The sequence below is a fragment of the Tachypleus tridentatus genome, chromosome 11 (assembly GCF_004210375.1).
Source record: "Tachypleus tridentatus isolate NWPU-2018 chromosome 11, ASM421037v1, whole genome shotgun sequence".
Lineage (NCBI taxonomy): Eukaryota > Metazoa > Arthropoda > Merostomata > Xiphosura > Limulidae > Tachypleus > Tachypleus tridentatus.
In genome coordinates this window covers 32,140,245-32,212,333 of record NC_134835.1, presented here as the reverse complement: position 1 = coordinate 32,212,333, position 72,089 = coordinate 32,140,245, and the positions used below count along the sequence as shown (strand labels likewise).

Genomic DNA, 72,089 nt, shown 5'->3' with positions numbered 1-72,089 from the left:
TAATACTTATATTACTGAACGTATTACCTCCACCAAAAGAGTTCGTTCTTCTCAGGTGATCATTAATTCAGAAAAATGACGTTAGTTGAACCTTATCAGAGAATGTGGTATCCAAGTACGTTCTGCCTGTTTTATTGATGTTTTTCATGTCAGTGACTATATTTTAACGTCTAAAATTTATCATTTTTTAGAGAACGCGATCTTACGTTTCTATAATTGTTCTAATTCAATACGCAGTAGTGATGAAGAGAAAAACATATAAATCTTATATATTTGAACCACCTGTTATTTTTTCTAGGAAAGTTTAGGTGTCTTATAAATTTATCATAGACCGTACACAAATGATAAAATGAAATAATACACCGAAACTTATTTATTTAGAATAAAACAAGAATGATTTGCTAAAAATGTTAAAAACATTAGTTTTTTAAAGAACATATTAATAATTAATAAAAATAAAATGAATTGCCTTAAAGTACATACTATTACCCATCACACCAAACATGCTCACCCTTTCAGCCGTGGGTCCGTTATAAAGTGATGATCAATCCCACTATTTGTTGGAAAAGAGTAGCCTCAGAGTTTGCAGTGGCTGGTGATGACTAGCTGCCTTCCCGCTGGTCTTACATTGCTAAATTAGGAACGGCTAGCGCAGATAGCCTCGTATAGCTTTGTGCGAAATTTAAAACAAACCAAAGCCCGGCATGGCCAGGTGGTTAAGGCATTCGACTCTTAATCCGAGGGTCGCGCGTTCGAATCCCCGTTCCACCAAGCATGCTCGCCCTTTCAGCCGTGGGGGCGTTATAATGTCACGGTCAATCCCACTATTTGTTGGAAAAGAGTAGCCTCAGAGTTTGCAGTGGCTGGTGATGACTAGCTGCCTTCCCGCTGGTCTTACATTGCTAAATTAGGAACGGCTAGCGCAGATAGCCTCGTATAGCTTTGTGCGAAATTTAAAACAAACCAAAGCCCAGCATGGCCAGGTGGTTAAGGCATTCGACTCTTAATCCGAGGGTCGCGCGTTCGAATCCCCGTTCCACCAAGCATGCTCGCCCTTTCAGCCGTGGGGGCGTTATAATGTCACGGTCAATCCCACTATTTGTTGGAAAAGAGTAGCCTCAGAGTTTGCAGTGGCTGGTGATGACTAGCTGCCTTCCCGCTGGTCTTACATTGCTAAATTAGGAACGGCTAGCGCAGATAGCCTCGTATAGCTTTGTGCGAAATTTAAAACAAACCAAAGCCCAGCATGGCCAGGTGGTTAAGGCATTCGACTCTTAATCCGAGGGTCGCGCGTTCGAATCCCCGTTCCACCAAGCATGCTCGCCCTTTCAGCCGTGGGGGCGTTATAATGTCACGGTCAATCCCACTATTTGTTGGTAAAAGAGTAGCCCAAGGGTTGGCGGTGGGTGGTGATGACTAGCTACCTTCCCTCTAGTATTACACTGCTAAATTAGGGACGGCTAGCGCAGATAGCTTTCGGCGAAATTCAAAACAAACAAAGTATATACTCGCGTTGTCCTCCAGTACATACTTTAAAAATAATGCATAGTAAATTTTATATCTCTATCTGAAGTTGAAACAATGTTCCTAAATAAACAATGAATACTTACGTATGGTTCAGGACACCAAGTACTAACAGAGGTGTTTGGCTCAGTCACAAAAACGAAGATTTTAAAAGTATATTTGTTTTTTTTAATTTCGAGCAAAGATACACGAAGGCTATCTCTGCTAGCCGTCCCTAATTTAGCAGTGTAAGACTAGAGGGAAAGCATCTAGTCATCACCACCCACTGCCAACTCTTGGGCTACTCTTTTACCAACGTATAGTGGGATTGACCATCACAGTATAACGCCCCCACGGCTGAGAGAGCGAGCATGTTTGGTGCGACCGGGATTCGAACACGCTATCCTCGAATTACGAGTGGCGTGTCTTAACCATCTCGCCGTGCCGAGCCCGGCCAGTTTAATAATATTTTGAGCACTATGTACATCACGTGGTGGCTGCTGTCAAGGTTTCTGCAGATTAAAAACAAATTTGTTTCTTCAAGATTAACATGAAATTTAGTACAAATATACCAAATTTTTGCACTGTACGTATATTCGGCATCCTATGATGGAATTATATAAAATTAAGTTTTTATCTGTTTTCAGTTAAAAGAATTATGATGTCAAAAATATAACAAAACCCATCAAAACCAAGTCAAGAACATAATAACATAATAAAATCGATACCTGTGGTGGCCAGAGCATAGATAACACATTGTGTAGCTTTGTGTGTAATTTCAAACAAGCAAACAACTCAAATACTGATACCTCCTGTGTTGAAACGTTTTAAAAGTAGAGGGTGATTTCCACCATTATCCGTATTTTTAGAATTATCTGATGAAACACTGGAACCTTTAGTCAGTAATTCTGTCATTAGTCTAAGATCCGGATAGAAACCTCCAGCACAGTAGACTTTCTGAGGTCCTGTATTATTTTACTTCAGATATTCACTCTTGCGTGTTTTCTTATAACAAATCCGTGCTGGGCTATCTGCTGTGTCCACCGAGAGAAATCGAACCTCTAATTTTAGCATTTAAATCCGAAGACTTACCGCGGATCTCTTGTAGGCGAGAGCATTCTTTGTACCATGGTGTGCTAAAAGCTGTTTCTATCGTTTTAACAAAACTTTGAAGTAATAAAATCTCCCATTTTGGAAAAAATGAACACCAAATGCCCTTTGGGGAACTGTTCCCACAACAAGTAAGCACCCATACAGTTTCTGTAATATCAGAAATCATTGGTAATGGTTTATATACTATAGAGCATTAAGAACATCTTCTCGCCAATTACTTACTTATAATTTTGGCACACATAAATTTATTAATCTTCGTTATAAATGAAAATGAGAATGCAATCTCTCTTTTTGTCTCTTTACTTCCGATTGATAAAGAAAGATTTGGAATTTCTGTAGTGAATCTAAGCTTCATCTGATAACCAAGTGCTGAGGGATCATTCAGTACTGTATTGCGTGTGCTTTCCAACCTTGTATTACTTCCAAGCACGTTTTTCTGTGTTTTTTATCATTGGTACATTCAGTCCTGCATCTTTCGTGGAAAACTGACTTCTTTGTTAAGAGATACTCCATAATTCGTTCTCAAATTCGAACAACAGTGTTGGGTAGCTTACGTTCGTTGCCCAATGAAGAGGACCTCTGTCGGCATCTTTTTCAGACGCATCGAATAATCTATTTTCCAATGAAACAGCACAATTCATGTTGGATAAAATAGGCCAGTGCTCGTCTCATTGTAGACAAAATAATTTGATCTTGATGTAGATCTGAGAAAGTCATATGGTATGTAAATCTCTTCCTCCCTGAAGATAATCATTTGATTTTGACCGGGATCTATATCTTTTTTTGGGATTTGGGAAGGTCAGGTGTTATTCCCTAGATGGAATCAGAACGTGGATCTCACTGTGTTTAAACTATACTCATTTGATAATCCATAGTGCGGACTAATACCAAACTCGATGGGCTGATCACATCTCTTGATGATGTAAGTTTCTATCACAACCCAAGAGAGTGAACACGCGAAAAACGAATCCAGATATTTCCCCGTTTTAAAAACATTCAGTGTTTCTACACGAGCGCATTTCATGATTGAAAACTAGAAATAATCGTGCAGTGCATTTTGCCTGTGAGTGTTTGTGTGGGTGACTATTTTCAAGCCGTTGTCTTTTCTATTTCTGTGCGACTCAGGTCCTTTACCTGCAAGTAACAGTAACAAATGTTTGACAGAAGCTTTTAAAATTCAGCCCAGTTTATGATGCTGGCTCCTAACCCTAACAGGCCTGGCATGATCAGATGGTTAGGGCGCCCAATTCGTAATCTGAGAGTCGCAGGTTCGAATCTCCGTCACACCAAATATGTTCTCCCTTTCAGCCGTGGGGGCATTATATGTAACGGTCAATCCCACTATTCGTTGGTAAAAGAGTAACGCAAGAGCTGGCGGTGGGTGGTGATAACTAGCTGCCCTCCCTCTAGTCTTACACTACTAAATTAAGGACGACTAGCGCAGATAGCCTTCGTGTACCTTTGCGCGAAAATTCAAAACAAACGAATATCCTAACAACAAGCAAGAATGCTATCTGCGCTAGTCGTTCTCACTAACGTTCAGATTATACTTAAGTGATTGCCTGATCACGAAGCTAAACCTGAAATACGCTTGTTCAGTCTGTAACAAACATTAAAGGTTTTTTTTTTAAAAATCGGAACTCATGTGTCTTTGAATTGAGTTTTGACTTCCACACACACTGAGCTAGTTCAATAGAATAAAAAACGCATTGGTGCTGACCGAGTACGAGAAACATTTTTTTTTGTATGAAGGAAATGCATTTAACTAATGTAGACCCAGGAATCCTTGTTAGTATGAATAAGAGAACAAACGAAGTTTTAATTTTAGCGTTTCACAGTTGCTTAAGAGGTTGTTTTGTTTGTTTTTCACAAGTGGAACACAGAGCTACACAATTGTCTATCTGTGCTCTTTCCATCAAGGGATATCGAAACCCGGTTTCTAGCTTTTTATGTCAGCAAAGATGTTACTGTACCATTGGGGGGGTTAAGATATTGTATTATTGTTTTTTGATTGTTTATTCTGTTCTTAAACACAAAGCTAGGCATGGGCTATTTGTGCTATGCCCACCACGAATATCAAAACTCGATATTTAACGTTACAATCCCCCAGAGTTACTACGGAGCCATAGAAGATCGACTGTAACGTATCTACATACATAATTAATTTTTGGTGTAAAATTTATGTATATATATATATCAAAAAATAAAGAACATTTATAGGCTTAAACTATAAATCACGCGACAGATAAGGACGATATTTCTTCTAAACTTCTTACTTTAATGAATGGCTTACATAAAGTGAAATTACCGTTATTAAAAAATCAAGTTACCGGTGATAACAAGCCAATCTTTTATTGGTAGGGCCCGGCATGGCCAAGCGTGTTAAGGCGTACGACTCGTAATCTGAGGGTCGCGGGTTCGCATCCCCGTCGCGCCAAACATGCTCGCCCTTTCAGCCGTGGGGGCGTTATAATGTGACGGTAAATCCCACTATTTGTTAGTAAAATAGTAGCTCAAGTGGGCAATGATGACTAGCTGCCTTAGGGACGAATAGCGCAGATAGCCCTCCAGTATCTTTGCGCGAAATTGTAAAATTTGTAAAAGAAACGTGACGATTCCCCTCTGGAAGATCAGGACCAAATACATTTTGGTACGTAGTCTTGAGAACAAAAAGTAACACAAAATCCAAATCCATTGTTTGTGTGTTTTTAAATTAAGATTTTGAACCTTCCGATAAAATTTCAAGTATAAATCCCGATATTTAGAGATGTTTTAAGTCTGATGGGAAGATTTATTAATGCTTTTTAATCTAATATTACTTCGAAAAGTATATAAATCTTGTCAACATGCATTTAGAATAATTGAATCCCACAAGGAGACAGAAAAAGGCTTATGGCAATAAATGCATGTCTATTTTCTTTTTTAAAAAAACACAACGAAAAGCGCAGACTTATACAGTATAAATGCCTTCTAGTTTGGTAACCAAAGTAGTACATAAAATACGAATGGTTTTCGGAAAAACACTGAAAAAATTATTGTAAATCATCATTTTAATGTTTATGCCTGACATCATTAATATGACGTTAATTTATAATATGAACACGTGCTTTAAAAAGCGGCTTTTCTTTGTAGTATCTGTCGAGAAATATGCAGAATATTTCAGTCTCCAATACCTAAGGATTTTGCTCAATTTTATGACAGCGTCAAATAGATTTAATTACAATTCAATAAATCGACTAACACTGAGCGTATCGGAAGGAAGCTTTTCTTACTATACATCTGTATGACGTAAATTAAAGAGACGTATCCTGCATGGTCCAGGATCGTTATTACCGTATTTAAGATAGTACATCTGGTACAGTGTGTATGTGCATGCATCTATGCACACTTGAAGACGGAAAAGCACCCATCTATTGGTTTTACATTACTCTGTTACCACGCAATTAACTACAGTGTTAGTAGGTAATAACTGACGTATTTGGAAATGTTGATAGACAGATTAGTGGACTGCTGGTAAGGAAATATACAAACAGTAAGGTAGAATGATAGATAGATAAAAATGAAGTAGACGAATAGATCTTAAAAATAAACATAAGTATCACATGCACTCAGGAAATAACACATTTTTACACTTGTCATTAATTTAAAAAAACGTTTTAAACTCTAGTTATTTCAATCAGTAAGGAATAGTTTTATAGTGTATAGTGACTTCGTAAGCAAGTGAACAGTTTTACAGTGTACACTGATTTCGTAAACAAAAGAACGATCTACAAAATGATAGATAAAGAGACTGTCGGAAATAGAGTTCCTGTTTGTTCAGAGCAGCATCATAATTCAGGTTGTGTGTGTGGACTTGTGAGGGCCAGGTTCATAGTTCACCTTTACTTTGTTCCTGACTGTTATTTTAAGTTAAGGCATGTAGTCTTTTTATTTTATTTCGTGTTTATCTTGTCCTTTTCAGGACCATTTCCGAAATTGTTATCCTGTTTGTTTGTTCTCGAATTTCGCGCAAAGCTACACGAGGGCTAGCTGCGTTAGTCGTCCCTAGTTTTGCAGTATATGTGTGTATTTCTTATAGAAAGCCACATCGGGCTATCTGCTGAGCCTACCAAGGGAAATCGAACCCCTGATTTTAGCGTTGCAAATCCGGAGACTTACCTCTGAACTAGCGGGGGGCTGCAGTGTAAGACTAGAAGGATGATAGCTAGTCATCACGACCCACAGCCAACTCTTGGGCTACTCTTTTACCAACGAATAGTGGGATTGATCGTAAACTTATAACGCCTCCACGGCGGAAAGGACAAGCATGTTTGATGTGACGGGGATTCGAACCCGCTATCCTTAGATTACAGATGTTATCCTATGGCCGGTGTATGTAAAACCCTGGAATAAGATCACTTTGATTTTGTTACTTGTTTTCGTATAATTTATTAATTAATTGTGTGTTTTTTGAGTTTAAAGATAATCGTATAGTGTGGAGTAACAAGTAGATGTTGCTTAGTTTTTTTTGTTGCATGTGTGAAGCGTCTGTAGTTTTGGAACTTTATTTTAATGTTGTGTAAGTTTTAAGAATATATTTTTAATTGCTTCAAAAATGGAATTTGGTTCGGCTTTAAGATAATTTGTTTGTGGAATTTCTAGGATTTGTTTGTTTTGTTGTTGTACATTTGAATGGTTTGGTTATTTCTGGATTTGCTTCGTTGGCAGTTGAATGGTTTGGTTATTTCTGGATTTGTTTTGTTGGCAGTTGAATGTTTTGCTTATTTCTGGATTTGCTTTGTTGGCATTTGAACGGTTTGATTATTTCTGGATTTGGTTTGTTGACAGTTGAATGGTTTGCTTATTTCTGGATTTGCTTTGTTGGCATTTGAACGGTTTGGTTATTTCTGGATTTGGTTTGTTGACAGTTGAATGGTTTGGTTATTTCTGGATTTGTTTTGTTGGCAGTTGAATGTTTTGCTTATTTCTTGATTTGCTTTGTTGGCATTTGAACGGTTTGGTTATTTCTGGATTTGGTTTGTTGACAGTTGAATGGTTTGCTTATTTCTGGATTTGCTTTGTTGGCATTTGAACGGTTTGGTTATTTCTGGATTTGGTTTGTTGACAGTTGAATGGTTTGCTTATTTCTGGATTTGCTTTGTTGGTATTTGAACGGTTTGGTTATTTCTGGATTTGGTTTGTTAACAGTTGAATGGTTTGGTTATTTTTGGATTTATTTTGTTGGAATTAGCGTTTCCTGATTTAGTGGTTGTGATCCTGCTAATAAGTGTAGGTTGTAGTAGGTGCTAGTGTATTATGTGTTACTGGTGTAGGTAGTAGTGATGCTTGTCTGTTAGTTTGTTTTGACTTATTGTATTTTGATGTCCTTGTATTTAGGACATCTTCTATAATTAACTGTATATTGGTTTGGCAGTTACAGGATAGGTTATAACATAACTGGCGGACCGCCTCATAATTACCATATTGAGTATCCACCAAGTTTTTTCAATATCAGGCTGGTTGGAATATTACAGATTTACTGTGTAGTTCATGAATGTTTGTTTTTGTAAGGCTTTTACCTCAAATTCCATTCTTTAAATATTCGATTATTTCAAGTTAATGTGTACCATTTGTTTCATACTTGGTGTTTTTTATGCCGTTAAGTTTTGGTTACTTAAAAGTGTTTTTGTTTGTTTCGTTTAAAAAAATTCGTTATTTGAATCTAATGCATACGGTTCTATTACAACGAGGATTTTTTCCAGATCGCTTTCGTTATTTATAGATGTTTTTCCATGTATTCGTTATCTGAAGTTAATGTGTGCTAGTTTTTTACAATTTGATGGTTTCTGTGACGCCATTTTTTAGTTACTTATAGGTGTGTTTGTTAGTTATAGATATTCGTTATTTGGAGTTAATGTATATACCCCTCCTTTACAACTTAATGTTTTGTAACTCTCTAGGTTTTGATTACTTCTGAGTGTTTTTGTTTGTTTGTTTTACATATTCGTTATTTGAAGTTAATGTGTATAACGTTCCCTTACCACTCGATGTTTTCTATGCCGCTAGGTTTTGGTTACTTATAGATGTTTTTGTTTGTTTGTTTTTAGAGAGAAATCAAACAGAACTTATGAAATATCAAGAATATCTTAATCTCAAAAATAAGAAAAATGTGATAAAAAGCTTTCTAAGATAGTTTATTGATTAGAGTTGTAAATTATCATTTGAAGGTTAGCACAAAGCTACATAAGCGTTGTAAGTCCTCATGTATGCCACTGTGCCACAAGGAGGCAAATTGTTTGTTTTTGAATTTCGCGCAAAGCTACACGAGGGCTATCTGCGCAAGCCGTCCCTAATTTAGCAGTGTAAGACTAGAGGGAAGACAGCTAGTCATCACCACCCACCGCCAACTCTTTGGCTACTCTTTTACCAACGAATAGTGGGACTGACCATAACATTATAACGCCCCCACGGCGAGTGTGTTTGGTGCGACGGGGATTCGATCCCCGGACTACGAATCAAACGCCTTAACCCACCTGACCATGCCGGGCCCAGGAGGCAAATATGTATATATATAATTTTGAATTAGGTTTGTTTTATCAAGTGTTAGTTTTGTCCTTGATAAAAACACATTAGTTTTGTCGAAAGTGGTTGGGATTTTATGTAGTTAATGTTCGTGACGTTTTAATGCGTATATTTAACTTACGATTTTACCCTTTCAGCTACTTCTTAAAACTTTGATTTACCATATTTTGTGTTTGTATTTCCGATGTCAAAAGTTCCGAAGGAAACTGAATAGATCATCCGAGTGTAAAAAATAGGAAAGTGCATATTTTAAACCCATTGCTAATTATGCAAGAAATGATTGAGATGAACAAACTGGTGTCCATTAGAACGTTAGGTATCACGCATGTCATAAAGACCTAGCCGTAAAAATGAAAGATGGTTTACCGCCCATATAATGTACGTGTCTAAATCCCTAGCGGCTGAAAATAGCATTAAAGTAATATTTCTGTGTAGTAACAGGGAAACCGCTTCGGTTTGGCTTGTATTTTAGGTAAAATGGACGGTAATTCTCACGAGACAAAGAACAGCCTGACTCAACCTGTTTAGTCATGCATTACATGTGTAATATGTTGGAGCTACCGTGCACACGTGTCAATTAAACTTACGCTGTGTATATGTATACGAATACATGTATTGAAGCAGATTTTCACAATTGACAATTTTTCAGAGCACTATGTATTTCCAGACGATTTATTTATACTTTAAACAGTGGCTGTTTCCAAATATGAGATGCACTTCTTTTCTACTAGTTAACGTATGTGTTTTTTTATTTTAGGTGCCAAAATATGTCGTGCATGTTTTGGTTTTGTTTATTCGGAATTTTCTTGCAAAGATACAAATACACAAGAGGTTCTGGCACCTAAACAGTCTTAAGTTTGAACTGCTATAGAAGAAGTTAGGTGGCTAGTTTAAAACACCCACCGTCAACTCTTGGGTTGCTCGATTAATGGTGAGATCTGATTTTCACTTTTATGTGACCTGAAAGAGCGAAGCACGTTTTTGCAGCAACTGGACATAAACTGTAAAATCTTGGATTAATTAAATAACCACCATGATTGGATCACCTCTTTTCGAGATCCAGTGGAACAGCATTAACTTTTGAATATTGTGCACATAGTTCTGTTATACGTTGGCTGTTTGTTTCCTGTTTAGCGTAAAATTATACAATGCTTTGTTCGTGCTCTTACCACTGCGGGTATCGAAACACAATTTTTAGCGTTATAAGTCTGCAAACTTATAGTCGATTCACTATGGGCACTCTAATGGATTTTTGACGATAAAGATATATGAAAATAACGAATTGTTTTTTATTCTATGCACAGATAATTACGAATAAAATAATTACTAATTTTATATGTGTGTGTTTTATTATAGCAAAGCCAAATCGAGCTATCTACTGAGTCCACCGAGGGGAATCGAAGCCCTGATTTTAGCCTTGTAAATCCAGCAAGGGACATTACTAATTTTAAGTTTCTGTGTGTTATTAATAAATTGTGTGTTGTAGCTTTGATCCAGGAAATCTGGTAGATCGTAGTTAATGGTTTTGTTTTGAGTCTGTTTACTTACTGATTGTTAAGTATTTTACTACAAACTACAGTTTTATAGTAAAAAAAACGTCGTACGCATTTTAAAAGCAGTCTTTCTTACTGTAAAACTGTAGTTTGTTGTAAAATAATTCTTAAGGATTGGTTGTAACAAAATTTGGAAGCCATTTTAATTTAAGTCTTGAATAAATTGTTTGTTGTGTCTTTTTGCCAATTTCTACCTATTGTTTGTTGTCTTTTGTTAAATATTACACATTTGTTTGAAATTAATCATAAAGCTACAGAAAGGACTATCTGTGCTCTCCCCACCACGGGTATTGAAAGTCTGTTTCTAGCGTTGTAAGCCCGCAGACATACTGTTGTGCCACTGGAGCAAAGCTACTCAAAAGCTGTCTGCGCTGGCTGTCCCTCAATTTTAAACGATGGGCTAGAGGAAACACAGTTAAACATCATCTACCGCCGACATCGCTGTGCCACTGGTGGGGACTACAATTGTGGAGATAGTTTATTTACGTACATATGGATTCAGCTTTGCATTCTTATTTTAGCAAAAATAGTACAGGTACGAGAGCCAAAGGTGTTTGTGTTTTCATACAGCAAGGCCACATCGGGCTATCTGCTGAGCTCACCGAGGGGAATCGAACTCCTGATTTTAGCGTTGCATATCCGTAAATTTACCGCTGTACTGGCGGGGGGCAGAGCCAAAGGCGTATAAAAATTAAGTCACACATACCTGAGTGCTTTAAATTAAGAAACAACACGTATGTACACACCTTTTATACGCTTCTAATTATGAATAAACTCTAACAATTGATACGCTTCTAATTCATTAATTCACCTTTAACCATTAATACACCTCTGACCATTGACATACTATAATTATTAATACACCTCTGACCATTGACATACTATAATTATTAATACACCTCTGACCATTGACATACTATAATTATTAATACACCTCTGACCATTGACATACTATAATTATTAATACACCTTTAATCATTGATATACTATAATTATTAATACACCTCTGACCGTTGACATACTATAATTATTAATACACCTTTAATCATTGATATACTATAATTATTAATACACCTCTAATCATTGATATACTATAATTATTAATACACCTCTGACCATTGACATACTATAATTATTAATACACCTTTAATCATTGATATACTATAATTATTAATACACCTCTAATCATTGATATACTATAATTATTAATACACCTCTGACCATTGATATACTATAATTATTAATACACCTCTAATCATTGATATACTATAATTATTAATACACCTCTAATCATTGATATACTATAATTATTAATACACCTCTAATCATTGATATACTATAATTATTAATACACCTCTGACCATTGATATACTATAATTATTAATACACCTCTGACCGTTGATATACTATAATTATTAATACACCTTTAATCATTGATATACTATAATTATTAATACACCTCTAATCATTGATATACTATAATTATTAATACACCTCTAATCATTGACATACTATAATTATTAATACACCTCTGACCATTGATATACTATAATTATTAATACACCTTTAATCATTGATATACTATAATTATTAATACACCTCTAATCATTGATATACTATAATTATTAATACATCTCTAATCATTGATATACTATAATTATTAATACACCTCTGACCATTGATATACTATAATTATTAATACACCTCTGACCGTTGATATACTATAATTATTAATACACCTTTAATCATTGATATACTATAATTATTAATACACCTCTGACCATTGATATACTATAATTATTAATACACCTCTGACCGTTGATATACTATAATTATTAATACACCTTTAATCATTGATATACTATAATTATTAATACACCTCTAATCATTGATATACTATAATTATTAATACACCTCTAATCATTGATATACTATAATTATTAATACACCTTTAATCATTGATATACTATAATTATTAATACACCTCTGACCATTGATATACTATAATTATTAATACACCTCTGACCATTGATATACTATAATTATTAATACACCTCTGACCGTTGATATACTATAATTATTAATACACCTTTAATCATTGATATACTATAATTATTAATACACCTCTAATCATTGATATACTATAATTATTAATACACCTCTGACCATTGATATACTATAATTATTAATACACCTCTGACCATTGATATACTATAATTATTAATACACCTCTGACCGTTGATATACTATAATTATTAATACACCTTTAATCATTGATATACTATAATTATTAATACACCTCTAATCATTGATATACTATAATTATTAATACACCTCTAATCATTGATATACTATAATTATTAATACACCTCTAATCATTGATATACTATAATTATTAATACATCTCTAATCATTGATATACTATAATTATTAATACACCTCTAATCATTGATATACTATAATTATTAATACACCTCTGACCATTGATATACTATAATTATTAATACACCTCTAATCATTGATATACTATAATTATTAATACACCTCTAATCATTGATATACTATAATTATTAATACACCTCTAATCATTGATATACTATAATTATTAATACACCTCTGACCATTGATATACTATAATTATTAATACACCTCTGACCGTTGATATACTATAATTATTAATACACCTTTAATCATTGATATACTATAATTATTAATACACCTCTAATCATTGATATACTATAATTATTAATACACCTCTAATCATTGATATACTATAATTATTAATACACCTCTAATCATTGACATACTATAATTATTAATACACCTCTGACCATTGATATACTATAATTATTAATACACCTTTAATCATTGATATACTATAATTATTAATACACCTTTAATCATTGATATACTATAATTATTAATACACCTCTAATCATTGATATACTATAATTATTAATACATCTCTAATCATTGATATACTATAATTATTAATACACCTCTGACCATTGATATACTATAATTATTAATACACCTCTGACCGTTGATATACTATAATTATTAATACACCTTTAATCATTGATATACTATAATTATTAATACACCTCTGACCATTGATATACTATAATTATTAATACACCTCTGACCGTTGATATACTATAATTATTAATACACCTTTAATCATTGATATACTATAATTATTAATACACCTCTAATCATTGATATACTATAATTATTAATACACCTCTAATCATTGATATACTATAATTATTAATACACGTCTAATCATTGATATACTATAATTATTAATACATCTCTAATCATTGATATACTATAATTATTAATACACCTCTAATCATTGATATACTATAATTATTAATACACCTCTGACCATTGATATACTATAATTATTAATACATCTCTAATCATTGATATACTATAATTATTAATACACCTCTAATCATTGATATACTATAATTATTAATACACCTCTGACCATTGATATACTATAATTATTAATACACCTCTGACCGTTGATATACTATAATTATTAATACATCTCTAATCATTGATATACTATAATTATTAATACACCTCTAATCATTGATATACTATAATTATTAATACACCTCTGACCATTGATATACTATAATTATTAATACACCTCTGACCATTGATATACTATAATTATTAATACACCTCTGACCATTGATATACTATAATTATTAATACACCTCTGACCATTGATATACTATAATTATTAATACACCTCTAATCATTGATATACTATAATTATTAATACACCTCTAATCATTGATATACTATAATTATTAATACACCTCTAATCATTGATATACTATGATTATTAATACACCTCTAATCATTGATATACTATAATTATTAATACACCTCTAATCATTGATATACTATAATTATTAATACACCTCTAATCATTGATATAGTATAATTATTAATACACCTCTAATCATTGATATACTATAATTATTAATACACCTCTAATCATTGATATACTATAATTATTAATACACCTCTAATCATTGATATACTATAATTATTAATACACCTCTGACCGTTGATATACTATAATTATTAATACACCTCTGACCATTGATATACTATAATTATTAATACACCTCTGACCATTGATATACTATAATTATTAATACACCTCTGACCATTGATATACTATAATTATTAATACACCTCTGACCATTGATATACTATAATTATTAATACACCTCTAATCATTGATATACTATAATTATTAATACACCTCTAATCATTGATATACTATAATTATTAATACACCTCTAATCATTGATATACTATGATTATTAATACACCTCTAATCATTGATATACTATAATTATTAATACACCTCTAATCATTGATATACTATAATTATTAATACACCTCTAATCATTGATATAGTATAATTATTAATACACCTCTAATCATTGATATACTATAATTATTAATACACCTCTAATCATTGATATACTATAATTATTAATACACCTCTGACCGTTGATATACTATAATTATTAATACACCTCTAATCATTGATATACTATAATTATTAATACACCTCTAATCATTGATATACTATAATTATTAATACACCTCTAATCATTGATATACTATGATTATTAATACACCTCTAATCATTGATATACTATAATTATTAATACACCTCTAATCATTGATATACTATAATTATTAATACACCTCTAATCATTGATATAGTATAATTATTAATACACCTCTAATCATTGATATACTATAATTATTAATACACCTCTAATCATTGATATACTATAATTATTAATACACCTCTGACCGTTGATATACTATAATTATTAATACACCTCTAATCATTGATATACTATAATTATTAATACATCTCTAAATAACAAACAAGCCAAACAGCTATCGACGTTTCACAATAAAAGCATTATCTAATACAAATGTAAAGTGCTGAGGGACATTAAACGTTCCTAAAGATAACCGTCGTAACAATATTGTCCCGATTTACATAACAGAACAATAGTTTCGTTGTATATTAAAAAACAAAACACACCCTCAAATATATTTCAACCTTTTTCTATTGTTTTCGTTCCGAACTGAAATGTAATGAACGCCATATTTTACTGCTTCAACTGTCTAGTTGCAATCTATACCTCGTATTAAACTTTAAAAGCAATTTCGTTATTATAATTTATTAGTCACTGTTCAGGATTGTTTTTAATACCACTTTTCAGTCAGATACGTTTTCATGACAGACATTAAAGATTATCGTTATGGAGAATTTCTAGATTTTTTATAACCAGATTACCACTCTGTTTCCTTCCTCCAAGCTTTAGAGACGATGCTTCCTCTAATTACGAAAGCGTGAGTCTACTTACGTAGTCAGCCACCAGGAAGAAGTTAAACCATTGCGGAGACGCCAAGAGACTGCTTCAGAATGTCTCGCAAAGCTACACAAGGGCTATCTACCCACAGCCATCCACAGTTTCAATTGATGGACTAAAGAGAAGGCAGCTCTTCAAAAACTACATCTCTAACTCTTGCCTGGTGGAATAGTCAGATGTTACTAATTATTGTTATTGCGCATCCATAATTGCAAGTATGAATGCATTTTGTGCGGTAACAGTCTACGAACCAATAATCCTCCAATTCATAGTTCAGACACGCTAAAAGTTGGGTCAGGCACAGCCCAGTACAAAAATAAATGTAAAATTATAAAAAAATGATTTTTAACCTAAAATATCAATAAAATATACCTGAATTTAAAACAAACGAATTTATTATTGCTAACAGTAAGCCTGCGCGTGAACCGTGATAGAAATACGTATAATGTCTGTAGCTGAATGTCTCGATGACGTCAGGTTGAATTAAATAATTAACTATTCATATTTTCTATTCAGGGCCTTCAAACTTCGCATGAAGACAGACGTATCCATTTTCACCCAGGACGTCCTAATCGAGTCGTCTACTCGAGGGGTCATTTCTTTTGACACGAGCAGGGTTCTTATAGGTCACTTGGAAGGTAAGTATTGCTAAAGATCTCACATCTTTCTATAAAGCCACCCAAGTCAGTTTTGATATTTAAACGGTACACGCGGCATGTTTGTATAAGTTAAGGTTTCCTTTTGTTTATAAATTTGCGTTTCCAACCAGTCAAAATGCTAATAAAGTCAACAAGTGGCTAACATTATAAATATGTGCACATTTTAGATTATATAAGTAAAACGAGAATTGCTGTTGTGATAACATGAAACGTGAGATAGGCAAGATCTGTTACAAATGCCGTTAGAGGGCGATTTCTTTTTTTTTTTTAATTTCGCGCAAAGCTACACGAGGGCTATCTGTGCTAGCCTAATTTAGTAGTGTAAGACTAGAGGGAAGGCAGCTAATCATCACCACCTACCGCTAACTGTTGAGCTACTCTTTTACCAACGAATAGTAGGATTAACCGTCACATTATAATGCGCCCACGGCTGAAAGGGCGAGCATGTTTGGTATGACGGGATTCGAACCCTCAATCATCAGATTACTGGTCAAACACTCTAACCACGTGGCCACGCCGGATCCATACGCTATGAGAATAACTAGGTGTGTGTATGTATATTTTTATCAAACTTTATTTACTTTTTTTATTGAAGAATAAAATAAGTATAGGGTGGTACAGTTGAAAAGCTTCTACCATAGAACGTATTATAATAAAATAATTATAATAAATCAATAAATGAACGGTAGCTGTTATAGCTTCAAACGAACTGACGTATCTTTATTTATAGATTCACTCAGCTTAAGACATTAGAAACGATTAATGCAATTCATTGTTTCCATTTTAGGACAAAAAGTTGCTGCCAAACTTTATCCTAGCATATGGCAAAAATATGAAATCCATGTGATACTGCCCCCCAATGGCATGTTTGCAGACTCACAGTGCTACAAACAAGATTTCGATACCCGTTGTGAGCAGAACACTGATAACCCATTGTGTAGCTTTGTGCTTAATTCCAAACAAACAATACATGTAATGTCTATAGGAGGCTTCATTGATGTTTCCCTGGAGAGTAAGAAGAACAACTTTTCCATTATGATAAGTAGTTGCCCAAACATTTACTGCACCACCTCCTGTCTGTTCCCTGTGGGAAAGACAATATTCCCTCGTCTATTCTCCAGGCAAACTACGAACGCAAATCCCACCATCAACTTCAACAAGCCGGAAACAGAACTCATCTGAACTGCTGACTTGTTGCCAGTGTCCTTACTGTAAGTTGGCGTACTGTTTTGCCCATGTAACGCAGTGATAGCTGTAAATTCTGGTTAATATAGATTTGCAGATGGCCCTTCTTGCAAAATAACCCAATTTGGTAAGTCACCTATACACGCGGTGTATACACTGGAATGAACATGTTCATGCCATTCGTGTCTTAATGTGTTGCAAGACTTTTATCAACCTTAACATGTTAATCTGATCGAAACACTGTCATCTCAGGCAACAGTTTATCAGTAGTCTTTCTTGAACAGTATTTCTTGTATTCTAATGAGGTTTGAGGGTTCTGGTTAGAGTATTCTGAGGGGCACCCTTCTGTTCTGGCAGTGTATCGCGTCATACATTTTTGGACAAGCAAACAAGTTGACAACCCATAAGTTCTGATACGTGACGAGGCATGACTTTACACCAAGTGCAGATAAATTGTCTGAACAAGCTCTTGGTCTGTTTTGAAAAATTTTATACTAAAAATACACCCTTTTAAGCAAGTCAGATGTGTATGCATTTTTGACAAACAAATGCTCAAAACAACTTATACAGACTAGCTTAACAACTCGTAGATGTTTGTCCGATCATACGCTACCTTCTCTGCTACTTTGTTTGTTTTTTATTTAGCGCAAAGCTACATCAGGATTATCTGCGCTAACCCTCCCTAATCTAGCAATGTAATACTAGAGAGAAGGCAGTTAGTCATCACCACCCACCGCCAACTCTTGGGCTACTCTTTTACCAACGAATAGTGGGACTGACCATAACATTATAACGCCCCCACGGCTGAAAGAGCGAGCATGTTTGGTATGACGGGAATTTGAAACCGCGATCCTCAAATTACGAGTCGAGCACCCTAACCACGTGGCCATGCTAGGCCACCTCTCTTAATACTCGGACATTTACTGAACAACTACCCCATGCATGTAAGCAATAACAACAATACAGAACAGTATATAACCATTTTGGTCAAGAGCGTATGTACGTATATACATACACATGAGTGAAATTGTTCAACTTTGAAAAGCTATCAGTTTCCTGGTAGTTCAGCGAATAATCTACGGGCTTATAACATTAAAAGTTGGATTTCGATATCAGCGATGGTACAGTGTACGGGTAGCTAATTCTACAACTTTGTATCTAAAAATAAATAAACAGAAACAATCGGTAAGATAAAAAAAACAGATCAAAGTGTGAATCCTGAAAAGATGAGAGAAACATGAGTAAGAAATTCGTATGAACAACAATAAAGTGCTTATGCGATGAAAAAATAAGTGAATTAAAAACATTTGTGAAAATTACTTTTATTTTAAACTTTTCACTCCAAGTTGCACGGTGGGCTATCTGCGCATGTCCGTTTCTACTTTTAAACTAAAAGAAGGAAAACACTTACTGAATAGCAGCCATCAGATTGTGTTTTTCCGACTGATTAATAAAGGGATTCGACAGTCACTCTTATGGCATAATACGCTTTGTTTGGGGTGTGAGGGACAGGACTGGAAACTCGAATTCTCTGATTCAAGGTGTTGATACACCCAACCCTGAAGAGATAAGGATAGTAAGATAATATTTCTAGAAATATAAACACAAACTAAATTAGTCGTCAGGTGAAGTGAAATGTATGAAGTTAATTAAGTCAGTGTAGGTTTAACATCAGTCATATGTTTTAAAGTAATAACTTGAACATAAACTACATCTCAAAATTTTAAAATTATAGTTTCTTCATAAAAAACATTTGCAGTTTGCTTTCCATCTACCAACAAATATAGATTTTGAGGTGACCCCACACTACGTCCCACTGACCATAAGTAAAGCATGGGTGTTTGTGAAACAGTCCAGGATACTTTTAATGACAAGAAACCCATTTGAAGTAAAAATGTGGCTCACAACTGCTGTTATGGGTGTTAACACCTTTACTAATGAAACAACGTTTCGAATTCAGGTCATCTTCAGGTTTTTCTCTGTTTTATCAGTAAAGGTGTTAATACCCATACCAGCTGTCTTGAGATATAGTTTTAATCCAGTATTCTTCATACTTTACTCTTGAATCCATTTGTAATATTCAACATTATGTAAATTTTACATAAAAATATGGAAGGAGAATGAATCATTAAGTTTTACATTTTTACATAAAAATACGGAAGTAGAATGAACCCTTAAGTTTTACATAAAAATAGGGAGAAGAAAGAACCCTTGAATTTTACATAAAAATACGGAAGTAGAATGAACCCTTAAGTTTTACATAAAAATAGGGAGAAGAAAGAACCCTTGAATTTTACATAAAAATACGGGAGAACAATGAACCCTTGAATTTTACATAGAAATACGAGAGAAGGATGAACCCTTAAATTTTACATAGAAATACGAGAGAAGGATGAACCCTTAAATTTTACATAAAAATAGGGAGAAGAAAGAACCCTTGAATTTTACATAAAAATACGGGAGAACAATGAACCCTTGAATTTTACATAAAAATACGGGAGAACAATGAACCCTTGAATTTTACATAGAAATACGAGAGAAGGATGAACCCTTAAATTTTACATAAAAATACGGGAGAACAATGAACCCTTAAGTTTTACATAAAAATAGGGAGAAGAAAGAACCCTTGAATTTTACATAAAAATACGGGAGAACAATGAACCCTTGAATTTTACATAAAAATACGGGAGAACAATGAACCCTTGAATTTTACATAGAAATACGAGAGAAGGATGAACCCTTAAATTTTACATAAAAATACGGGAGAACAATGAACCCTTGAATTTTACATAGAAATACGAGAGAAGGATGAACCCATAAATTTTACATAAAAAATACGGAAGAAGAGATGCGAGAACAAAGAAGTCGACGTTGTTATAAAAACTACCATTGAGTAAACGAAATACTTAATAAGAGAAGAAGACGTATTGGTCTTTTTCGAACCAACGTTGTTGAGAGTTATACAAAATATTGGTAAGACAAGGGAAAGTGTTTTGTTTTAAACTGAGATAATATATACTCTTCAAAACAAGAAAACGCAAAAGGGATATTTTTGTTATTTTAAAGAGAAATATATGTAATAACGTTACAAGCTCAGAGTATGTGATGTTACACGTGTTAAGGCACTGATTGTCAGACCAAAATGACAATTAAAGTTGTGCACTTTGAAAACGGAGGAAAACATCGGATTTTTCGCCAAAACGCATGCGTGTCCAATAAATTTGTTTGAGAGATCTGCATGTTCTGCAAGTGCAACATGTGCAAAATCCCTATAAAAGTGACGGGTTCTCGGTTTCCATAGCTCAGTGTTAAGCCACCGACACGCAATACAGTTACGCCAAGACTGACTGAAGCACAACACAACAACGCCATTGGTCGCGTGGAAGTAGGCGAATCTAGATCAAATGTTACCAGAGCTGTGAATGTCCACCCAAGCACCATCACAAAGCTATGGAATCGTCACCAACAATATGGATCAACTCGTGACCGTCCACCATCTGGCAGACCTCGTGTAACCACGCCCACACAAGATCGCTACATCCGGTTACGTCACCTTCGGGACAGGACCATCACTGCGACGTCTACTGCCTCAACCATACCAGGGCTGCGTAGGATTTTCGATCAGACCGTACGCAACCGTCTACGAGATGCAGGAATCCGACCTCGACGTCCAGTCAGAGGCGTCATCCTCACCCAGTAACATCGTCAAGCAAGGCTGCAGTGGACTCGAGCACATGGGGTATGGTCTCATCGACGATGGAGGCATGTTTGGTTCAGCGATGAATCACGTTTTATGCTTCGTAGGCAGGATGGAAGGACCCGTGTTTACCGTCGCCGAGGTGAACGTTTTGCAGCAAACTGTGTGTAGGATGTTGACAGATATGGTGGTGGCAGTGTCATCATGTGGGCTGCCATCGCCTACAATGCCAGAACAGACCTTTTGCACATTCGAGGGAATCTTACGGCTCAACGATACGTCGACGAGATTCTTAGGCCCCATGTGCAACCCATCATGGTGAACGTCAACGACGTTTTTCAACATGACAACGCCCGTCCTCACACAGCCCGACTCACCACTGTTTTCTTGAGACACCACAACATCAACGTTCTTCCCTGGCCCTCCAGATCACCAGATTTAAACCCCATCGAACATATTTGGGACGAGTTGGACTGACGTCTGCGACGGCGACAACCTCAACCGCAGACTCTATCTCAGCTTGCAGCACCTTTGCAGGCTGAGTGGACAGCCATTCTACAGGATGCATTTTGTCATCTCATCGCTTCCATGGGCAGGAGATGCCAAGCAGTTATTGATGCTCACGGGGGGGCATACTCGTTATTGACGTTGAGTGACGTTAAACTTCAACTAGTGAGCGTGGACTTCGCCTTTGCAGACTTTGGATGTTCAGCAGTGAATGTGCATAGTTTCACACATGTCATACAGAACTACCCGGAATAAACTTGTTGACAATTTGTCTCATATTTTGCATTTTGCGTTTCTTTTTTTGAATAGTATATATTAGAAACATCAAAACGTTCTAGCTAGCTATAAAAGAAAGATTTGTTTGTTTTTTGAATTTCGCACAAAGCTACTCGAGGGCTATCTGCGCTATCCGTCCCTAATTTAGCAGTGTAAGACTAGAGGAAGGCAGCTAGTCATCACCGCCCGCTTGGGCTACTATTTTACTAATAGTGGGATTGATCGTCACATTATAACGCCCCACGGCTGAAAGGGCGAGCATGTTTAGCGCGACGGGGATTCGAACTCGCAACCCTCGGATTACGAGTCGCACGCCTTAACACGTTTGGCCATGCCGAGCTACGAAAGAAAGAAAAAAATTAACGAGCCCTGGAAACCGTTTAATATTATTAAGGGTTAAGTACGCTAGAATTCAGAGTTTGATCCTTATAATTGACACGCAATTCTTTTTCTTTTTTTTGGGAAAATTATTCCTGAAATTTCCATCAATTCCACACAAATACGGTGGAAATGTCTTAGCTGAATATATGTAATTTAACTCCACATGCCCAGGTAAACTCAACATTCTAGTCCTTTAAAAGATGTTAAATAAAGTTGTTGTTTTTTTTCCTGGTACAGATGACAAAGAATCTACGGCAGAAGGCGTTCTCACCCAGGACGGAGTTTTTGACGGTGTAATCTATTCTCGAAGTGGAGACGAGTATCACGTCGAACCAGCCTCTCGTCATTTTGTGTCACCTACGGCCTTTCATTCCATTATGTACAGACTGTCTGACGTCCACTTTCCTGTACAAAACACGTGTCTTTCTCAGCAGCTTCATGACAAGTTAAAAGGTTCCTCTTCGCTACCAGCGCATTCTCTTTCACCGAAGAAGTTCTCATTGTTTTCGGAGAAACTGCAGCCGAATGTTCGTAGATTGAAACCAGACAAAAAGTGTTGCGGTAACATGTATTCCTTTCACGCTTCGCATAGTAAAATTCGAACACGTTTCAGATTTTCAACTACAAACCATACTTACATTCATTTAGCAAAATACGACCATCTTTCTCGTTCTCGTGATATTGCTGAAATAGACACACATACCGATAGAAACCAAAGAAAGGCCTTACATAATACACCTTCTTCAAACTCTAAATATGTTCGTCTCCGTCGAGAGGTCGTCGACGATAACGCCATCTACTGGAGAGACATCGATGCACTGCACTACAAAGACAAGATTTTACAGACCCAGTTTGAGCCCCACGGACTTCAGTCGGGTCAACGGGTCCAAACAACAGCAACAGATCCTGGTCAACCGGTGACCCTTGATTTAAAAAAGTCCACATGCATGTTGTATCTTCAAGCCGACCACCTGTTCTATCAGAAGATGGGCAGTGAAGAAGCATGTATCGAGGCTATGACGAGGCACGTTCAACGTGTCAACGGAATTTTCCGAAATACAGGTAAAGTCAAACCATTTTAGAACCTATAAAGATGCATCAGCCTCCTATGTAGTTAAATCACAATAAAAGAAACCTGTTAATATGAGGCCCGGCATGGCCACAGGTGGTTACTTTTAGCCGTGAGGGCTTTATATTGTGACATTCAATCACACTATTCGTTGGTAAAAGGGTAGCCCAAGAGCTGGCGGTGGGTGATGATGACTAGCTGCCTTCCTTCTAGTCTTACACTGCAAAATTAGAAACGGCTAGCGCAAATAGGCCTAGAGCAGCTTTGCATGAAATTCAAAACAAACCAAACCAATGATACGAACTCTTCATCTTCAGGTTTTATATAATAATTCAGCAGAGCGTGTGTGTATGTGTGTTTTCTGATAGCAAAGCCACATCGGGCTATATGCTGAGTCCACCGAAATCCAGTAGAGAAGTATCCATGTTAAGACGTTCGACTCGTAATCTGAGCGAGGGTCGCGGGTTCGAATCTCGGTCGCACCAAAACATGCTCGCCCTTTCAGCCGTGGGGGCGTTATAATGTGACGGTCAATCCCACTATTCGTTGGTAAAATAGTAGCCCAAGAGATAGCGGTAGGTAGTGATGACTAGCTGCCTTCCCTCTAGCCTTATACTGCTAAATTAGGGACGGCTAGCCCTCGAGTAGCTTTGCGCGAAATTAAAAAACAAACAAACAAGTGTCTATGTTAGTTTTTTAAACGAATCGTATAGGTATGGCAATTATTTCTGGTGGCGAAATAAAAAGCAGGGGTAGAAAAGAAATGGAAGACGTACAAGTGAAAAATCAGTAGAAAAAATAAATTAATTAAAATATGATACAAATTCAGTTAATTAGCAAAAATAGAATTTCAAAACGAACAATAAGCGAGATAAGAATGTAAATAAAAATTAGAAAGTCCCACTTCGTTCTCCTCAGAAAGGGTGTGTGTTTCTTTCTTATAGCGAAGTCACAGTGGGCTATCCTCTGAGTCCACGGAAGGGAATCGAACCCCTGATTTTGTTTGTTTGTTTTGGAATTTCGCACAAAGCTACTCGAGGGCTATCTGTGCTAGCCGTCCCTAATTTAACAGTGAAAGACTAGAGGAAAGGCAGCTAGTCATCACCACCCACCGCCAACTCTTGGGCTACTCTTTTACCAACGAATAGTGTGATTTACCGTAACATTATAACGCCCCCACGGCTGGGAAGGCGAGCATGTTTGGCGCGACGGGGATGCGAACCCGCGACCCTCAGATTACGAGTCGCACACCTTAACATGCTTGGCCATGCCGGGCTGTAAACCCTTATTTTAGCGTTGTAGACCCGTGGACGTACCACTGTATCAGCGGGCGACCCTCAGAAAGGGATTTATCTATTCTGATAACGGGGGGGGGGTATTATTTCTATTGACGTGTTACCCTCCCCTCTCCCGTTTTATCTTCTCACATCTTTATATATATCTAGTGTGAAAGAGTTCTAACAAACTACGTTTTTAGGATGATTGTGACTTTATGATTTCGGTTCAAAATTGACAGGCCACTCTGTTATCATGTATATACAGATATTGCATTATTGTTTTTGAAGACATTTTTTTTTCCATCCTGGTGGAAATGTGTCATTATGGGGTTGACATTATTGGCAAGTAGATTCAGCAACTTTCTGGTGTTATTCGTTCTTTTTGTTACGAGAACATTTCTGTCAACGTTAAACTATCTGTCCAATTTTGAAGTGTTGTAATAGAACGGGCACTGAGATTGTTTGTACGTATTTACTTCCTATCAGCACAGAAATAAGTAAAACAGAACTCAACATATTACGTCACACCTTTCTCTATCCACAGTTTGCTATCTAAGTACCACTAAAGCTGTATTTTCTTGCTCGCAGTTAAAATGAAGGTTTTTTTGGACTGATTTTTAACGGTTATGTAACGAGGTCTGAATGGTACAGTTGGAGATAGTCTAGTTCTGTTTTTGAATATCGCGCAAAGCTACACGAGGGCTATCTGCGCAAGCCGTCCGTAATTTAGCAGTGTAAGACTAGAGGGAAGGCAGCTAGTCATCACCATCCATCATCAACTCTTGGGCTGCTCTACCAACGAATAGCGGGATTGACCGTTTCTTATATCGCCCTCATGGCTGAAAGGGACAGCATGATTGATGGGACGGGGATTCGAACCCGCGGCCCTCAGATTACGAGTCGAGCACCCCTAACCGCCTGGCCATGCCGGGCCGTACAGATTAATTGCGGTGTATCCAATCTGTACAATTTCATGACTCATTTTGTTTTGCATGTGCTAATAAATTAAGTGGGGAGTTCACACTGAAGTGACTAATCAGTATAATTCAAGCATGATCTATGTATAGATCAGACACTGGTTCATCACTTATGTATAGATCAGACACTAGTTTCACTATTTTACGAAAACTGACAAGTTACAGAAAATATGAGTGCAATACGTGTTTCTTTTTAGGTTAATTGAATTGAATGTGTTTCATCTTTTATACACACCTGCTTATATAAAACTGTTTTGTTTTTTCTTATATTGATATAATTCTTTTGGTAAAATTATAAAAAAAATTAGTTTCAGCTCTAAAACACGAATGCAAGCTACGCCACGCGAGCTACACCGTATCAAAACGTATTTGTTCATAGCGAGTTGCCCCCCCCCAGTGGCTCAGCGGCATGTCTGCGGACTTACACGCTAAAATCCGGGTTTCGATACCCGTGGTGGGCAGAGCACAGATAGCCCATTGTGTAGCTTTGTGCTTAATTCAAAACAACAACAACAACAATCATGGCTAGTTATGGTTGATTATTAAAATTTAAGTATTAAGTATTTCAGTATTATTGATAACGTAATGATTCCTATTGGGATGAAAGAAACAAAACTATCTAGAAATGTCTTTTGTGTTTGTTTAGTAAGACACCCAGTCAGAAAAATAACTGTAAACAATAGAGTGGAATATAAAAACCAGAAAAGAACCAGTGTTTTATTAATTTAGTTCAATCGTAAAAAGAAAAAAAAAAGGTGGCCGAGACAATTGTTTATTTATTTTAGTGCACAACAGGTTAGGTGCACTCTGTCCACCAATGTAAATTGAGCCCAGGAACAACCAATGTCATCACTGTCAATGACATCTTCTTAGGTTAAAGGTACACCATAATATAAAATATGTCTAAAATAGTACCTCGGGTCAGTATCGTACTGAGTGAAAGAAACACTTGTAACATAAGTGTCACAAGGTTCACACAGTAAACAGTAAGAAGGAACACTGTGGCCAGAGTGGAACGTTGCTAAAACAACTTCCTATATATGATTCTTATGCAAACCAGAAGGCTAATAAGCAATAGCTGGCTTTGTCTGGGAAAAATCTGTTTTGATGTTGCCCATCCAAATCACTTGCCAAGTGACGTGGAGCTGTACGGGCTTGAAACTCAAATATGGGATAAGATAGGTTTGTTTGTTTTTTTTTAATTTCGCGCAAAGCTACACGAGGTCTATCTGCACTAGCTGTCTCTAATTTAATAGTGTAAGACTAGAGGGAAGACAACTAGTAATCACCGCCCACCGCCAACTTTTGGGCTACTCTTTTACCAACTAATAGTGAGATTTACCGTCACATTATAACGCCCCCACGGCTGGGAAGGCGAGCATGTTTGGCGCGACGGGGATGCGAACCCGCGACCCTCAGATTACGAGTCGCACACCTTAACATGCTTGGCCATGCCGGGCTGTAAACCCTTATTTTAGCGTTGTAGACCCGTGGACGTACCACTGTATCAGCGGGCGACCCTCAGAAAGGGATTTATCTATTCTGATAACGGGGGGGGGGTATTATTTCTATTGACGTTTTACCCTCCCCTCTCCCGTTTTATCTTCTCACATCTTTATATATATCTAGTGTGAAAGAGTTCTAACAAACTACGTTTTTAGGATGATTGTGACTTTACGATTTCGGTTCAAAATTGACAGGCCTCTCTGTTATCATGTATATACAGATATTGCATTATTGTTTTTGAAGACATTTTTTTTTCCATCCTGGTGGAAATGTGTCATTATGGGGTTGACATTATTGGCAAGTAGATTCAGCAACTTTCTGGTGTTATTCGTTCTTTTTGTTACGAGAACATTTCTGTCAACGTTAAACTATCTGTCCAATTTTGCAGTGTTGTAATAGAACTGGCACTGAGATTGTTTGTACGTATTTACTTCCTATCAGCACAGAAATAAGTAAAACAGAACTCAACATATTACGTCACACCTTTCTCTATCCACAGTTTGCTATCTAAGTACCACTAAAGCTGTATTTTCTTGCTCGCAGTTAAGATGAAGGTTTTTTTGGACTGATTTTTAACGGTTATGTAACGAGGTCTGAATGGTACAGTTGGAGATAGTCTAGTTCTGTTTTTGAATATCGCGCAAAGCTACACGAGGGCTATCTGCGCAAGCCGTCCGTAATTTAGCAGTGTAAGACTAGAGGGAAGGCAGCTAGTCATCACCATCCATCATCAACTCTTGGGCTGCTCTACCAACGAATAGCGGGATTGACCGTTTCTTATATCGCCCTCATGGCTGAAAGGGACAGCATGATTGATGGGACGGGGATTCGAACCCGCGGCCCTCAGATTACGAGTCGAGCACCCCTAACCGCCTGGCCATGCCGAGCCGTACAGATTAATTGCGGTGTATCCAATCTGTACAATTTCATGACTCATTTTGTTTTGCATGTGCTAATAAATTAAGTGGGGAGTTCACACTGAAGTGACTAATCAGTATAATTCAAGCATGATCTATGTATAGATCAGACACTGGTTCATCACTTATGTATAGATCAGACACTAGTTTCACTATTTTACGAAAACTGACAAGTTACAGAAAATATGAGTGCAATACGTGTTTCTTTTTAGGTTAATTGAATTGAATGTGTTTCATCTTTTATACACACCTGCTTATATAAAACTGTTTTGTTTTTTCTTATATTGATATAATTCTTTTGGTAAAATTATAAAAAAAATTAGTTTCAGCTCTAAAACACGAATGCAAGCTACGCCACGCGAGCTACACCGTATCAAAACGTATTTGTTCATAGCGAGTTGCCCCCCCCCAGTGGCTCAGCGGCATGTCTGCGGACTTACACGCTAAAATCCGGGTTTCGATACCCGTGGTGGGCAGAGCACAGATAGCCCATTGTGTAGCTTTGTGCTTAATTCAAAACAACAACAACAACAATCATAGCTAGTTATGGTTGATTATTAAAATTTAAGTATTAAGTATTTCAGTATTATTGATAACGTAATGATTCCTATTGGGATGAAAGAAACAAAACTATCTAGAAATGTCTTTTGTATTTGTTTAGTAAGACACCCAGTCAGAAAAATAACTGTAAACAATAGAGTGGAATATAAAAACCAGAAAAGAACCAGTGTTTTATTAATTTAGTTCAATCGTAAAAAGAAAAAAAAAAAGAGTCTAAAAGACTAGGTGGCCGAGACAATTGTTTATTTATTTTAGTGCACAACAGGTTAGGTGCACTCTGTCCACCAATGTAAATTGAGTCCAGGAACAACCAATGTCATCACTGTCAATGACATCTTCTTAGGTTAAAGGTACACCATAATATAAAATATGTCTAAAATAGTACCTCGGGTCAGTATCGTACTGAGTGAAAGAAACACTTGTAACATAAGTGTCACAAGGTTCACACAGTAAACAGTAAGAAGGAACACTGTGGCCAGAGTGGAACGTTGCTAAAACAACTTCCTATATATGATTCTTATGCAAACCAGAAGGCTAATAAGCAATAGCTGGCTTTGTCTGGGAAAAATCTGTTTTGATGTTGGCCATCCAAATCACTTGCCAAGTGACGTGGAGCTGTACGGGCTTGAAACTCAAATATGGGATAAGATAGGTTTTTTTGGTTTTTTTTTTAATTTCGCGCAAAGCTACACGAGGTCTATCTGCACTAGCTGTCTCTAATTTAATAGTGTAAGACTAGAGGGAAGACAACTAGTAATCACCGCCCACCGCCAACTTTTGGGCTACTCTTTTACCAACTAATAGTGAGATTGATCGTAATATTACAACGCTCCTCACGGCTGAAAGAGCGAGCGTGGTTGGTGTGGTGGGAATTTGAACCCGCGACCCTCAGATTACAAGTCGAGCGCCCTAACTACCTAGCCATACCAGGTAGTGGAATAAGCAATGCTGTTATACGGCCAGAACAGGTTGGTTTTGTTGTGGTGTCACATATCTCTTTATCTCGGATTCCAACATGGTCAAGAGTAAAAAAAAATTGAACAGAAACTGATGAAAACTGGAATGACCATTTAATCACACCATTGCAGATAAAATGTTTTGCACACCAGTTTGGACAAGACACAATAAACACAATAGTTATGGGAAGAATATTTATATAAACCACTCGTTATTACACAGCAGTATTAACTTTACTGAATATTTAAATAAATTCAGCTCCATACTTGTAGTAACTCCCAACGACCCACGCAGGTGGCGTTGGTCTCGAGTTACATATAAGTTTGTTTTAAATATTGGACGTTAAAACGATTAACATTAGAAGGCATATAATAACGTACTCATTTTATACTATGTTAGGACAGCTAAAAATAGATGACGTACGGACTTTCTTTGAAGCGAATTTTAATTATTTATACTTTAACACAGTAGAATAATCGAAACCGAGTACATTGAAGACAAGTGTTGGATTACTGATTGGGACTAAAAGACAATTTAATTTAAACAGAGATAGAATATCCATTTTCTGTAAAATTAAATTTAAATTAGGCAGTTGCACAAGCCTTTGTTCCAACTTACACTTCATAAAAATGTTGTTCTAGTTTTAATAACTAATTTTCCATAATTCAGCTACGCAGGTTTCAAATATAGTATTGATTTTTTTTCCGTCACGTAAGGAGTCTTACAAACCGGGAAGAAAAAAGACAACTCATGTTTAGATCACACTATTATTTGTTTTACCACAATGAACGTTTTTTATTGTTATATTTGGATTCTAGAACGATCGATAAGACTCTCACGTCGCTACTGGGGCCCGACATAGCCAAGCGTGTTAAGGCGTTTGACTCGTAATCCGAGGGTCGCAGGTTCGAATCCAGGTCGCACCAAACATGCTTGCCCTTTCAGCCGTGGGGGGCGTTATAATGTGACGGTCAATCCCACTATTTGTTGATACAAGAGTAGCTCAAGAGTGGGTGGTGCTGACTAGCTGCTTTCCCTCCAGTTTTACACTGCTAAATTAGGGACGGCTAGCGCAGATAGCCCTCGAGTAGCTTTGCGCAAAATTTAAAAAACAACAACAAAAAAACGTCGCTACTGGTCTAAAGAAATCTAGAGCCAGTGGTTGTCACCATTTTAAGCACAAGAAAATGTGATCCGATTTCAAAATGATTCACTTATGTAAACGTACGTATGACGTTTTGTGAAAAAAAAAAAAAACCTCTGTAAGCGATGAGGAATAATGGATATCATTTTCGGATTCAGCGTACAGGAATTAGTGTAGAACGTATAAAAAAATATAAAAATCCAACAAAATAGAATAATCGCAGGCCTATGTTATTAAGTGCAAATATAAACTGTGCTCAGTTTCCAGCCAATTGAGAAGTCGATACTTCTAAGTGGATGTGCACGTGACTTTTTAGCGTATTATATTAGTGACAATAATTAAGCAAGTAAACAATAAACTTTTATCAGCATTTATTAATTTACATTTTTGCCAAACCGAAGCGAACATATTTTTGTTCCTATTAAAAATGGTAATAAAACAGTTTGTGAGTCTATAGTAGAAAAGCGCCACGCATAAAATATAGACAAAAACAATTACACGGTGCTGTATGTTTAAAATAGCAATTGGTATAAAAATGGCGTCTAAAGTTGGGTAATTTTGTTTTTAGAACTATAACAAGTGGTTGTGTTTTAGGCTATCGACATGTGTACGAAATCGGTTACTAGCGTTACAATTGACCTTGATATATTGAGAAACACGCCTAATAAAAATAGTTTAATAGCACCCATCGTTTATTATTAGAAACACATAACAGAAAAAAACAACAAAATTCGATCTCGCGTTTCTGCAAGTAACCGTTTTTAGATTAAGGTCAAAAGTTCCCAAACATTGTTTTCTTCTTCTTGAAAACTAATTGCTGTCGAACATTTCAGTTGGAGGTTTTAAACAGACTTCTAGAAAAAGTTCGATGGAAGCCATGAGTAATAGGTTCCAACGATATTGATGAATCGATGCATTTTTGTTCGTAGTTTCGTAACGAACTTGATTAAAATAGGAGGTTATTCCATTTCGTTTTTGTCTTGTTTTTTATATACAACTAAAGGCAAAATAAATCGTGAAACATCTGAAGTTTATTATTGGTGAACTAAAACGTAATGACGTCTCATTACGAAGTGAATAACATATTGATGTTCGTCTTTACTGCGCAAAACTTGATTGTGGAACAAATACAAGTACAAAAGCAAAAACAAATACAAATACAAGTACGTATGTTTATCGTGAGTTGCGAAAACTTTGTAAGAAGAATCCGGGCATCATTTGATAGAGGTTATATTAAAAATACGGGCACATGTATCATCAACTACGAAACGATGGAACATAAAAAGTACATAATCATAAATCATAAAACTATTAAAATAAGAATAACTATATCATTGGTTGCAAGAATGCAAAATACAATTTTGGTGTATAAATATATATATTTTCAGTTGTAAAACTGTGTAATATAAATAGTTAAGCCTGACATGGCCTAGCGCGTTAAGGCGTGCAATTCGTAATCTGAGGGTCGCGGGTTCGCGCCCGAGTCGCGCCAAACATGCTCGCCCTACCAGCCCTGGGGGCGTTATAATGTGACGGTCAATCCCACTTTGCGTTGGTAAAAGAGTAGCCCAAGAGTTGGCGGTGGGTGGTGATGACTAGCTGCCTTCCCTCTAGTCTTACACTGCTAAATTAGGGACGGCTAGCACAGATAGCCCTCGAGTAGCTTTGTGCGAAATTCCAAAAAAACAAACAAACAAAAACAATCGCGCCCGAGTCGCGCCAAACATGCTCGCCCTCCCAGCCGTGGGGGCGTTATAATGTGACGGTCAATCCCACTTTCGTTGGTAAAAGAGTAGCCCAAGAGTTGGCGGTGGGTGGTGATGACTAGCTGCCTTCCTCTAGTCTTACACTGCTAAATTAGGGACGGCTAGCACAGATAGCCCTCGAGTAGCTTTGTGCGAAATTCCAAAAAAACAAACAAACAAAAACAATCGCGCCCGAGTCGCGCCAAACATGCTCGCCCTCCCAGCCGTGGGGGCGTTATAATGTGACGGTCAATCCCACTTTTCGTTGGTAAAAGAGTAGCCCAAGAGTTGGCGGTGGGTGGTGATGGCTAGCTGCCTTCCCTCTAGTCTTACACTGCTAAATTAGGGACGGCTAGCACAGATAGCCCTCGAGTAGCTTTGTGCGAAATTCCAAAACAAACAAACAAACAATAAATAGTTAAACATATAATCAATTTCAAAAGTGTATAAGGAAAATATACTGGATCACTGTTGTGGAAACATCTAGTTGTCATAACTTGCATGTTTCCAAACGTATAAGCTACGTTGTTCTTGTACGACGGTTTTGTTACGTATATAAAACTACACACATTGGAGCGTTAGAAACGAAAACTTATATGATAGAGAAAATTGAAATCGCCCGTTTCTTTAAATCAAAGATTGGTTGCGACAAGGTGGAACTTGCATGAAAATATTAAACTTGTCAAAAGCACCTTTCACGAATCGTTGAACGTGTCTCACAGCTTTTACCTCGAACATTTATATAGAAAGTATTTCAGTACAAAATCTATGGGGACGAGAATAAACACGAGACTATGAAATGTTTGATGTGTTTCTTTAGGTGCTTCTAGTTATTTGTTCACGGCACGAGATATAAACTTTCAGTTTTGTTATTGTTGTTATCGTGTGCAAAGAATGATAAAAAACAACCATGAGTTGAACTGAAGCTTTGGAATATCGGATAACGTATCTGTCAGATCTAGCAACTTCGGCACATTTTAATGGCCTTAATGCTCAATAAAAGGAAACTACAACGATTTAAGACATACGTTGAAAATAAATAAAAATACAGTAACTGACAGGTTAATTCATTGTTTATAATTCTAGGTTTTAAATAAAAGTAGAAAGCACCTACTCTTTAAGACTTGTTTTCCCCATTCGCTTGTTTTAAAAAAAAATATTCAAATGTTATAACATTTTTCTTCGGTTCGATGAATATCTTTAAAGATATATTAATATAATAATTTTTTACGTTAAGATATTAAGTAGGTTGAAGCGTTAGGCATGCAAATATCTGGTAACACACTGACTTCATAAGTTATGTATAAATCAGACACTGGTTTCACTACTTATGTATGGATAAGACACTAGTTTCACCACTTATGTGTAGGTAAGACGCTGGTTTCGTATCAAATTCGTCTGTGTCAGTAACCAGACTATATGCTTTTGAATACTTGATTTAATCATACAAGCTAGAAACACCACATCACACAAGTTTTTAATCGTACATGTTAGATATACCACACCACACAAGTTTTTAATCGTACATGTTAGATATACCACACCACTCAAGTTTTTAATCGTACATGTTAGGTATACCACACCACTCAAGTTTTTAATCGCACATGTTAGATATACCACACCACTCAAGTTTTTAATCGTACAAGTTAGATATACCACACCACTCAAGTTTTTAATCGTACATGTTAGGTATACCACACCACTCAAGTTTTTAATCGTATATGTTAGATATACCACACCACACAAGTTTTTAATCGCACATGTTAGATATACCACACCACTCAAGTTTTTAATCGTACATGTTAGGTATACCACACCACACAAGTTTTTAATCGTACAAGTTAGGTATACCACACCACACAAGTTTTTAATCGTACATGTTAGGTATACCACACCACTCAAGTTTTTAATCGCACATGTTAGATATACCACACCACTCAAGTTTTTAATCGTACAAGTTAGATATACCACACCACTCAAGTTTTTAATCGTACATGTTAGGTATACCACACCACTCAAGTTTTTAATCGTATATGTTAGATATACCACATCACACAAGTTTTTAATCGCACATGTTAGATATACCACACCACTCAAGTTTTTAATCGTACAAGTTAGGTATACCACACCACACAAGTTTTTAATCGTACATGTTAGATATACCACACCACACAAGTTTTTAATCGTACATGTTAGATATACCACACCACTCAGGTTTTTAATCGTACAAGTTAGATATACCACACCACTCAGGTTTTTAATCGTACAAGTTAGATATACCACACCACTCAAGTTTTTAATCGTACAAGTTAGATATACCACACCACTCAAGTTTTTAATCGTACATGTTAGATATACCACACCACACAAGTTTTTAATCGTACAAGTTAGATATACCACACCACTCAAGTTTTTAATCGTACAAGCTAGATATACCACACCACTCAAGTTTTTAATCGTACAAGCTAGATATACCACACCACTCAAGTTTTTAATCGCACATGTTAGATATACCACACCACTCAAGTTTTTAATCGTACATGTTAGGTATACCACACCACACAAGTTTTTAATCGTACATGTTAGGTATACCACACCACACAAGTTTTTAATCGTACATGTTAGGTATACCACACCACTCAAGTTTTTAATCGCACATGTTAGATATACCACACCACTCAAGTTTTTAATCGTACATGTTAGATATACCACACCACTCAAGTTTTTAGTCGTACAAGCTAGATATACCACACCACTCAAGTTTTTAATCGTACATGTTAGGTATACCACACCACTCAAGTTTTTAATCGCACATGTTAGATATACCACACCACTCAAGTTTTTAATCGTACATGTTAGGTATACCACACCACTCAAGTTTTTAATCGTACATGTTAGGTATACCACACCACTCAAGTTTTTAATCGCACATGTTAGATATACCACACCACTCAAGTTTTTAATCGTACATGTTAGGTATACCACACCACACAAGTTTTTAATCGTACATGTTAGGTATACCACACCACTCAAGTTTTTAATCGCACATGTTAGATATACCACACCACTCAAGTTTTTAATCGTACATGTTAGATATACCACACCACTCAAGTTTTTAGTCGTACAAGCTAGATATACCACACCACTCAAGTTTTTAATCGTACATGTTAGGTATACCACACCACTCAAGTTTTTAATCGCACATGTTAGATATACCACACCACTCAAGTTTTTAATCGTACAAGCTAGATATACCACACCACTCAAGTTTTTAATCGTACATGTTAGGTATACCACACCACTCAAGTTTTTAATCGCACATGTTAGATATACCACACCACTCAAGTTTTTAATCGTACATGTTAGGTATACCACACCACACAAGTTTTTAATCGTACATGTTAGGTATACCACACCACTCAAGTTTTTAATCGCACATGTTAGGTATACCACACCACACAAGTTTTTAATCGTACAAGCTAGATATACCACACCACTCAAGTTTTTAATCGTACATGTTAGGTATACCACACCACTCAAGTTTTTAATCGTACAAGTTAGATATACCACACCACTCAAGTTTTTAATCGCACATGTTAGATATACCACACCACTCAAGTTTTTAATCGTACAAGTTAGATATACCACACCACTCAAGTTTTTAATCGTACAAGTTAGATATACCACACCACTCAAGTTTTTAATCGCACATGTTAGATATACCACACCACTCAAGTTTTTAATCGTACAAGTTAGATATACCACACCACTCAAGTTTTTAATCGCACATGTTAGATATACCACACCACTCAAGTTTTTAATCGTACATGTTAGATATACCACACCACACAAGTTTTTAATCGCACATGTTAGATATACCACACCACTCAAGTTTTTAATCGTACATGTTAGATATACCACACCACTCAAGTTTTTAATCGTACATGTTAGATATACCACACCAATCAAGTTTTTAATCGCACATGTTAGATATACCACACCACTCAAGTTTTTAATCGTACATGTTAGATATACCACACCACACAAGTTTTTAATCGCACATGTTAGATATACCACACCACTCAAGTTTTTAATCGCACATGTTAGATATACCACACCACACAAGTTTTTAATCGTACATGTTAGATATACCACACCACACAAGTTTTTAATCGCACATGTTAGATATACCACACCACTCAAGTTTTTAATCGTACATGTTAGATATACCACACCACTCAAGTTTTTAATCGTACATGTTAGATATACCACACCAATCAAGTTTTTAATCGCACATGTTAGATATACCACACCACTCAAGTTTTTAATCGTACATGTTAGATATACCACACCACACAAGTTTTTAATCGCACATGTTAGATATACCACACCACTCAAGTTTTTAATCGTACATGTTAGATATACCACACCACTCAAGTTTTTAATCGTACGTGTAGATATACATCACACAAGTTTTAATGGCACATGTTACATATACCACATCACTCAAGTTTTTAATCGTATAATTATTACTAAAATGATTAGCTCTGCGTAGTAGGTCAAGCACACTGCTGTCGAGGATATATTTATTTTTGGGAACTTGAACTTGCATTGCAGATACATTTTGTTTGTAACTACATACAAAGCTACACGATGGACTACTTGTGCTGCGACCACCACGGGTATCAAAATCCGATTTTCGCGTTATACGTCCGTAGACTTACTGCTGAACCACGGAGGGGGGGAAGCTATACATATAGGCTTTTGGTGTTTTTTGTTACTTAGCACAAGGGCTATCTGTGCTCCGCCCACCACGTGTATCAAATCCCAGTTCCTAGCGGTAAAATTTTTCAGATGTGCCACTAAGGGCTTATAGATAGGACGGCAAAACATTTTACTAATAAACAGACAGCACTTTAAAAAGCCTATGTTTGAGTTTAGTAAATCATATGCATGTATGTTTTCAGTGGTTTAAACATTTCTATTCTCTGGTTGATATTTCAAACCGACTGAAGTGATTAACTTGCCCCGAAACAACTGTTGCTATGGGGCATAATGTACACATACATATATATACACATACATATTTATTCATCTTCTACATTTTTCAATCTTGTTAGAAATGAGCATGTAACATAATTTTTTGGGTACAGTTTATGATTACTAATTTTTAGCTGACACACTTAGAATTCACGGTAAGACTGTGGAGTCTAGATATCAGTCTTTGTCATGGTTAGTAGACTGTACGATTATCCGGGTCTAATTATTAATGACTTAATGTTTTTATTAGTAATTAATTACAACGCTAAAATGTGGCGTTTCGATTCTCCGAGGTGATGAGGTGGTTAGTGCGCTTGACTCTCAATTATAAGGTCGAGGGTTCGAATTCCCGTCTCCCCAAACATGCTCGCCCTTTCAGCCGTGAGAATGGTATAATGTGACGGTCGATCCCACTTCTTGCTAGTAAAAGAGTAATCCAAAAGTTGACGGTGGGTGGTGGTGATTACCTGCCTTTCCTCTATTCCTTTTACTGCTAAATTAGGGACGGCTAGCACAGATATCTCTCGCGTAGCTTTGCGGGAAATTCAAAACCAATCCAATTAGGAAATAAACGAACGATTTGAAAGGAGCATTTGCTTGTTATGGTATTAACTTGCAAAGTAGATTAGAAACTGAAGAAGATATACCAAGCAAATTAAATGATTAGAAGTTTAATCTCTGACTGAGGAAGAATAAAAACTGTTGCAATGAAAGTTCACTTAAATATTGGATTATTTATGACAGGCTTAAAATCGATATTTATTTCCACTACTTAGCAAAGTATTAAAAATAGGGCCGCATTCGTCTTCTTCTATTATTTGGTTATATTTACCTGTTTCGAGACAATTCATAACATAGTGAAGCCTACTTAGGTTTGTTTACCTAGTTCAACTGTGATTAGTTTCAGATAACAGATATCCCTCGTCCAATGGCACAGCGGGTATGTCTGCCCACTTATACTGCTAGAAACCGGGTTTCGATAACGGCGGTGGGCAGAAGAAATAGCTTTTTTGTTTAACTTTGTGTTTGCTAACAAACAGCGACAGATAAATAATAAACTACAGGGTACAAAAAACCTAGTAGTAGTTTAACACTGTACAGTATAGGCTAAGCCTAATCATCAGATGCTCGACTAGGTGACAGCTTTAAAGAGATTAACACGAAGGTTCCTCTTGGGTGAACGTTAGAATCATAGATCGATATCTTCCTTCCAGAAGTCGAATTGGAAAATAAGTTAAAATTCCTGAAGAACAGACCACTGTTGGAGAAGTAGTCTTGTCCGTAGCGACTTTTAACTAGAGTTGTTGTTCACATGCAAAGCAGTCATACTTATGTCTGTTTGTTTGTTTAACATTAAGCACAAAGCTACATAATAGGCTATCTATGTTCTGCCCACAGCGGGTATTGAAACCCGGTTCCCAGCGTTGTAAGTCAGCAGACATCCCGCTGTGCTACAAGGAGGGGGTACACTTATCAATCCTTTTAAATATGTAGTGAACACGAAATCACTTTTTTAGAAACATTTTTATATGTGTGGTCTGTTTCTTCTTTCAAGTTCATGATATAACTCAACTTTGAAGTGCTGGAAATTATATGTAGTTTTACACGTTCGTACAAAAGGACAAAAACGAGCGATACGGTTTATAAATCCTTGGGTTTTTGCGTGTTTTTAAATGACTAAGGTTGTATTTTATCTTGCGCAAAACTTCGACCTTCGTATTATACGTATTCGTGTGTACAGTATAACCAAGCGTTTCAAGTGTTCGTCTTACTTTTCAGCTTGGCAGCTCACCTGATCAATATCGAACGACTCACCATCTCACGTTAGTTTCGTACTGCGTCACGGTTTTGGGTTTTCCCGTTCTGTCATTTCGCTGTTATCATGTATTTCTGTGACACCCAAATTGTATTCAGTAAATTATTCCCTATCTCTTTAATGGTCACGCTTTTCAACAATTTTGAAGCATTATGGAAAGATCTAAAGACACGAGAAATTTATTTTACAAAAATTTATACGTACACCATCTGTCTACTTCGTGCGTATTAATCATGTAGGCGCTATTTTAGATCGTAATATCTTATTAATTAAACTGAACCTCGAACAGAAAATATTATCCTTCATTTACTTTGATATTCCAATTCGAACGGTGCACAGTTTTTGTTTTCTTCTCTAATTTCTAATTAATGAACTGCGGAGATACATCATTGTTCCCTGTTTCTTTTCACACTTTTATTAAATGTGTTTATATTACATTCTATTCAGTATATTATTTTAATATTTTTGTTATTATGTGGTAAACATAGATGAATTAACATTTACTCGCACTTAGTGCTTTTAATTGTTAGTAGAATGAAAAGTTGGCAAATGTTTGTGTACACACGTTTAGATTGTAAAGCCATCGATTAAAGAACTAAGTTATAAATAGCATCAAATATGATACTTTGGTTATAAAATATTCACCACTCGATTATTACATCTTTTTTTGATAAAATTATTTTTTTTTTCGCTACATTTTTCGATATGACATTAATAGTTCACTTCTGCTGCTGGACTTGAAAGCGATTGTAGCGCCACTGCGGCAAAAATAAAAGATGTGTACAGGTGATTGTTTTTAAAAGTATATACATGGCACGTGTATCGAGGTATTACTCACCATAATATCACGTACACCCTCGACCTCAGTCAAAACTGTATGTGTTTGTTGGCCGTTCTAGCTTTTTTGTTGGTTCACATATTGTTTCATAAAATTACAAAATGCAAATTGATGTCACGTAACGCAAGATTTTCTGCTTTAACCGGATGCAATGTATGATTATGAATTATTTCGCGAGTTTAACAGTATGTCACATATTATTAAACTCGCGTAATAATATCTAAGTTCAAAAAACAACAAAAACACGAACTTGCATCAGATACTAGAACTCATGATATGGCTTGGAAACAACTTGGATGGGTTGGAAATCGTTCGAAACGAAAAGAAAAGAAGGGGTTGCTATGGTCACAACACAACAGAAAACTGAACATGTAATATTTGTTATCTGATGAGGACATGTGGTAATCTTTGAAACTGTAAATCCCTCTTTCCGAGTTAAATCGACAAATTATTTAATTGAATTAGTATGCAAGAATTGATCATATATTTGAGAATACTGAACTCGGTGTTGTTATCACATCTGTTGTGTAAGTTATCGATCCAGCATAGCCAAGTGGTTAAGGCACTCGACTTCTCATATAAGGGTCGCAGGTTCGAATTCTCATCACACCAAACGTGCTCGCTGGAGGTGGTGATGACTGGTTGTCCTATCTCTAGTCTTACACAAGAAAATTAGGGTCGGCTGGCACAGATAACTCTCGTGTAGCTTTGCGAGAAATTCAAAACAAACAAACTGTACTTTATATAGAAAGGGAGAATTTAGAGCCTTTACAGTAGGGTTGATATTTTATATAGATGATGGAATTGGTGCCATCACATGAGTGTTAGTATTTTATGCAGATTATGGAAACACCGACATCACATTAGGGTTAGTAGTTTATATAAATTATGAAATTAGCACCATCATATTAGGGTTAGTATTTTATGTAGATTATGGAATTGGCACCATCACATTACGGTTAGTATTTGATATGCTGATTAACTCTGGGCTAGTTTCATTGTGTTTTTAGCTTTATTTCAGAATGTTTGCGTAAAGCTACATAGGAGTTACTTGTCCTAATTTTCACTTGATAGGTTATAGGGAAGGCAGTTAGTCAATAGCACCCGCCGCCAACAGTGGAAAATTACTATCATTACTGTAGCACGCCCAAGACTCCAAAACATGTACTGATTTTTTTACGATAAGGAGACACAAACCACAAATCCTCAGATTCAAAGTCCGAGCAAACTAACCACTTGTATATGTTTGGCCTCTTTTTATTACAGACTTAGGCCTGTCTATACATTCTGGGTCTTCTATTATAGACAGGCCTAAGTTTGTTCATTACAAAATTAAGCCTGTTTAGAATACAAGAGTTATAATGTTATAAATCGACTTTTGTATTCCACTGTGATACGGAGTAACTGACATGCGAAGATATGGAACATTAGTTTAAACATTAAAATATATTTCCTTTACCTTTAAAAGCGCTAATAAATGTTTTTTTATTAATTTATTAATTCTAGAAATTTTCGTTTAATAGAAATTATCATAAGTTTCTTCTTTTTATTTATATCAACTTTTAAAAATTCACAAAATATTGAACGTGCTTTCTCAGAAAACAAGTGTAAGCTACAAAGCATACTAGTTTTTTATATGAGCATGAATCTGTAGTGGCAAGTTGTGGTTGTTTTTTTTTTTTGTTTCTTTTTAAGTACCCGACGGCACATCACGTGATTAAGTTTATACAATCTTCATGGCAAGCTTTGACAGACATGCCTGTGGCAGACACTGATAACACGTTCACGAGAAAAGCGCTCTCAATCATTTTCTTCAGAGTAAACAATACCAAACACCATCAAACAGAAAATTGCCCAGAAAAGAAGAACTTTATCAAACCGCATGCACTGCTGTCAAATTTTCGAAAAAAATGAATCAGTCACTGTTGAGTTGATTTCCCATCAGTAAATGAAATACCTGGAAGAACTCTTGTTTTCTGTTTCTTTATTTGAAAGCAGATATCTCAAGTTGATATTTAAACATACATTTAAGTTGGAATAATTTTCCGGGAGAACTTAGTTCTCGTTTTAACAGATTGGAATAAGGTACAGAAATATTAATACAAAGTTTTAAGGTTAGTTGTTTTTTTTACAGATAACCGCAGTTTATAACTGTTTTTTTTTTATACAGCTGTGCTTTAATAATACCGGTTTCTTGTACGGTTCGAAATAATATTAGGCTTTATATTACATTTTGTTTTCAATTAGGCCTAATGGTGCGTTTTCCCTTTTTTTGTACAAACACATTATTCATGGACACTTCCAGTTATCAGTATTCGAAGTTATAATCACAAACCACACCTATGGTAATTTAAATTTTGAGATTCAAAATTTGGTCTGAGACATTTATTCCAATATTGCAACTTCGATTGTTCTATTATTTGCCGAAATAACCCAAGTTAATTTTCTGAGTTTTATAATCGGACTTCTAAAATCGTTATATTATTTCCCGTAAGTTTAAACGAAGAGGGTGCTTATGCAATATCTTTTGAAACTACGACGTTAATTTAAACATTGAACATTAAAAAGTATTTCTACTGAAATAGAGTAATTGTCATAATGTTACATATTGAACGTTGTGTAATTGTTTATATGTTGTTACCATATTTTTATGAGAAAAATGGATGAAATGTTATAAAATTGAGTGGATCGTTCCAAATACGTTTTGATTTTAGTAGTAATAGTAATATGCTTAAAAGTATAACTTATCTAGTTTAGTTTCTATGTTTAATTAGTTTAAATAACGTATTTCTCGCCATCGAAGACGCACCCCCATTTTGATTAGCTAATTTTGAAGAAGAAAAAAAAGATAAACATAAGAATAAGATAGTAACACTTCCACCAATCTTACCAAGATGTTTCGTGAATTGTTTAGTGACTTACGGTACGAAAATACTCTTGCCTACTTCTGGTTTTTGTGAGCCACGTGCTGATTACATCTACCTTTGAAAGTGTGTACATTATATTAAGACTAGAATATCTGTACTACTATGTAATAACGTTATTTTAAGCCTATTCTCTGAGTGCCTTTTTTGTAGAAGCCGTAAATAATATGGACTTTGTTCACAAATTTGATTCAGCTGAACTTTTACAGAGAAGAGGTCTGTGTTTGAAATCGTAACACAACAACAGAACAGAATGGCCTGAACGGAATTGAAACAAACTTACGATATCTTGCAAATGGCTGCCGTTACCGGGTAGTGTTTCCGCAATTTTACTTTTCGTACGTTCTTATAATGATGCCTTAACATCAAGATCGTTTGAGATGAGTAAAAATGTCATTATTTGATGGAAAATAAATAAATTAGACCATTGACTGGTTTATCTTATCCTACTGCGGAATTGTCAATGCATTTTGTAATTATCTTGTTTATTTATTTGTTATTTAATACTAAGTAACTTATACATTTCATTTTGGGTCATACAGAGGGGCTTGGATTACTGTCTAGTATCGGAACGCTTCGTCTAGGCTTAGGTTTAGACCTATGAGCAACGTAACCTATGGCCTGGAAGACACAGGGTAAATATTTGAGACTTACTTTGGGGGAAAAATAGCGTTTTCGACCCCGGGAAATACGGTAATTGTAATATAGATTTATCTCTTTTAACATTTATGAAAAAAGAAAAAAACACACTCCCTCAGTCTCTTGGCATGTAATTATTATTATTAGTTTTTTTTTTTAATTTCGCGTAAAACTACACGAGGGCTATCTGCGCTTTGTTTTGTTTTGAATTTCGCGAAAACCTACACGAGAGCTATCTGCGCTAGCCGTCCCTAATTAAGCAGTGCAAGACTAGAGGGAAGGCAGCTATTCATCATCACCTACCGCCAACTCTTGGGCTACTCTTTTACTGACGAATAGTGGGATTGACTGGAACATTATAACGCCCCCACGACTGAAAGGTCGAGCATGTTTGGTGTGACGGGGATTCGAACCCGCGACCCCCGGATTACGAGTCAAGTGCTTTAACCACCTGGCCATGCCGGGCCTATTATTATTGTTTTTCAGTTATGTCTTGAGAGGTTTTATTTTCTAATTTCCTCATTATATTCAACTTACTCGTTTTGGAATTCAACAAACCTCTTTCAGTGTAATCTAGTAATTTCAAATATCTTATATTTAATCTCCCACTGCAGACTTTAACCAAGATGGTCGTTCCGATAACATATCTTTCATGATCAAAAGAATAAAAGTCTACACCGTAAATGATCTCAGAGATCCTCATTATCGCTTTCCGGGAAACTATGGGGTGGAAAAATTTTTGGAACTATTTTCTGAAGAGGATTATGATGCTTTTTGTCTGGCCTACATGTTTACTTACCGAGATTTTGAGGGAGGAACTTTAGGCCTAGCCTGGACCGGTGATTTGAAAAACGCTGGTGGAGTATGTGAGAAAAACCGGGTAAGTTAAATTTTGTGAATAACAGAAAGTTTATTTGGAAAAGTTTAAATGAAAAGAAAAACAACTTTTATCTTTTCTTGTCACATAATAACTCTAAATAAGTAGTCAATAAAAATGTTAACGCAATGATATCTGTAAGAGATAATACTGTTCGAAACTTTAAGTTATGAAATAGTTTTTATATTTTAGAAAATCATTTTCGATAACATTTAAAAGTTATTGTTACATATTGAAATATTTTCAAAGCCAAATTAATTTGTAAAACAAAACTTCATTGTTTTTTAAGGCCTAATTTATTTCCTTTGGTAACTTCAATCTGAACAGTACTGAATGTGACACATAAGACAAATAAAACCTAGGCGAGTAGCATAAGGTTCCAACATAGTCCGCCTTTCGGTTCCCAGCGATAATAATCAAGGGTTCGATTCCCCACAGTGGACTCAATAGATAGCCTGATGTGGCTTTGCTATAAGAAAACGTACACACACAGCGATAGTTCTGAGGGATTATAATATATAGCAAACAAAAAGACATAACAGTTGTTAATTTAGAACTACTTACCAGCTGAAGGATTACCATGAATATCACCGTCACCTATATGGTTACTCTTAACGGAATGGCGGTATTGACTGTCACATTTTTAATGCTTTTACAGTTAAAGGTGCAAGCAGTGATGTATTTACGTGGAGGCTAGAGGGGGCTCAGCCCCAGGGTCTGTGGTCTCAATGGAGGCCAAATGATAATTTTATTTTATGTAAAATTACACGGTATGTAGGGCCAACAAAAAATTATTAGTCTCTGGGCCCCACACAACCTTAACTTCTCCACTTGGTGAGAGGCATATTAGGGGCATATTGCGGCTCAAACCTTAGACCTTTGCCTGACAATCCGTTACACTGACCGCTAGACTAGGGCAATATTTATCTCTACAGAAATCATTTTATATAAGATCAGTGGCTGAAAAATCATATCATTAATGTAGCTCTTACACTCCATGTTGGTTTTATTAAAATGTATGTGATTTTAGCTTTGCTTTTATCAAATGCATCTGAAATTATTTTTTTTTTATTTCCTTTACAAAAATTATATTTTCGTAAATCTTCCTACGAATTTTTGTCTCTTCAATATACTTGTCGTAAATTTTAATTTTTTTTTTTTAATTTCAACAATCGGGAACGCATACTGAAAGTATTCAATTTTCTGTAACCTATGCGACTGACGTTTAATTTTCTAGAGATTCTGTGAAAAGAAATCTCCCAACAAACATTACTAATCCGTCTTTGATTGTCTTGAAATTATATTTCATCTACTATTTCTAATTTAAATAAACCACACTTTCTTAACTGCAGTATTCACTCAAACCAGATGCTGTACCACGATTTTCTCTTGTTAGTAATTGCTTTCACCAGCTTCGATGTTCTTATATTGTGTGCATCAGATTATCTAGTTGAGTCGGGCTATATTTTATAAAAACATGAGCACATCACTTGCTGTGAAAGTACAGATCATTTGAGTTTTGTTTCTGGTTTCAAAGTATTTTGAACATTTACGTTAGGCTTAGCTTGAACATTTGCATTAGGCTTAGCTTGAACATTTGCATTAGGCTTAGCTTGTTATCGTTGACCATCGTCATCTAGTTTTAGTCTCTTCTATTTCCATAATAAATTAAACATAATGGACTCATTAAGCAGTAGCCCATAATTTGGTTAATTTATTTTCTTCCTCTGTTTATTATGATAGACTGAAAAACGAATTGAGCACTTAAATTTATACTGTCTAGTAAAATTGTGTCATATAAGAAGAGATTAAGTTGGAAGATTTGCGTAGTTTATGAATTATTGATAATAACGAGTTAAATGAACATTCTCTTTCGGGATTGTAAAGATGAGAAGTTGTTGTGAATTTTCAAAACTGAATCATATTAACGAGTGTTTTTCAACAATTTGTTTTCAGGTAAGAGAACATTAATAAAATGAGCTTACGTGTTACCATTTTAATAATTTCAGTTCTGTATATTAATATATTCGTGTATCTATGTTAACGATCTCGGTTGCTTTCTTACTTATTTGACAGCATTATCGTGGAAGCCTTAAAAGTCTAAACACTGGAATCGTCACCCTCCTAAACTATGGAAAACACGTCCCGCCGGTTGTTTCTCATGTAACTTTAGCCCATGAAATAGGCCATAACTTTGGATCTCCTGTAAGTAGAACCTTTATAACAATAGTGAAAAAAAAATTGTTTTAATTTATTTTATCTGGTCTCACCAGATATAGTAATTCACATCGCTATTGATATATATATATATATATATATACAATTGCTGACGTGACCGCACAACACACGGAGAAAACATGGGGATCCAATCGGGGCTGGAATTAAATGCTAAATATGGTGACAATCGGTCCAGAGACTCGACAGTTATAAGGACACTGACGCAGAATTTTGTTAAATGGTGGTTTAGAGATATATATATGTATACACATTGTTGTGTATACAACTCAGTTGTCTTAGGATGAATATAAGTGAAGTAGGTGTCGCTGAGGTAACTTTGAACAGTTATTATAAAGCAAAATGAGTTTACACTTCACTATTCAGCAACAATGACTGTAAACAGTTTGTTACTAAAAGTGCAAGATATGTATACAGTACTGTGCAAAAGTGTTAGGACAAGAGAATATTTTTTGGGCTTCCACTAGAAAAAATAACTCTCTTAGCCACTGTGGCTAAACAAAGTAATTTTCTTTTAGCCACAGTGACAGTTGTTTAGCCACAATTTTAGGTCTACAAAAACTGTGTGGTGCGTGACTTTTAATATGCATCAATTCCATTCAGTAAAAAATAGTTGTAATTATGTGAAAATCTACAAGACATTAAGTTTTGTACTATTTTTATTCCTCAGCAATCTTCCCCGCCAAAAAAAACAAAAACAAAATAAACATAATAAAGAGGAAAATAAAGATACATTTCTCAAAATAACAGAGAAACAAAAAAATGACTTAAAACTAGAATACGGTAGCATGACTAGTAAGTAGATAAATCCAATGGTAGCTCTTCAGCCAAATCATTCTCAACAGAAGATGTAGTAGAGGTTGACACCTGAGGTTCCGAAGCACATTTCTTCAACAGGGAATGGTACCCACGTCTGTCTTTGTGAGTGACCCAGTATATGAATGCAGAGTTGAAATTAAAATGATCTAAAGGATTGGACTCCATGGATAAGTTCAGTAACATTTCTGTCTTGGCCACAGACAGACTGCTCATGGTATCTGTTTTGATGCTGTTGTATGCTTATTCCCTGCTCCAGTCAACAGATGTAACTGGAATTATTAATCCAACTTCTGTAAGCTGAGACAGAGTTGGAAAAGTTTGACGGGTCTGGTGGATGTATTCCTTGTGGAAGCTCTTCATGTTTCTGTTTTTGTGAGCATCCTGTTCCATTATGTTCCTTAGTAGCAGCCATTAAGTCAGTGCCTCATCCTCACTGACGAAAGGAGAGAAGTGCTGGATGAGTTTCTTCAGATCATCCTCATCATATACTGCTCTGCTGTGACATGGGTTAAATATTGAAAAAATTGACATGATGTTAGTGTCTGGGAATGCTACTTGTAGTCTTGTGACCACCTCTTCAACAAATGACTCAGCATCTGATCTGTACTTTTCACGTTGTTTATCAATATCTTTGATGTCATGGCCTCTGTAAGAAGTGTAACCACTGGCATCAGGAGTTTGTGGGAGTTCCTTCAGTGCAGTCTGTGTGTAAGATGTGTACCAGTGACTGAATTGACAGAATTGACCCATCAATAATTGCTTTAGCCTGACCATAAGATAAATCAGCTCTCTGTAGAGATCTTGACAAAAGTCCAAGAATGCCAACAGCGTCATCCAAAAAATGTGTCATCATGACAAAGCTGTAACATGACATTTGCTGGACTAGACCACGTAGCAAGGCTCGGCCTGTAGTACCACGTTACATTGCTACGACCTGCAGGCAGCTTATCACAGATGCAATACAGTTGACTAGTGCTTGGACGGAATCATTAAAAGAGAGCCATCATGTGAAGAACACTTGCTTCATTTTGTTTCTTTGATCTCTTTCAGAACCCGACACAACTTGGGAGAATATTTCAGGCTTTTGCGAACTGGCTCAAAACTGAAATGGACTTCACAAGGTATGGCACCTAGTTTGCTGTCTTTTCAGCTGCAAACTGTAATCTGTGTGCCAAACAATGACTTGTTATTATCCAGGGGCATTCCTCCTTAAATTTTGTAACAACACCTGTTTTTTATTCCCACCATGACATTTGCACCATAAGTTGCAAGTCCAACCAAGTCAACATCAAACAATCCTCAATCTGCCATGACTGAGCGCATTGTGTTGTAGATAGGATTAGCCTTAGTGTTGGTCAGTTCACGCACAGCAAGGAATCGACTTGTAACCTCACCTAATGATGAAAGATACCTGATATAAATTATCAGTATAGAGGTGTTTCCTGCATCAGTTTCAAGAGCAAAAAATGGGAAAGTGCGATGCCCTAAAGTCTGCCTGCATTTCATCGTGAACTACATGATTTAGGGCACTGTACATATCATCCAGAGACTGGCTGTGGGTGTATACGAAGCTCTCTGTTCCACTTTGTGACTGAGTCTGTAGTTTCTTTAGAGAGGTCACTCTTTGTTAAAAATATATGAGAACTTGTGTTTTGAAATAAGACCACCAATTAAAGTAATAAACAAAGATATTTGGAAGAGTTGGCTAGCTACTTAATGTTTGATAGATATTTTCAAAATGTTTCACTTTTAGAAAATTGTCAAATTGCCTTTTGTTTTAAGAAAATACTGTAGAAAACAGAAAGTATCTTATTAATACTCGAATGAAGAATATTCTTACATTGAATACTTGTAGTGAAAGGAGGGAATGAAACTTCACGATGGCTTCCTTTGTTTGTACAAGTAATGTGGTCATCTGTGTCTGAATGTCACCTTTACATCCCACATACACATTCACAGCAGCAGTTGACATGTCCTTCTTCAAAACTTGTGATGCTACTGGACTTCAATGATCTTCTGACCGTGCATGCTTCAAAAGTCATCTTTTTTAGGCTTAGTAACAGTGGTAGCATAAATATTTGTCTTCGTGTTGTCCCTGCATAATTTGCAATGAAATGTATTTTGTTGGGAAACATGTTCCAGCCAAAGAAACTGTGAAAACCAAGTTTCTTTAACAACTCTGTGAAAATCGTGGGTAAATTCTTTTTCACACCGACAGTCTGATCACTGCTTGAAGCTTCAGTTTCTTCAGAGCTGTCTTCTCTTTTGGAATTGGATTTCTCACCATCAGTTGATGTTGTTGCTTCGACCTTCTTTTGAAAAAAACTTGATATATCTAAATGTTTAGACGTCTTTTTATCTGTTCTAGGAGTTGCAATGATCTCAATTCAAACACATGTCAAACGAAACTTGGAATTTCCACTTTGATACAGACCATATGTTGGTTTGACGAAAGTCAGGATTTCTCTGATTACTGTTTGTGTATCACAGGTAAAATCAAACATGTAGCATAAGAAATGAAAATAAAAGAAATCATTAGCGCAGCTGAGTAATAATTTTTTTTAAATTTAATTTGTTAGTTGTCATATCCCTAAAATCATAAAAATACATATATAAAGAAAATATAGATTACAGTCAGTGGTAGTTTTTAAAGACGTTTCTTGTTTCTTCATCTCGCTGAGGGGCGCCTCTGGTCATTTGTCATTATTAATGACTTGGATGGCGATAAAAACCATGAAAGCTGTTCAAGACCGAAACTTGAGCAGAATAAATAAAGGAAAATCATCCAAGACCGAAAAATTATTATCTTTCGCCACTGTGGCGAAACCAACACTAGATTTTTTAGCCACAGGCTGTTTCTTTTCGCCAATGGCGATGTGGCTAATGGCTAGCGGAAGCATAGATTTTATCATTTAATTGTCATGTCACCCCAAAAAAAAAAACGTAGAGAGTTGTCAATAGAGCAGATCCGGCATGGTCAGAGGGTTAAGGCACTCGACTTGCAATCTGAGGGTCGCGGGTTCGAATCCCCGTAAAACAAAACATGTTTGCCCTTTCAACCGTGGGGACATTATAATATTACGGTCAATCCCACTATTCGTTGGTAAAAGAGTAGCCCAAGAATTGGCGGTGGGTGCTGATGACTAGTTGCCTTTCCTCGAGTCTTACGCTGCTAAATTAGGGAAAGCTAGCGCAGATAGCTCTCGACTAGCTTTGTGCTAAATTCAAAACAAACAAACAAACCAATAGAGCAGAAAGTTCGCGTTATGTTGGTTAGACTCTGTGACAAATTGCTGGAGGCTTGAAATGCTCCCCAAACATTGCCAAGTACACCCTAGATCATGAAACCGAGATAAATTTGAAAGTATGAAAGGAAGAGGCAGAACACCTAACGTAATGATACTGATGTTAAGTATCTTTGTTTATGTAGTCTTCCGGAGAGAAGGAAAATTGTCACTGATCTCAAGTACGAGATAAACAACCGTGACAGAAAAGTGTCCAGATCTGCAGTATCAATAAGATTCCATGAGTTTGAAATATGTGGACGTTTGTAAAACCTTTATTTCGTTCTTCAGATATTGTAAAGAGACCAAAACGTTTTTAAAAAGTACAAAAACTGAACTGTTGATGATTCGAAAAAAGTGTTAAAGACGGGCGATTCCGAGTTTGAAATATTTGGTTCAAAGCGTAGTCTGTACGTCCAGAGTAAGAAAGGCGTAAGATACCAAAATACAAAGCACCTATCACGAAGTACTGAGGAGGTACTGTGATGGTTTGGGATTTTTTTTTCTGCTGAGGCCACAGCAAATATTTGCAAAATAGGTGGAATAAAGAACCATCCAATACTAATTTGTCATGGTACAGCCAGTGGTTGGCGTATATGATTGGTAAATGATTCTACTACCAGGATAGAAGAAAAACTGCCACTGATCTCAGGCACCCTATGCAGAAATTCCTTAACTATTATTATTGTAGTTTCAGTGGTATCTTGACTGACAATATTGTTGTTTCAAGGTATCTTAACAATCATTATTCTAGTTTCAAGGGTATTTCTACTAATATTATTATGGTTTCAATGATACGCCGACTAAAAATTTTCGTTTTACCTCCATATTTGCATGGCAGGAAGGATCACAAAATAAAACATGAAACAAAGAAAGTAATCCGATAACTCGGTAGTTATCGGAAGGTAGATATTATGTCTACTGAGGTGTCTTACAAATGAACAGATTGGCCAATCTTATCATATCATTATCACAGAAACAGTTTTGCGATTAGCTCACTCTGAAATACTCGGAAGTCTCTATGATTCTGGTGGACATTGTGGTATCATCATGAGAAGAGAACTACGACATGTAGGTTTAACTTCTATTGATGGATTTGTAGTTAATGCTCTAAGTTGAAACACGACAGTGCATTTTTCTCCCCTTAAAATAAAGTCTGCTTCAAACAACAGCTGCGTATAATTTCGTAACAAAGTGTCTATCTATCCATCTACCTGGCTCTCTTTTTGAAATATAGTGACTCATGAGTCAAAAGCAAAAGAAAAAAAACAAACACACAAAACAACTGACGTAGACACCACGCGTACCAGAGACAAAGATAACAAACTAAACACGTCTGGACGGGATGGAAAGACATCCGACCCATGTAGGTGTGGACACGTTTGGATTATGAAAAAAATATCAAATGAAAAGACCAAAACAGAAAGATTAGACACAGTTAGTCCTTGAACAGTTAGTCCTTGAAATCAAAATAACTCCTTCATCTTATCATATTACCAATCGTGATATTAATTTTTTACTGTGGTAGTTGAATGTTATTCAAGGCTGAAAGTAATAAAAATGTCATACCTTTCAATGACGGATGTACGGTTTTATGATGAGTAAGGGTTTGTAATATTTTTCATCGTATCATTTTGATAACATAAAGATATCATTTTAGAAGCTGATGAGAAATCTTTACGTTTTTGATGAAAGTCCCTGACGCTCATATTGTTTCACTGTTTGATTTGAATTTCGCGCAAAGCTACACTGGAGCTATCTGCGCTGGCCGTCCCTAATTTAGCAGTGTGAGACTAGAGGGAAGGCAGCTAATCATCACCACCCACCGCCAACTCTTGGGCTACTCTTTTACCAACGAATAGTGAGATTGACCGTCACATTATAGCGCCCACACTGCTGAAAGGGCGAGCATGTTTGGTGTGACGGGGATTCGAACCTGCGACCCTCAGATTACGAGTCGAGTGCCTTAACCACCTGGCGTATTTAATGGGAATAAATTACCAATACAATACTTTAGAACTTTTATCTATTTCTTTTTCAGCTAAAAAATCAGTTACAATTTTGTTTTAAAGAGTTTTCAAGTAGTTTTTTATGGAATTAAGGACAAAGCTATGCAGTGGGTTGTTTGTGTTTTGCCCACTACGAGTATCGAAGCCCAGTTTTTAAGAATGCGAGTCCACAGATATGTCGTTGGGGGGGCTCTTTAAGTAGAGAATTTTGTGTGATTCGAAATCATCCAAGACAGAGGTAATATTCAGAGGTCTGCAATAACAGAACTAGAATTATTTAGCCACCAGTGGCACAGTTTGTCCGCGGACAAACAACGTTAGAAACCTGGTTTCGTTACACAGGAGGAATAGAACACAGATATCATCCGCGTAACTTTGTGCTTAACTTTAAGATAAACAAGTAAGAAGAAGAATTATTTGTTAAATTCCGAAAAAGCGCGAAATTAATTGTCTAAAATTTTAATTTTAGTGAAATTAGATCGAATGTAATCCTGATGTGTACCAAAATCAATAAGTATGTTACAGTATCAGCTTTTAGAACAATAGATGATTGGAATAAAATAATGGTTTTGAAACCGCAGAAGTTGTCTAATTTATAAGGTTAGAAATTATTATGTAATGGACAAGCTGAATGTTATAGTACCATTGAAACATTGTTTGCACTAATTTCTTTGAGCTAAAATCTATTTGTTCATGAAACATTTTATCCGTTCTTTTTCTAAATAACTCGTTTTTCGTTCATTCAACAGCATGACCCAGAAAATAACGATCTTTGTACTCCTGGTGGTAATTATGGGAACTATATAATGTTTGCTAGGGCAACCGCCGGAGACAAGAAAAATAACAACAAATTTTCACCATGTAGCCTTACGAGCATGAATGCAGTGTTAAATACAAAAGCAAGAACCATGAGAGGGTGCTTTACAGGTACATTTTGTTACTATAGATCACCATAACTTTCTATTAAATGGTTTCTTATGACATAGTACGAGAACTTTAAGTAATGTTTGTCATATTGTCAGTAAATGAATGGAAGCGAACATGTATCTTATATTGAAACTTATAATCGAACGTATGCAATAATAAAATTAAATATCCAAGAAACTTCTCTTTTTTTCTTTTTGCTTTTGAAGGACAGATGTCGCTCTTTACGTCCAGTTTTAAATAATTAAATTGTCGATATTGCCAATGAAGCGTCACACCTCAGTTACAAAACTATTAAGACTCAAATGTTGTGGTGGTTGTGATGTAATATAACATTGTTTATTTATTTTAGTGTAAATAAAAACTTTGTATAATCAATATATATATATATATATATATGTTTACTGTTTACCAAATGTATCAGTTACGTGAAAAATGTATACGTAATTGAAATAATATCACATACTGATTACACTGGGGAACACTCATTTTGTTGCATTAAAAAAAAGACCTTTCTATAGTCAATTTGAGTGTGTTGATTTCAAATCTGAAGTCGGTTTTTGTCTGCAAGCTACAGATTTTATGCAATTTGACATTTTTATTTATTTTTTAATTTTTCGTTATTATAGGAAATTATAGGAATAGCTTATCAATTTGTTTGTGTATTTTATTCAGGTAGGAATTTGCGTTTGTACACTTCATCTGGACAATCTCGTTTAATGCTCCAGCAGTAGTCAGCCATCATACTTTTGTCCTAGCGCCCTTGGTAGCGTTCTTCCATGACCTTTAGGTCTTGGTGGAATCGTTCTCCTTGTTCGTCACTCACAGCCCCCAGGTTGTCAGGGAATTTATCAAGGTGGCTGTTCAAAAAATGAAGCTTGATGCTCATGTTGCACCCAAGATCACGAAAAGCGAGGAGCATTCTGTTCACAAGTTCACTGTAGTTCTCCGCCTTATTGTTTCCAAGGAAGCTCTGAACGACTGCCACAAAGGATAACCATGCTGCCTTTTCTAAAGCGGTCATCTTAGCAACAAACTGATCATCACGAATTAGGGTTCGAATCTGTGGGCCATCAAACACGCCTGCTTTGATCTTCTCAAATGATAACCCTGGTAAAGCTGTGATGATGTGTTGGAAACATTCACCTTCGGTTTCCAGTGCCTTGACAAATTGCTTCATCAAACCTAATTTGATGTGAAGAGGAGGAAAGATGATCTTATCTCTGCTTACAATTGGGTCTTGTATGATATTTGACAAGCCTGCTTCAAGGGTGTCACGAATAGGCCAGTCCTTCTGGACCCAATGTCTGTCTCGTGCTCGGCTGTCCCACATACAGAGGAAACATGGAAACTTGGTGAAACCTTTCTGTTGTCCAAGAAGAAAGTTGACCATATTTAAGTCTACACAAATGATCCAGTTGTGCTCATGATATTTTAATAAGTCCATGACCATTCTCATATCATCATAGTCTTCCCGCAAATGCACTGAGTGACCGACAGGTACTGCTCCATAAACATTCCCATTATGTAAAAGAACACACTTTAGACTGCGTTTTGAACTGTCTAAAAAGAGTCTCCATTCAGCAGGACTATAGTAAGGTACACCCAGTTCTTTGAGAAGACCTTGGATGTCATGGAAGTAAACACATTGTCTGTCTTCTGAAAAGAAGGTCACTAAAAGCTGGTCACGCTTTCTGAAATATGATACTTTAACAGAGTAATCAACAAGATTTCTGCCTTGTAATCTTGATGCCAAAAGCTCTGCTGCTTTCTTTGAAAGACCTAAATCCCGCACTAAATCATTCAGTTCAGCCTGGGGAAGAGGCTTGGGGACGGGGAAAGGTTCAGTGTCTGAAGAACAGTTCTCCGATTGTGTACACTTTTCTGACAATTCACTGTCACAACTGTCTTGTTCGCTTGTATCATGTCCAATGTCTTTATCGTCCAATGAAGGCAATCCTTTGAAAACTGGAACAGGAACTTCTTCAGAGTGCGGAGCAGGCCGAATAGCTGAGGGAATGTTCGGATACGTAATCTTATGTCGGTTTTTCTTCCCAACACCCGTTGTGTTTACCATGCAGAAATAACAGTCAGTTACATGGTTGGTGGGTTCGCGCCAAATCATTGGAACACCAAAGGCAGACCATTGCGTTTTCCTTTGGTCCAGTCTCGAAGCATTTCCTCACAATTGTGGCACACAACATGAGGAGCCCATTGCTTGTCTTGATCACCAAGATGAACTTCAAAATATGCCTTGTAGGCACGCTTGACGAACGAGGATATGTTACGTCTCTGACGATTGAGTGTGTAGCATCCACATATGTAGCAGAAGGCATCAGGCTTGTTTCTGCAATGATATCTATTTTTGGAAGCCATGTTTGATCTGAAACAAAAGAAGAATGATCAAAATATTAGAAGCTATCTATATATATGGACGTGAAAATGCTTATACATGGTTTACGCAAGTTCACATTTGTACAATTTCATTAACCTCAAATTGCATACAAACTAGAGCTTGTAAAGAAAAACTAATTTCAGATTTGAAATCAGCGCCTAAAACTCCTTCAGAATCAGTTAAAATATCCAATGCAACTCAAAGTTACTGAAAAAGTGTTCCCCAGTGTTATATTTGAAAACTGACCTCACTACACATTAACTTTCTGACATCACTACATATTGACTTTCTGACGTCACTACATATTAACTTTCTGACGTCACTACATATTGACTTTCTGACGTCACTACATATTGACTTTCTGACGTCACTACAAATTGACTTGGCCCGGCATGGCCTAGCGCGTAAGGCGTGCGACTCGTAATCCGAGGGTCGCGGGTTCGCGCCCGCGTCACGCTAAACATGCTCGCCCTCCCAGCCGTGGGTGTGTATAATGTGACGGTCAATCCCACTATTCGTTGGTAAAAGAGTAGCCCAAGAGTTGGCGGTGGGTGGTGATGACTAGCTGCCTTCCCTCTAGTCTTACACTGCAAAATTAGGGACGCCTAGCACAGATAGCCCTCGAGTAGCTTTGTGCGAAATTCCCAAACAAACAAACAAACAAAAAAAACAAATTGACTTTCTGACATCACTACATATTGACTTTCTGACGTTACTACATGTTGACTTTCTGACATCACTACATATTGACTTTCTGACGTCACTACATATTGACTTTCTGACGTCACTACATATTGACTTTCTGACATCACTACATATTGACTTTCTGACGTCACTACATATTGACTTTCTGACATCACTACATATTGACTTTCTGACGTCACTACATATTGACTTTCTGACATCACTACATATTGACTTTCTGACATCACTACATGTTAACTTTCTGACGTCACTACATGTTAACTTTCTGACGTCACTACATATTGACTTTCTGACATCACTACATGTTAACTTTCTGACGTCACTACATGTTAACTTTCTGACGTCACTACATATTGACTTTCTGACGGTGAAAGTCAAGAATTGTTGTTTAGTCCAGAAACAGAAGTATAAAAATAAAATCGCACGAAGAGATTAAAATATATAATAAAGGTTATTTCTAAATGTTTGAAAAATACAGCGTTAAAAGTGATACATTTTATAGTTTAGTGCGTTAAAAAACCATTGATAAAAAAACGAATTTATATCGTGCTCTTTCAGTAGTGTCGAATTTAGTAAATAATAAATATAGTTAAGGTTGTATTTTTAATTCGAAACTCTCATTAGAACCTCAGCTCGCCATCTGTGGTAACGGTGTGGTAGAAACGAATGAAGAATGTGACTGTGGGTGGGAGGAAGAATGCCAGGAGCCATGCTGTTTCCCCATGAGGGTTAACCATCCTCACGGGCAACCCCCTTGTCATCTTCGTCCTAATGTAATGTGCAGGTAAAGAAATTGTACTGACGTTTAGAATGTTAAAACGAATTAACCACAAGATTGAGTTATGGGATTTTTTTTTAATCATTAATAAAAACTAATTCGAGAGAACGGACGATTAGCTGGGAATTAGTCCTCACAAACAAACGATGACAGAGGATTTGCTCTCAACTGTGCACAATTCAGAATTCAGTAATTTGTGCATATGATTAATTATGATAAAAAAAGAGAGAGAAATATTAGTTATAGGCTCGTATTTCTTAGGTGAACTAGTCATAGGGTATTAGATCAATTAGTAAAAACTAACGCCATCTTTCGGCATAATTGTAAACATTTTATTTTAAACAATTGTCATAATTACGCGCAACTAGATCGTTCTAAGACAGCGGGCCTGTCGCCAAGTGTATTGTTTTCGACACTTCGTTGATTCAGTTTTAAAAAGTTTTATGCTTTAGGCTTTAATAATTAGGTATGTTTTAAATTGTTACCATAAATTGTTTTTTGTTGTATATGTATTTTAAAAACTCCTTTTATTTTCTCTGTAAAACATTTAAGAGATATTTAGTACAACTTTCGTGAGATGCTTAGCATATATATTCATGTATTTTAGAGTGTATGACGTAGTTCTTCTGTTTAAGTTATTTTGAGGGTATGTAAATAGTTTTTGTTTATTTAGCCCCAGTCAAGGTCCTTGTTGTACTCACGACTGTTACTTGAAGATTGGAAAAAAGTGTCGTAATGACAACGGCTGCAGAAGTGCCAGTTTCTGTGAATATCCTTTTGCCATAAGTGTTATTACGATCTGTATATTCTGTAAAATGTTTTACTTTAGCCAACAATTCTCAATATGTATTCCAGATATCACTGGTGGCTCAAGAGCTAACTTTTCCCGGGTGTGGCTTAGTAGTTATCGTACAAAGCTGCGGTTTGAGAGTCCACTTTTAATTGAGGGCATGTAAAAACAGTTATAAACAATTCTGATATTGCATCAAAAGAACCGGACAAAGTCCTTGTATTATCGAAGTCTCTCATTTGATCGTCTAGCCTACGTATGCATAAGTTTTCATTAAGGCTGTAAATATTTCGTTTCGTACGTGGTAATCATTCGGGCATGCATGCATCAAGTACCAAAGTTTTACACTAGTTTTATTATCCTCTGAAATGATTGGTTTTTATATATATTATTACAACCTTATTTCTTTGAATTACTGGTTTTAGTATATATTATTACAACCTTATTTCTTTGAATGACTGGTTTTTGTATATATTATTACAACCGTATTTCTTTGAATGACTGGTTTTTATATATATTATTACAATCTTATTTTTTTGAATGACTGATTTTTATATATAATATTACAACCTTATTTCTTTGAATTACTGGTTTTAGTATATATTATTACAACCTTATTTCTTTGAATGACTGGTTTTTGTATATATTATTACAACCGTATTTCTTTGAATGACTGGTTTTTGTATATATTATTACAACCGTATTTCTTTGAGTGATTGTTTTTTGTATATATTATTACAACCTTATTTCTTTGAATGACTGGTTTTTGTATATATTATTACAACCGTATTTCTTTGAGTGATTGTTTTTTGTATATATTATTACAACCTTATTTCTTTGAATGACTGGATTTTGTATATATTATTACAACCTTATTTTTTTGAATGATTGTTTTTGTATATATTATTACAACCTTATTTCTTTGAATGACTAGTTTTTGTATATATTATTACAACCTTATTTCTTTGAATGATTGTTTTTGCATATATTATTACAACCTTATTTTTTGAATGATTGTTTTTGTATATATTATTACAACCTTATTTCTTTGAATGACTGGTTTTTGTATATATTATGACAACTTATATATATATATATACATATAGACGTTAGCATCTTTATATCTGAATACAGATTATTTATACTAACTTCTTATGGAAGAATGCTACTTACTTAGATCAAAACTAAATATCGATCCGGAAGTGATTAGAGCCAATAGAATAAACTTTCCTCAAGTTTTTACTCATAAACGTTATAATGAATTACACTATCTAACAATTTATTTACTTTTTCTTGTTCCTGGGCAGAAAGTGTTATTTCCCAATTGCTTATGCCTAAAGTAAATGGAAAAGACATATTTTTCTCTTCAAACTTTGCTTTTGTGACCTGGGTAATGAAATTTTCAAATTTATCCATTTTCCAGAACATTCCAGGTAGATTTAGTGCTGATTAGCTGATAGAGAATTTTCTCGAACTTACAAGAATTTTCAAGAATTTTTTAGAATGTTGTAGAACTATTCCTCTGGCTTATTCGGGCACCTCAAAGAGGAATACAACAGCATCAAGACCTTGCTAGAAGCATTGAAGTATGATGAGTATGGCTGGGAGGTCATCAGAGACTTCAAAATGGTGGCATTCCTGGTGAGTCTCCAAGGAGGCTTTACCAAGTTTCCTTGTTATCTTTGCCTTTGGAACAGCAGGGACATCGCAGCGCACTACAACAGGAAGAACTGGCCACAACGGACCGAGTTCTCTATAAGGAGGCACAATGTGAACTATGAGCCACTAGTTGACCTGCAGAAGGTGTTGTTCCCACTATTGCACATAAAATTTGGTCTTCCGAAACAATTTGTCACAGCTCTTGATGAGGAGTCTGCAGCCTTCAAATACCTTTGTGACTTCTTCCCTAAGCTATCTGAGGCAAAGGTCAAAGCTGGTATCTTCGTTGGACCACAAATAAAGATCCTGAATGCACAAAATCCCCCAAGAAGCTTAGTAGGAAGGGAAAAAAGCTTGGGACAGCTTTGTTGCAGTGGTTTAGGGCTTCTTGGGGAATCACAAGGCCGAAAATTATGTGGAACTGGTTGAGGCTCTGGTGAAGAACTACGGCAAAATGGGCTGCAGGATGCCCCTGAAAGTCCATATCCTTGACGACTATCTTGATAAATTCAAGGAGAACATGGGAGCATACTCAGAGGAGCAAGGCGAGTACTTCCATCAAGATATACTGGACTTTGAACGCCGCTACCATGGAGCGTATAACGAAAACATGATGGGAGACTATGTTTGGGAGCTAATACGTGAAAGTGATTTACATTACAGTCGCAAATCTCGAAAAACTACTCACTTCTAAACATTTTTGTATAACTTTAATATAAATACATGTAAATCTTGATTCATGCGTTGTTTTATTCAAACCTTATGTAAAATGAAAATGTACAAATTTGCCCGTTTTTACATAGATAGAAAATATGTTAATTTCTAAATTTCATTATCCAGATCACAAAAGCAAAGTTTGAAGAGAATAATGGTTATTTTCTGTACTTTTACAACATAAGCAATTAAGAAAAATAACACATACTATCCAGGAACAAAATTTTTGTTACATAGTATTATTAACGATATTTTTGGCTGTCAACTCAATTTTATCTCACAAGCTTTTCAAACAGTTTTCATTTTTAAAAGTAGCTATGACTGTTTTTCTTGCTCAGATACGTTGTGTGGGCGTCTGACACTGTTAAAAAAGGAACGGCTAGAGCAGATAGCTCAAGCGTACTGGATCTGATGCAGGAGAAATGCTTTGAAAACGGTGTACTTTTTGTACAGTCGTCAGTATATGTATTTATGCGAATTACTATAGAAGTACAGTGGAGCGCCGTTAAGCCGCGGTGTTTGGGGGGTCAACCTGCTTAACCGCGGCTTAAGTGGTCTGCGGCTTAAACCTTTGTGACTGAAAAGCCGAAGTCGCCAACAGCTCCGCCGAGGAGCCTCATCCGGGCCATTGCGTGATCATTATATCGGATTATCGAATTAAAAATAATACTTTAATTATTGATCACTTTTTTCACGGATTTACCGCGGATTAACTTTAATGTATGGAGAGGTGTGATTCGGTAACAATGGCGGCCTCCATAAAGCTGACACAGAGAGCGGATAAGGTAGATTAACGGTCGATTTCTATTGTAATATATTTTATTTATTTCCCAAATTAAAGCAAATCCTTTTTAAATATACCCTTGAAGTTATAAAACCAGGATTAAATTCGTAAGCCGCGTTTTTACACGTTCTTAAATTAGCGGTGAGCCGCGATAATCCTCGCTCACATCGCTCACAAGACTTGCTGTAGCGGCTTAAGCGATTTCGCGGTTTAATGGCGCTCCACTGTAATTGTTATATATGTTGACTAAGGTCTATAGGTTGTATAATACGAATACAGTAGGTTAATAGATAAACGTAAGGTCACTGCAATAGTGTTATTAAAACTTAACCATAACTTACTGGAGTGAGTGCAAAATGTCCTCCTTCCACTAACAAACCCAACAAAACCATTTGCAACAAAGAATTCGTCTGTTATCTTGGGGTAAGTTAAGTAACGGTATGTGATGAATTTGAATTAAATATATTAAGCTCTTATGTTTATACATTTAGTTGTTTTTTTGGTTTTTTTTAAATCATGTTGAGCTTTGCTGCACAGATTTTATAAATTTCAGCTACGACAAGACAAAATCACCGTCAGAAAGTGGCGGCAACCATTCCTTCAGTACATTTGTGTGCAAATCAGACATCAGATGATGCGTCACATGATCTGAAACGCTTGTAATTGATCATCTGGCCTTTATGAATGCTCGGTGGAGATGGCCGCATATTTGTGTGATTCATAACGTTTCACACTAGAATGATGGTTTACTTGCCATGAAGAAAGACTTAAAAACTGGAGGGTATATTTTTATCACTTTTTTTGACGAAGCTGTCTCCGTGGTATCTTCAATGGCTAGACCAGATGCAGCACGTTTCCACTCAGAAGCATTCTCGACGTGCTCGATAGGATTCATGAAAACTGCTTCATTTGGTTAATCTCTTCTTCCAAAGGGTCCCTCTCTGGTACAACAGTAAGTCTACGTATTTATAACGCTAAAATCAGAGATTCGGTTCTCCTCGGTGGACTCAGCAGATAACCCTACGTGACCTTGCTATATGAAAACACACACACTCTTTCAAAAGTGGTCGAACAGTTTTGTGCTGTGGGTGTTGACATTGCAAGGACCAATTACGTTGCCACAGGACTAGTTCACAGGTAATCGATGTGGTACATCTACTAGTTATTTTTCTTACCAGCACTACATTTTTGGTCGAACCACACGCGCGTGACATTATTGCAGGAAAATAGTGTTTGATTAGGTTTAAAGTTATTTCCAAATTATCATATACGTGCATTATGTGGCTTTAGGGCGAAGCGCAACTCGTCTGTAAAAATAACAGTGCTATCTTTATATGTGCTTTTGGTTCACTGAGCTTATGCTTGGTATCAGTGCAAGCGAACGTGATGTGCTGCGAACAGAATATACCTTACTGAGTATTTATTTGACGTGCTGGCCGATGTTGTTAAGTCTTTTTCTAATTGCCTCAACATTGACACGAGTCTAGTTGCGGCTGCGAACGTGTGATTCAATCTCGGACTTGGTACTCAACGATTGCAGCGATCCATAATCAAGTACAACAGTTGTAACCTTGTGTTGTGAATGATGATGTAGTCGTTTTGGAATCAGAGTGGCCCTGCACCTTTGTTTAGGAACCGGTTTTACATTTTACAAATAAAATAACAACTTTGAAACATTTAACCAATTCTCAATATCCGGTTGTGACTTCGACACACGTATTCCTGATATTCCTCCCGTGAGGTCTAAATATGCTTTACGAACAACTTGGAGCACTTTAAACTCTGTAATTTAGTGTAAAATGAGAAATTAGGTGAGATTTACCTGAGAATATCGTGTATATCATAAGATCATGAGACACACTTGCATTTCAGATCACGTGCTCAGTGATCAGATGTTGGAACAAAGATTTTATCTTGTCGTGGCCATATAATATAATGTAATAATATAAAGAATTCCGAAGTTTTGAAATTCTCACAACTACATCAGTATCCGTTCTTCATTATATACGCATATATATTTATGTATACCTTTCTACTAGTGAATATATAACTTTACATTTTTAAGACACCGAACTGTATCTGTGATAAATATTGTAAAATATTTGTTAAGTTGTTAATGCCTTTTTTACAGGCGTCATTTAGTCAGTTTAAAATTACCTTTCATTTGTGTTCATGTTTACCGCAACTAAAATATATTCTGTAAGTTTCGTGAAAAGGTAAATCTAATGTATTCAGATGACTTAGTCTATTTATCCACAATCGACGTGACTAAGACGATGGTGACAATCTTCCGTAAAAAGAAAAACCACACAACAAAAACCAGATTAGCTCAGCTGTGAACTTGTTATTAAAATTAAAAATATATAACAAGGAATACATTTATTTTACCTTTTTTTTAGTACTACAAGCTTAGTCTCGTATCTTACCTGATATTTGGTTGGGTTACAGGAGTGCACTGGTTCCATCTGTGTGGCCTACGGTCTTCACTCCTGCCAGTGCCGAATGGGACCCAGTGACCCTGTTACCAAAGCCTGTGAGATGTGTTGTCAAATTCCTGGTGATGACTCGAGTTGCAAGTAGGCTTATTTATAATCCATTAGCTTAGGTTCTGGTGTTATTTCCCCACATTTGCACGTATGCATCTAAGGTACTTCTGTCTTTTCTGAACAGTATATACAGCTGCTACGACCACTAAATAAAATGTTATTTCTTCTCTAGTTCTCCCAATATGTTTTCTTTTCCCAGTGTATTTCAATAAAACGTAACTAGTTTTTTTTAAATCTAACACCTCATAAAACAAGGACCTAAAACGTGTTTTTTTTTTTCTCTTCTTGTTGTGAATTACCAACGACATTAATAGGTATTTCTGTCACATTGCGAACATTCAAACTTTCCAGTAATCTTATGAATATAATATTTCATCCTCTATACGATGAGAACGACTAATTGTTAAGTTAGGATATGACATATACTTGACAGGCTATGTTTCATTCAGATCTTCCTTCGAGTGGAACATGCCTCCATACAATCCCTGATCTTTATGCAAAGCCCGGCACTCCGTGTAACAACTACAATGGCTATTGTGATGTGTTTCAAAGGTGCAGAGAGGTATGATATAATAACTAATTTAAAACAATAAAAACTTTTGTATCTTCAGAGATTTTTATACATATTTTTGTTTAGTTCTTCAGTTTTACACAAACTTAAACATGTAGAAAAATGTTGACTCTGAAATATACGTGTCTTTATTTACACACGTTGTTTTATTTTGATACCATTTTGTTTTAGAATTTAGTTCATCACATATTGTGTAATTCTAAAATATTCACTTGAAGTTCTAAATTCAGAAGAAGTTATTTTGATTTTTTTTTAAATTAAAAATTAAAGTATTTAAAATTCTGGTTGGTTAGGAGCAACATAATATTTTCACGAGATATTTACGGTATATACCATCTTGTTTGTGATTGGAGCTTCGGCATATTTTTCGAAACCAATCACAAGTTGCGTTAAAACATTGAGTATGGGGCAAAACACGCAGGCATAATGTTGGTATGGCTCAACTCTTGTTTTTATCAAGGTTTTTTTCAGTTTATAATACATGCTTGGAAATGGGAATCAGCTAATTGTGTGAAAAATTCTTAATTTAGGATATTAATTTATAATTGTAATTATATAAATTATAAAACATAAATAATTGGATCATGTTAGTCGCACACACTCCAAATTTTATGATCATCACGCTCATTCTTTAATTTTTTTAATTTAAATGTGTTTGTTGTTACCTTCAAATTTATTTTATAGTTTATCTTAGTTTTCCCTTATGCCACCAGGTGGACCCGTCCGGACCATTAGCTACACTACACAGACTTCTTCTGTCCAGTAAAAGTGTTGCTCTCCTGAAACAGTGGCTCATGAACCACTGGTGGGGAGTGTTGTTGGGCTTAATTGGGGCTGCTTTGCTTATGGTAAAATGTTTTATATATATATATATGTATATATTAAATAAACGTTTAAAATCGTTGTCAGAAAACTGTATAACACGTGCAGCTTTTATAGATAGGATGAATTAGTCATGCGCAGATGATTTACCATTAAGATTTTTCAGTGTTAACATTTTCCTAGTAATTTAGCATGAGTGATCTTACAAAATCACTTGTGTAGTTTTCTTAAAATAGCTTTTTTTTTTTTCCTGTACTTTATTCGTAACAGCAGATTTTATACTAAAAACAATTAAACCTAACTACACTCCGTATAGAACTAATTTTTCAGTTGCGCAAACCTTCTTTATCAGAGAAGTGAGTCCTGTTGAGTCACTTAATGTTGTATTGGGCACTAAGAATAGTGATAAATATTTTATAAAAATAAAAATAGTAAAACCCAACCTGAATTAGTTGTTTTACTGAGACAATCTTTTCAGTTAAGAAATGTGTTGTTCCAGAAGAAATAATATAGCGAAACAACAGATTTCTTAACGTTAATTGTTTAACGTACACACAATAGCGTCCAGAAAAATTATTCTACTAAAGGGACAGTATTCATATAAGGTTTGTCATCGGTTTTAATTATTTATTTTCAGGTGTTGGCAGTGAGAATTTGTGGGAAAAGTTCAAGAAAAAACAAAAGAAAAGAGTACAGTGAAGTTTCTAGCCACTTAGCAGCGAGAAGCAATTCCATCGTATGTCCTGATTCGAGTTCTTCTGTGGTAAAGAGCCAATCACAGCCTGTAGCCTCAAACGAAGGTTTTCCAGCAACTATAGCTCATACAAGCTCTACCGAGCCAGTTACTTCGAATTTTGTCAAAACTAGCTTGACTTTTCGACCTCTTGACCGCCCATTTTCCAACCATGGTATGGGATGGGTGTGATGACCAAGGCTCTAGTTGCCACTAAACAATGGATGTGTTTCAAGCATCGCGGTGAATAGTGAATTTAACAAGATCTTCATTCACGTTTTTTTCATTACAAACAGAAGGAGACAAAAAGTTTGTAGGCGCGAATTAAGTACTGACCAAAAATAATTGCAGATGGTGCACTGGTGAATATATGTGCATTACAAGCGAACTAAACTATATGTTTTGTGGACCCTACTGATAGTGAGATAGGTTATTGTTCTGTAGGTATACGTACATCTTTATCGTACAGCACAAGAATCGAGGAAGTAAGTGGGGAAAATATAATACAAGACACAAATAACTGTAACCTAATGGAAGATTATTTGTTTTTGGCAAACAAACCAAACCCATTGTTTGAAAGAAATGTCAAATACAGAATCAGAGGAACTGTACTTTGAACTAAGCCTCGTGTTCTACTTGGTTTTAAAAAAATACACGGATTGTGTAGACTGAAAAATATAACAAACTAGATGCTATTGGTAACGTTTGCTGAACTAAGGAAAGTTCCCACTTTGATAGTAACGTGCTAGACAAATTTACATGTGGTGACATTACGGATAGCTTTACTTTTAGCTGGTGAAAGTAAGGGGTGGTTCTATTCTCTTGCAGACTTAGGAACGGGTTGTAAGTGAGAAGGATTACATTAAAATTACATAGCGTAAAAACTTTGAGCAAAACTTCCTATATCAGCACATTTCAATAATGCAAATTTTCTAAAAGTATTAAAGAGAAGTCTGGTGCAGACAATAAGTTATTTTATACATTAAATGAATTTTTAAATACCGCTTTTCGGTGCTTTGAGGTTTATTAATTGAAGTTTCTCGAAAATAAAAAAAAACAGCAAGTTTTCGAAAGTGCTTAGCTAAATATATTTAGCAAACATTACCAAACCATGAGGAATTTAGATTTAAATACTTCAGGTAATTAAGCGTGTTTATTGCTTATTAATTTTTACGATAATCATTATCTAAATAAGTGTGTTAACTCTACTGACACTAGTTTGATAGCTAATCAAATCTTCCGTCAAGTAATCACGTGATAAGATGATTTAAATGCTTTGTGCAATTACATTTTTTTTGGGGGCGCAGTTCTAAAATCTTAAAACACCAACAACATCAACAAACAGTAACCTTTATTTTGTTAACAAGTGTGAACAAAAAAGAAAATCAAATGATGAATATTCTATGGAGTGAAAGTTTGTTGTTATTAAATATAACATTTCGCAACTACCTTCTACGGTAGACTGTTCTTCTACGAAAATGTTTATCCGCATGAGGTCGTAAGAAAAATAATCTTAATTTTAACTTCACTTTAAATGATTAGATATTTTTTCGAGGACCGTGAAATGATTGAAACCGAAATTATTATTATTTAATTTGTAATATAATCTCGATATTATATACAAGGAAGAACTGCAAATTTGCCTGGATTTGTGAACTCATTTGTAATGTTTTAGCCTTGTTTAAATTTTCGTTTAATGCCAGAAATTGCGAATTTTGGTCTGATTTACAAAAACTTCAGAGATTGTTCACTCTTGAAATAAAAAATAAATGATGCAAACATGAAGGCAAAAATGTGCCAAGAATGAAGAGTCATCCTGATGGTCAACTTCCTATTTAACTTTGCCACAGGCCATGACTACTGGCATGACTTGTTTATCGGTATCTGTGATATATGTATATTTAGATGTTGCAAGATCGTATTAATTTATTTGTTTAAAAGAAAGAAAACAAACTTGTAAGGTGCTTACGATAACATCGGATTTACCAAACGTTCATTTTGTACTGTTTGTTAAACAAAATACCATAGGTGTAATCGGAACAGTTGGCAAATGGAAATTTTTGCTGACGTGTGCTGAGATACGTTTCATATTCTAGTTGCTCCTGGTGGATCAAAATTTAGTTGATGGACTTGCATTGTTAGCATCCGAGGTTCAATTCCTCGCGGTGGACAGAGTAGATAGTCCATTGTATGGCGAAAAAAACAGGAACAACAAATTATTTATGTACCCCTCCAGTGGCGCAGCGATATGTCTGTGAACTCACAGTTAAAAGCGGGTTTCGATACCCGTGGTGGGCAGAGCACAGATAGCCTTTTGTGTAGCTTTGTGCTTAATTCTAAAACCAACAACAAAAGATATTTATGATAAAACGTCACAACCAAATAGAAAGCTAGAAAACCGTAAGCTCGCTTTTGTATTGTTTGTTTGTTTGTTTTGGAATTACGCACAAAGCTACTCGAGGGCTATCTGTGCTAGCCGTCCCTAATTTAGCAGTGTAAGACTAGAGGGAAGGCAGCTAGTCATCACCACCCACCGTCAACTCTTGGGCTACTCTTTTACCAACGAATAGTGGGATTGACCGTCACATTATACACCCCCACGGCTGGGAGGGCGAGCATGTTTAGCGTGTGAAATATCACTCTTGTAGTGGTTGTTTTAGAACAATTATCAGTAATTATACTTAAAACAAGAAAAGAACAAATGTTTGGGAAAGTGTGTGTATGTCATAAAAACACTACAAGCGAATCAAGAACTCCGGTACCCTTTCTGGATAAGTTCATAAATGTGCGTGCTTTATAATTTAAAATTCAAGAAAAATGGCTTTAAAATTAGATATATGAGAAAAGCGTTTATCAATTGAATCATAGCTGTCTTAAACATTTATAAAACTTCAAAGCGAATTGCTATACACTAGCCAGTTACCTGTGGCGTCAGTACATTAAATCCGCGTGTGACGTTTCATGACGTCATATCTACACCCTGAGAATGGAGAAAACTGGTGGGAAACTGAGGCAAAAGGGGAATGTTGTCACTCCTAATGCAAGTTTACATGCACACAGGATAAAAGTTTGGGGTTGTACATCGCATAATAAGTTTTTTTTTTCCAGTATCATATAAGCAAGAGTTTCATTAGATGTGCTTCGTGGGTTTTTGCGCCGGTGCTGGTTTAAAAGTTAATGTTGGGCCTGTTTGGATTATTATTATTATAAAAATTAATATACGACCTTATGTTATGTTTATTTCACGAAAGAATAGAAATGTGATTATTCATTATTGAACAGCGTTGAATATATTAAGAGATATTTCATGTCTTTTTTTCCATTCTTTAGTAAAGGTACTTAGAGGAAAAGAAAGATCTTTGAATTTGTCTAGAAGTTTTGTAGTACAAGAAATAAGTTTTTCATAAATCATACACGTGCACCTTTATTGGTAAATGATTTTGGCTGTAATTGTAATTTGCCACAATCATTGATTAATGACATTTTAAACAGTTTTCTCAATTTAATACCATCCACCAATAAATGACATATCTTTATAAAACAGGAAATAATTAATAGGGTTTGATAGCTTCTGTTTAAAATGATAATAATTTTTAATACCATTTAACCGTTCGTGTCATTTTTAGTTTAAAAGGAGCTACGTTGTAATGCAATGTAGTTAAAAAATAATTTTATAAATATTGTTGAAAAATACATTTATATACTGTGATTTGTACGACGAGAGAAAATTATTTGAATGTTCAGTGGTGTTATCACGGGCTGCTGTTGAAAGTTTGCTAGCAGTTGATGTATGTTGTACCGCAAGTTAAAGAAGGCGAACAGTGGATTGAACTTCGAAAAGGATCGTATTAAGCTTTCATATAAATGATATGATCATATGAACGTTCGAGTATTCATTATTAACATCGTACGTTGGATATTTTTGTCATCTACTAAGAAAAAAGTGTTTTCGTTCTACAGTGACGAATTGACCAGTGTTCGTGCTTACACGTGATTCTTTATTTCGTTTTTTTAAAAATGTTAATATTGTTTAGCATAGTATAAAAATATATTGTTTTATTGTGTTTATTTTTCTTCATATGTAAAGATAGAAATGTGTTTATAAAATTAAGTCTTGTATAAATATATATATATATTGTCTTATGTCATAAATAAATGTGTCTCAGCTTCAAACCGAATCTCCAAACCTGCTGTAATAAAATATTTCTAAAAGTGAATTGAATTTCTTGTTTATTAAACTTTACTATTTTAAACAAGACGAGATTTTTACAATACATTTTTTATAACAAACAATTCTTTGCATTAAGAACACCCAATAGCAGCTTCCAATTAACTAATTATACATAGAGAGTGCGAGAGTTTCAGAAGTTCAGGTCAAGCAATAAGGTTATACTAAATAGAAAGCACGTGCAAGAATCCGCCAAACAGGATAAAATCAGAAATAGTTAGGTAATTAAAATAGTAATTGTAAAGCTAAAGTCAGAGTAAGAAATGTCTTCCTTAGCAATTATATAAGCATTTGTCTGTAAGTGTAAGTGGAGAACTATATTTATTAACGAAGGCTTCGTTTGTTTGAATTTTGCGCAAAGCTACACGAGGGCTATCTGCGCTAGCCATCCCTAATTTTGTAGTGTAAGACTGGAGAGAAGGCAGCTAGTCATCACCACCCACCGCCAACTCTTGGGCTACTCTTTTTACCGAAGAATAGTAGGAATGACCGTAACATTATAACGCCCCAACGGCTGAAAGGGCGAGCATGTGGAAACTATTGGATGGTGGGCATGAACTATTTTAAGGTTTTTGTTTGATAAACTTCTTGCAGACTTATATACAACTTACTTACATCACTCATGGTTAATTCAGTTATTGTAATTTCTGAAAGGGTAACTAAAGTTATCCGTTTATGTACACGGGTTATTTTGTTTTAAAATGTTTGTCTGAGAAGAGGGATAAAAGTACCCTGAAAGATGACACATTTTTTATAGTTTGGTTTTGAATTTAGAGACACAAGTACTTGATTAGTTAAATGAATCAACTATTAGCTTCCACAAAACAGTGCCTGCAATTAGCATTTAATTAATCAGGTCATTAAAGGCTTAGTAACAAGAAAAGGAAGATAGAATAAGTTGACTGATATTGCACTATATACAGTGTTGCATCCTTAACG

The 72,089-nt window shown here is 35.7% G+C and overlaps 1 pseudogene across 1 annotated transcript; it reads left to right on the top strand.

Annotated features, from left to right (window-relative positions):
- Positions 1–15,887: 15,887 nt before the first annotated feature.
- On the top strand, positions 15,888–67,808 carry LOC143231881 (disintegrin and metalloproteinase domain-containing protein 10-like; annotated as a pseudogene). Its single transcript, XR_013017267.1, has 12 exons — positions 15,888–16,800; positions 23,105–23,929; positions 44,892–45,157; positions 47,231–47,359; positions 54,251–54,428; positions 58,150–58,309; positions 58,977–59,072; positions 62,592–62,673; positions 64,699–64,826; positions 65,246–65,358; positions 66,081–66,215; positions 66,827–67,808. The product of XR_013017267.1 is annotated as a disintegrin and metalloproteinase domain-containing protein 10-like (transcript).
- Positions 67,809–72,089: the final 4,281 nt, after the last annotated feature.